General features: G+C 39.8%; 2 protein-coding genes and 1 long non-coding RNA gene across 4 annotated transcripts; 2 read left to right on the forward strand and 1 right to left on the reverse strand.

Annotated features, from left to right (window-relative positions):
• Positions 1–3763: 3763 nt before the first annotated feature.
• Positions 3764–5423, forward strand: LOC136559729 (uncharacterized). Its single transcript, XR_010784040.1, has 3 exons — positions 3764–3830; positions 4430–4552; positions 5328–5423. It is a non-coding gene; the product is annotated as an uncharacterized lncRNA (long non-coding RNA).
• Positions 5424–7084: 1661 nt separating this feature from the next.
• Positions 7085–22282, forward strand: SFTPD (surfactant protein D). Of its 2 annotated transcripts, XM_066554854.1 has the most exons (9): positions 7085–7240; positions 8176–8230; positions 12445–12532; positions 12921–13045; positions 16526–16665; positions 17241–17341; positions 19833–19971; positions 20951–21022; positions 21722–22282. In XM_066554854.1, exons 7-9 carry the CDS (start codon positions 19848–19850, stop codon positions 22096–22098), a joined length of 573 nt encoding a protein of 190 aa, XP_066410951.1. In that variant the 5' UTR covers positions 7085–7240; positions 8176–8230; positions 12445–12532; positions 12921–13045; positions 16526–16665; positions 17241–17341; positions 19833–19847; the 3' UTR covers positions 22099–22282. The 2 variants fall into 2 exon arrangements, with proteins under 2 accessions (XP_066410951.1, XP_066410950.1); XM_066554853.1 differs by lacking the exon at positions 17241–17341 and having other exon boundaries at positions 7087–7240.
• Positions 22283–48013: 25731 nt separating this feature from the next.
• MAT1A (methionine adenosyltransferase 1A) lies at positions 48014–64437 on the reverse strand. The gene is made up of 9 exons (XM_066554896.1): positions 64278–64437; positions 57783–57860; positions 57158–57280; positions 55428–55540; positions 53720–53863; positions 52834–53052; positions 49668–49850; positions 49010–49143; positions 48014–48726 (listed from the first exon to the last, which is right to left on the reverse strand). Exons 1-9 carry the CDS (start codon positions 64369–64371, stop codon positions 48624–48626), a joined length of 1191 nt encoding a protein of 396 aa, XP_066410993.1. The 5' UTR covers positions 64372–64437; the 3' UTR covers positions 48014–48623.
• Between the last annotated feature and the right edge of the window lie 7652 nt (positions 64438–72089).

The raw sequence follows: 72089 nt of genomic DNA on the forward strand, positions 1-72089 counted from the left end.
AGTTTCACTAGATAGTCAAGAATACACAGACATAAAACCACTCCCCCAAAATAATGGTCTGCAGAAAGAAGGTACATTCAAGGATCTAAATAGTGAGGAGCTCTCTATGCATGTATAAATCACAGCCAAGTAATTCTGGAGAAAGATGTAGAGATAAGCAGATAAAGAAATTACAAACTCAGCTAAGAAAAACATTTAATAGTTTGTGAATACTAAGCCACCTGCCCTTATTATTTTTATTTCTTGTTTAATGCAGATATTTACAACAGTCCTGTAAATTTTGTTCTTCATATAAACATGCTGGGTTTGGCAGAGTTTAGTGAAATTTCTGCTGTGTGGAAGAGCTATGTTTCAGCAAGATGGTGTCTTGACCTGGTGGGAACCTAGGGGTGGGGAAATTGCTGACAATCCTGTCTGCTTCGTACTTCTGCTTTTGCAGGCAAGCAACCTCCAGGGAAGTTCAACAGCTGTACAACAAACCAGACATTTTTGTGGGTTACAAGGTTATGAGTTGAGCCCTGAATGCTGCATTTTGACAGTGTATAAATCCCATGTCTGCTTCTTGGCCAAAACAGCAAAGGTCAGCGTGGCAATCTCACCTTCTTATTTAAAAAAAAAAAACCCAACAGATCTCTAATTCCAAATCTCTTTTTAATGATGTTGGCTCTACAATGTTTTTATCAAATCATATATGACAAGTAGCACTGCTCTGAACTGATGTGTTCATTATATTTTTACAGACACTAAATTTATCCTAGCTCTTGAATAGGAAAGATACAAGGCAATAGCTGACAGCCTACAACTTCTCTATCTGATGCCACCAGAAAAGAGAACAATAGCCCCAAAAATGGGATCCTGGGAACAAAACCCCTCCTGACACTGCTGCAGGGATTGAGAGGTTTAATTTTTGCAGCTGGAAACATCTAACAGAACTTATTAATAGTAAGAAAATTTTCTGCAAGCAAAATTGCCAAGTGTCTTCCTCAGCATCAAATTTTATGTTATTAATGTTGCAGAGCCACCTAGCACACACTGTATTTTCTGTGTCCTCACAATGGCCAGCTGGGCAGTGCCAGCTCTGTGGCAGGACAGGCAGTCACTGCAGTAAAACAGGTCTCAAAGAGCCCTCCCTCTCCTAGGTTACTGAAAACTGTATCCACTGACTGAAAAAAGGGGAAAAACCTTACAGTCAAAACTCAGTGCCTGCAATTGTGCTGATTGCTGAGTTGTTCATCTGCACTGTGCCACAGCCCAAGGCCAGGCAAAGAGCAAAGGGCTCACCCCAGGCTGCCGCATGCAGCCCCTGTAAATAGGGGTGGGAACACTGAGATTGGCAATCATCAGGATTGTGCAAGGCAGAGATAAACCAGTGAGCAACCCCTTGCCAAAACCAAGCACAAAATAACAGCTTTTAGTAGAAATGCAGAGGATATACCTTTTTCTTTTGGCAGCCTTGTCCTCATGCTAAAAATTCAGCCGGTTTCTGTTTCACTTCTTCCCTCCAGCTCTCTGTTGTGCGGGCTGCCAGGCAATCAGAGCTTCCCTGTGTACTGATGTGGTAAAGGTGCTGGCAAGTGAAGAGTTCCCTTGCTGGGATGAGTGTTTGTGCTGGGGCCTTGCAGCCTTTGCAGGTTGATGCAGACATGATGGTTTGGAAGGAATTTTGTGGGCTGGGCCCAGCCAGCTGACAAGGAGGGCTGTCAGGAGGGTGCAATCTCACAGTCTAAGAGCATGCTGCCCCTGAGTAGTCTGTGAGTAAATACAGGGTTTTTAGGACTTTAATTCAACCTCTGCTGTCAGGTTTTGGGCTTCTGGGCTGATGACCAAGAGCTGTCACCTCCAAGACCACATGTGGAAAAAGGACTTCCTGCTGCTTCACCAGGTTCCCCTCTCTGCCATTACCTGCATTGGGTCAATCATGGCTTAAAGCATATTTTAAGGAGGAAAAATGAATTACCTGAGACATCTGTCTTCAAAAAAGACTTTCCAAACTAGCTACCTCCTAAATATAAGTTTCAGAGCATCTTTCAAAGCCTAATTCTGATCTCTGCTGAGAAATCTCAAACTGTGTAAGCCTTGGGACCTGAAGACTCCAATTAGATACACACAATGTGATTCTCTACATGGCATTCTCTATCCTTCTATAAGTGTGGATTGCAAAACCTGTTTTGGGGTGAGTTTTATTTTTTCCTTTTCAGGTCCCTAAGATTTATTCAATTTTTGTGACAAATTTGGTGCATTTTGCTTTTTTCTTTTAACCTAAGCTGTTGTTGGTGCTAATTGTCATCAGTTGCCTTGGAAAGTGATGTAATTGCTAGGAAAACCCACCACCATTTTGCCAAAGTGTAAACAGGCACTTGGGCTCTTCTAGAATAAAGGATTGGAGCACCCTGGAAAAATATGGATGTAAATAGATCTTAGCTCCTGGCTGGCAAAACTAAAGAGATTTGTGTGAGGTTGAATCCCTGCAGGGAGTGAACTTATCTGAAGGCTTACATTTTGTTTACAAGTTTTCTTTTATTTTGAGCTTTGTCTTGTTACCTTCAAGGGAGACACCAGCAATGCCAACTTCCCTAGTATTGTATAATTAGCACAGTGTAGAAAATCGGCAGAAGGAAATCCTTACAGGGTGTTAAAAAATGTCTGGAGTCCATGAGATTGGATAAGAAATGGAAACCAGGATTCAGGTTTGTTATACTAGTTAGCTAAATACCTTCCTTATTTTATTTTAGTATGTGCCATTGCTTTAAACTTTGATGGGAGCCTAATGGAGGAAGCACAAAGAAGAATATAGAAAAATGGTGCTTCTTAACCTCTGCTTTTTATCCTAATTATGATGTTCTTACAGTAATATTCTAATGATTATACTCTATATGGTACTTTATCACATGAAACCTGACAGGGGAAGCTGCTCTCTGTGGGAAATCTTTTCTGAAGATTAAAATAAAGAGAAATAATTGAGGCGAATAGCAGAATTCATGCTAGATCTCGTTACCCTAATCTGTCAACCAAATGGTGTTTCCCAAGGCTTCTCTTTTTTTGACTGGTAGAACTGGGACAAATTAAGGCCACTTGCCTTTAATATGTAGCTTATGTACTATAAAAGTTTGTCAGCACATGCTTGTGGTAGTTTAATTTTGGGTTTTTTTTTCAGTTTAAGAGAATACATGGGGTGTGATTGCCTCACATTTGATGCTCATATTGCAAACAAGGGCAATCACTGTGGTGCAGCCTGTCAGAGCTTTACCTTGTGATGTTTCTATCTGTTACTGCTGTTCTGCTCAGAGAGGGCAGCAAAGGATTGCAGATCTTTTGGAATCCAAAAGGAGCTCAGCTCTGAGATGTAATACTGAGGAAAAATGTGTCTTTTTAATATACGAAGGAGAAATAGGGGAGACATTCAGATCATTGCTGCTCAAACATACTTGAGCTTTTTGTCCTTTTTAGGTGTGGGTGTATTAGTGGAGATTCTGGTAAGAGAAGCACTTAATCACTTTGAGCTTAGGCATTACCTGATAGGTGTGAAGAGTCCAAGCAGAAGCACAATGAGCTGTTGAGGATTCATCCTCAACTGGAATATTGTATGACTCATTTGGCATGAAGATAAAGGCTGTACATTTCGAGATATAATGAACAAAACACTGAAATTAATTTGTAGCACGGTGAGATTAATGACTGTTGTGATATTAGGTGTTTTCATTAGACCTCAAGACTTCCAGACTGTTATAAGTTTGGTTGTTTCTTTTCAATATGCACAGATACCATCAGGGGCTATATGACATGATTCAGACACAATCTCTTTTGCCTGAAGACAGGAGTGTATTTTCCAGGTAACACCTCAAAATTATGCAAATGGAGAAATTTATTAAATGACTCTGATTTGTCATGGATCTGTGGACTTACCAATGATTCTTTTTCATCCTTTCAATGCCTTGGCTTTCACTGCTAAGAGTAAGTTCAGTTAGCACAGAAAAACCTGAAAAGACAATTTATTCCTGCCCAGAAGTTCAGTGCAGTGCTCCGCAGCCAGTGTCTTCCCAGCTAGAGATAGTCCCAAAGGTGTAAAGGGTGAACAGGTACAGAGCCATGACCATTTAGCAGTACTGTAATTTTGACACTCCCTATCATCCCTTTACTCTTGTTTCATGCCTCCTTCAATCTTTCATTTTATCTCTTTACTTCTCTCATTTTCTTCTGCCCCACTAGCCTTTTGTTGGCTCTGCACAATTTCAGGAAGCTGAACATGCTTTCTGCATTTATAATGCTACTCTAGATACTTGGCTTTTAATAAATAAAAAAATAATATTGTACATTTTCACAGCAGCCCATAAAATAGAGATGTAATGAGATTTTAATCTGATCGTACCATTTGTACTCTGAATCACTTCCTATTATCTTCTACTAAATTATTACTGCTCCTTCTTTCCAGGGGCCAGCTCTCAAAACCAGAAATCATGCTTGCTAGATTTGCCTCCTAATCTGATGGTCATAACTTGATTGCTTCATACTCTCTGCCCCAACAGCAGAATTCCCCCAAGATGTGATTTGTCAGGTAATTTTTTCATGTGCTGCTGCAAGCAGCAAATGGCTCCAAAATGCTTTCTGTCATGTGGCAGAACTCAGTCACACTCTCTGCCAAGTGACCAAATCAGTTTCTGCCCAAACTCTTAATAAGTACATATGAAATTGTACATTTTCTTACCATATCACATCTGTGTTATCATGTGTAACCCACCCACCTTGGAATGAGGTGCTTGCCTTCCATCCACAAAGGAAATTCTCAACATTATCACTCCATATGAACTGTGACATAAAATTCCAGTGGCATGCACTGAGATTCTGCACAGATATTTTCTGGTCAACTACTCCTCTGTGTGCCCTCTGCAATTCCATGGTTGAAATAAGCAGAGCCAGCTTATTTTGTTGAAAGATCCTTTCAACAAACTACTCCAGAGAGGAATCCTTAATAATGCTGTGATTTAGCTCATTTTCTAGATCATGTCCTGTGATGTGGGATTGGATTACAGCTGAACAAGACTGGCTTTCTGGTTTAAGAGAATGGAACAACATGAGGGCATTTATTTCATGGATTTTCAGTGCCATATGTAGGGGTAGTAAAGGCTTTTTCATCAAAGTAATGCATTTGCTAGGAAATGAAGATTTCCATGGGAATAATTCAATTTTCCTGAGATGTTTTCATTTTCCTGGGGGTAGGCAGGTGGAAGAGCAAGGGGGAAGGAGTTGGTGTTTGGTGGTCTCTTAAAGCACTAAGGAAACAAAGTGGGAGAAAAATTTAGGAAACATTTGAATAATTTTTTTATTTTAAGTTAAATTCTAGGAGAAGAATTGAGAGGCCTATAGAGTTTCCCTGGAAAAATGAGACATTCAGGAATAAGAGGAACTTTGGAACCGTAAGGAGAGAGAGGAATAAAAGTAGAATATGGAGGTAAGAAATAAATTGCTCATGTTTCTATAGTCTGGTTTTCAAACTTTTAGTATATTCTCCAAAAAATATTTGTGTTAGTGTCTGGTATTCCTATAGCACCATTTCAGGAAAGGTGTGAGTTTCAGAAGTGTGGGGAGCAGATAAAGAAACCATCTGTTACATAGGAGATGAGCTCCCCAACAGAACTGGAGGGAGAAATTGTCTGGAATGAGTCATAAGCTTGTTGTTTTCTGTGGGTGAAATATCAAGCCCTCTATCTCATGTTATAAACAGCATTTTTTCTTCTCTCATTCTTTGCCTGTTCCTGCATTTTTTGCTCCAACTTTAATTAATTTTAAAATGTTCACATGTCTGTTTTGCCTGTGAGAACTGGGCTTTTCCCTCTGAACAGAAGATGACTTTGGCAGCCCTGAGAATTCAAAGCCTATCCAAGTGTTCACTTTGGTCAGGGATAAGGCACTCCCAGCTGGACAAATTCCCTGAACAAATCTGCAGTGTGGCCTGTGATTTCTGCTCTGGAAACCATCTATCTCTTTTACGTGGCATCAGATTACAGGAGAGCTGAGCATCTTGGAGACAGGTGTTGTGCAGTCATTTTAGTATAAATTATTTAATAACAGCCTTGAGTCCCACTTATAGTAACTGATGACTTGCAGAGACAAGTAACTGCTTTGGAAACAGAAGCACAGGTTTTGGAGGCTGAATTAAATAGACACAAAAAAGGTAAGGTAAAGGTAAGTATAATTTTTGGCCTGGTGAAATGATGGATGTGCTTGTGCTGTGCCTCTAAAAGGGGCCTGGAATACCCAGAAACAGGGTGTATTTATAGTTGTTCTCTCTTGAACATTCAATTTTGAATCTCCTAGTAAAATACAGATTTCATATTTTCAATCATTATGTGTTAAAATGTGTGTTTCAATAAGTTATGGCATGCTCAGCAGGCTGGTGGTTCCTTCTGCCTGAGTTCCTCATAAATACAGCATGAGAGAAGCATTTGTTAATAATCTTGAAACAAATGAAAAATTTGTCTCTATTTCATCTTTGAGCTGAGGTGTAAACTTGGAGATTACCCTAATGCAGCTTCTGATACATTCTTTTATGATGTAAATAATGGACAGTGCATATAGTCCTATGTTTCTTCAGTATTTAGTGATGCCTTTGTTCCTGGGGCACTTTTATTCTAGTTCTAAAATTGACTGATAATGATCACTTAGAGCCTAGAGTGGTATTTATCCTCTGAGTACAGAAGTCCACTGCAGTAGCTACTGACATGGAAATAATTTCTTTTTTGAAGTTTCAGCTATTTTCATGCAGCTCTTCCCATGTGATTGGAAAATGAATTGTGCTGTAACTACAAAGAGGAATAAAACAGTAAACCAGCCAGGCAAGTTGCTTTGTGTGCAGTAGAAAATCATGAGAAGAGAACAAGATGATGTGTTCTGGCAATCTATAGGCATCAGCTGAGGTACAGGGGATGTAAATCAAGATTTAGATGCAGTGGAAAGCAGAATTTTTTTGGTCTTAAATTAAATACAAAAGCCTGCTACTGAAATGTTCTCCAAGTGGAATTTAGCTCATGCAGAAAAAAAAGCAGAAGGCCCTGTTTGTGTGATAGGTCCTTAATGTGAGAGAAGTGATCCTATAAGCTTTTATGATTTTCTTGATGGGAGCTTCTTTCACCTCAGGTGAACTACAAAGTTATGGACTGTATTCACTAGGAAGGGGTGGATATCATGGCAACAAAGCCCAGTACTACGAGTCTGACAATTAAGAAAAATGTTTCCATTGAAGGCTGTAAGTGTTTAACCATGGCGGAGCAGATTTTCAATTTGTCTTCCACTTGGTTTAGGACTAAGCTAAGTGCCTCTAAGGAGAGGAGGATTGTGGCTACACTGGCAAGTTATGGACCCATGGGAACATAGAAATGTGTCTGTACAGAGGAGCAATTGATGCCCAGCTCATCTGTTTTATAGCTGTTATTTTCATTGCCTAATTCCCTGTCTACCTTTATAAGTAATGACATTTATTTTCTCTGCACTAGGTTATACAGGTACAGCAAAAAAGCAATTACTGAAATTGGTGAAGGACATGAATTTTCCAGAGTATGATTTATCTGCTGATCTGCTTCATGCCTTCCTTGTCATTACTGGCAAAGTATCTTTGCAGTTCTTAAGTGAACTGCATTCCTTTTCTGCATTAATTGGTGTCCTGCAGCTATGAAAAACAGAGCATTTAAAATTTTGCCTGGGAATTTTTAATCAATATTTATTACCTAAAACCACAGGAAATGGTGCAATATCTAAAAGATGTATTTGGGTTTAGGGATCAGAAATAATTCAGTCTTCAATGCATTCATTTGGAATGATTATGTAAGTCTACTTTGAGACACAAAAACCACTGTGAACTGTTTTGAGACCATTTCATCTGGACCTGAACTAAGAGCAGTGATATGTTTTTCCCCCAGTGCATCAGCCAGTAGGTTGCAATGACTAAACTACTGATTTGAAAAAAAAAAACTGGAGTAGTATTTTGAAGATATGAATGGTTGCTTTCTTTCAACTGTTTTTTTTAGTAATACTATTCCTGATGCCATTTCAGCCACCTTCTCAAGGGTTCAACTTTGAAGTGTAATTTAGACTGATTTTTACATTATTTTTCCCAGCAAATCTCCAATAGAGCTGAGAAATTTATGAAGCTTCTTGTAACCTTAAGTTAATGTTTATTTTCAGAGAGCACTGTGCTTCATTCAAATGACATCTATACAAACCACAAACTGGTTTGCAGGTAAGTGCAAAAGTACTCTTATACACACTGGAAGTTCTCAAAAGCAGAATGGGAAAACATTCCTATTGTATGCTCAGTTTCCTACAGCCCAGAGTTGTCAGATAATTAACTTTTAAACCAGGCTCTGTACAGGAAAGGCATATTTGGCCCCAGCAAGGATTGGATCCATAGAACATCTGAGGTGCACTTCTTGGAATAAACTCCCAGTCCTTGAGCTTTTAGGTTCCTTCTGGTGTCACTTCTCATTTCCAGCATTTCCTGTCCTGTAGGCTTACCCTGGTGTCACCATCTCAAGGGAAATGCTCCCCCCGCTCTAACACCTCCTGTGCAGAAGGGAAGCTGCCAGATTCCCTTTCTTTTGAGAAAACCAAAGTGCTCTTTATTACACTGGTGAAAGCCCATCTGTGCTGGAAAAGCAGCTGTGCAAGTGTGGCTCTGTCAGTCTGGGTTACCTGGTCAGCTCTCCTGTCCTGAGGCAGTGCCCAGAGGAGCAGAAAAGTCGTGCTGGAATCTGACAGCCTGCAAGGCCATCATGTAGGAGCAGGCTGATCTCAGCTGGACAAAAGTCTACAGGGCAGGAGCCACACCTAGAAATAGAAAATGAGCTCTTTACTAATTCATATTACTTGAAATCTTAAAATTGAGCAAGGTGTTATCAGATGTGCCCTTTTTCATCATTTATGTCAGGGACACCTTTTCTTCCTTGAGAAACACCTTTCTTCAGTAGGTGCTAAAAAGAACGAGTTTGAAATTGTGGTCTATTGTCTTCCAGAAGGCTTAAATCAGCATTCCTGATGACCACTTAATTTTGCATTAATTATAAACTAATCTGTATTTTTGTTATATCCCTGAATAGAACCAACTCATATTGTGCTAATATGACCTCCACAGGGCTTATAAGTAATTCAGGATGAAAGCAGCATTTGTTAATCAGCTGCTGGGTTTATCTTTCTAAAACACAATTTCAGGTTAAGTACATACTCAGGAGGAGCTATCCTGTCACATGTAAAAAAACACAATCATTGAAAGGCTCTTTTCATTCTCTTTACTTTTCAAGTGGCAATTTTTAGTGGAAGCTACAAGGTGCAAACAGGAAGCCATTCAATCAGTAGCAGCTCCTACTTACTGCTTTAATTTTTACTTATAACACATAAATATGGGGGAGCAGGTGGCTAATGTACAGTTAGAGCAGAGGAGAGGTGAGTTCTCTGCTGTGGCTGGTTTCCTGGTGTGAAGGCATCAAACTCTTCAGTTTAAACATGCAGAGGAGAGGCTTTATGCAGGGCCTGTGACTGTAGCACTGCTGAATGGCTCTGCTCTGTTCCTAACACCTGGAGACCTAAGGAGTGAAAAATCATTCTTGGGTTGCAGTTTGGCCAAAAATGCTCAGGGGAATAAACAATGCAAGATTGCCTGGAAAGCTAGGCACAGCCTTGTGTCTCTTTTAATCTCTGCTGTACCTCTCAACACCAGCAGCACGACTGGATACTCTGTGCTCTCTCTAGCACAAATGACTTTTTCCCGAGGCACCTACAGTTAAAATCTCTTTTTATGGCCTGTGACCCCAGTGGAGATTCAGACATCAGTTGAGCTGTTTAGATCAGTGCTTCAGGGTAGACACTTGTAAGAGCTTTTTCCTGGCTTTCTGTGAGCTCTGGTTTGTTTATGACTTCAGCTGGTGGCACGGTTTGTCCCTCTGAGCTGAGCTTCTGTGCTCATCCTGCAAAGAAACTTCTGGCATATTTGCAGTGGGAGGAAGACTCTACAATGTGCAACTGGCTGGCATCCTCTTCTAGAGTGTTTAAATTCAGAAAAAAATTTCAAGCAGCTGGACTAAATACACAGAATGTGAGAGTAGCAGTCGACCCACGTTTAGGTGTCTGATTTCAGAGCCTGAGATTGCTACCTTGGGCTTCATGCAAACACACCTGCAGCTGCTCAGCAGTGCAGCAGCCTGAATTTCACTTTTTTGTACCTTTTCTCATCAGGCTTTCTGGGCTTACTTGGGAAGATCCTGAACAGAATCTTTTCCCTTTCTTCCCAGCTGCACAGCTGTGCTGCAACACTTGGCTACCTTTGCCTTGTGCTTCAGCTGTGTAGAAAAAAAAGTTCTGTGCAAATTTCCATCCTGCCCCAACAATTATACCCAAGCACATTTATAATTCACAGTTTTGTTTTGATGTAAGAGAAGTTAAAGCATGCAAGTTTCTTTAGCTGAGATGGACAGACACAGTTTCACCAAATTTAGTTGGAAATCCTGGAACCCCTTCAGCAGAATCACATTGTCTACATTAGTTACTCTCTTGATTATCTCCTGTCTTGCACTTTATGTGTCCAATGACACCCCTGTGAAGGTGTCCCATTCAGAAGTGGTTTGACCAGCACTACATTGCCTACAGATCACAAACATTTAACTTCTCTATCCCCTTACACCCTCTCCACCCTGCCTAAGCAACCATACATATTCACAGAAAGGAAAGACAGGAGGAAATTATGCACTATTTAAATCCTTTTACCTTTTTATTCTAGACATGCAGCTAAAATGGAAAAGGGGTTGTATTTATGGGACTTCCTAAGCCTGTTAAGTAGATATTTTATTTATGCATTAAAAAGTAGTGGAGCAAATGTTATCTTGAAGTCTCTGATTGTCCTCTATGGGCTGTTATTTTCTACTGCATGGTATTTAGCTTCAAGCTGCAATTGCCACCCTCTGGAGAATCTCATCTGTCATTTTCATGAGTGAAGTGCATTTCTAGGTTTCATGACTAATGATGAATAGAAGTTAAAAGCCTTTCAATGGAAAAGTTCTACAAGCAAAGTGAAAATATTTCTATTCCTGTTTCTTTATAACATTATGTTTTAAGTTCTATCTTAAAGCAAAACCTGTATTTTTAATAAGTGTTGTCAACGACATGGCAGGACTGGATGACAAGAAAAGTTTTCAGCTTCTCACACAATAGCAGTTTAAAAAGCTATTTAAGAAATATTTCAAATGTATCTGCAGTGCTGAAATGTATTATGTATATCACTTCACTGAAAATTGTATATTACTCTTTGTCTCAAGTTACTGGGAGCTCTCCAGTGGTTTGGAATACTGCAGTCCTAAGGTTTATTTTTGTCAAATACTCTCAAAATAGTTCTGAATTTGGTCTTTATTGTGGCAAACTGTGTGAGTTGTTGAAAATAGTATAGTTTACATAATTTATCTCTGTAACAATAACAAAGTCTGTTCATCAGGAAAGGTAAAAAAACCATAAAAGATTGCAGTGATTAAACTGTTGGGCCCCCTTTGTGTGGGAAAATAGATTCTAGAGAAATGCAATGTACTACTGGCATGGTGACACAGGCACCAAAACAGGAGCACAGTTGTTCTCAAGGTTTTGAAAGCTAAATTTTATAAGCTAATACTTAAAATCACTCCAGCTTTAGGGGATTGTCCACAGGAACAATGGCAATGGCCTGAGCCTGTGCAAGAGGAGCTCTGCTGTACCCAGCAGGCTGGGCTGTGCACAGCTGGGGAAAACCTGGCTTCTAGCTTGGGTCCCTGAGATGTTCTGGTAAGGCAGACAAACAGTGAGACTTCTTGAAAAATGAGAATGTTTGAGGAGTTCCTGAGTAGATTCCCACTCCTGGGAAACAAGCATGTTCCTGTCTGCCTAGAATGAGTCCTCAAATCCAAGTAAGAGTGCCAAAACCAATTTATAAATAAATATAATTAATACTTTCATTTTACTATAAAAGGTATATTCATCCTAGAATAGGTAGCTGAAATGATTGTTAATAATTGTATAGAGTTTCTTTTGTCTTAATAAACATTATTTTTGTTAGTCTTCAAAACTACATATAAAGCTACTTAAAGGCTGTAAGAGGTGACCCCCATGGAATAACAAAATGATATTTTATTAGTTAAGTAGTTGACATTCCTGGTTATTACATTTCTCAAAGTTATTAAACATTCTCTTTGATTTGTCATTCAAGTTAAGTCTGCTGTGTTTTAATAACCATTTAATAAACGTTTTCAGTTTGAATCATTTTGGCCTCAAGCAACATTCAAGATCTTCCCCTCTCTTGAGAGGGAATCTGAGGGTGTAGAACTCTGTTCATTCCTGTTTGTTTTATTTCTATTTCTTTGAGTCTTCATCTGTTCCTTGTTTTTATCTATTAGCTGAACTTCAAGGGGCTTTAAATAGAGCTTTTCTCATTTACCCTTGCAGGAACCTTCCAAGAGTATTTCTGCACCAAAGCCTCTGCAATAACTGCACCTTAGGTAGTTTCAAGTCAGCTGGGATGTATCAATCAAAGGTAAGGAGATGAATCTGCTTCCTTGGGCACTGACAGCCTTTCCTTTGCATGTCAGCCCTGCAGCTCTGCTGGCACAGAACCACCACGTGCAATTGCAGGAGCTGGGTGGATGCAGGGCTGAGCCTCACCAACCCATCAGGTGCTCAGGATATCTGCTTTTCAGGGGAGCTGAAATGGTGAAGTACTTCATTAGCTGTCTGCTATAAAATGCTCCTCTGCTTTTGCACAAATTAGGATCAAACGTGTGCAAAAGAAGCAGATTTGGTGTGTTAAGCTCTACGTGCTTCCAACAACACAATCAGATAAAACACCGAGAATTTTGTGTTCGCTCTCCTGAAAAAATCTGTGGAAAATGGAATTCTGTAATACCTGTTATCCTAATTTTCAGCTCATAACAGCAATAAAAACCACAATAGGTGGTGTTTGCTGAGAATACATTAATGATTGTGTCCCTTCAGTAAAATACAAAGCAGCTTCATTTCACTGTGATCATCAGACCTTAACAGCAGCTTGGTGAGTTTATTATTTTCCTTTGCTACTCTGTATTTTCTGCCATGTGTTTTCAACCACAAGTTTCTCCCAAGGACTTTGAATTTCTATTGCAAATAAAACACTGACAATGCTTTTGGATACATATGTTCTAACACTTATCAGTGAGACATAACACAGCCATTTCCCAGCAATAACAACATAATAAGAGCTTGGCAGAATTTTTTTCCTATCAGCAGGCTAGATTATTTTAAATTGATAACAAGAGCCAGGTGGCTATTCATAAGGGCAAGATATGAATTGCAAGCACATGTTTCCAAGGCAATGTTGGCCATTGGCTGTTCAAGCATAAATTGCTATTACCACTTTTGATGGGAGGTAAATGGTGCAGCTCATCTCTATGGGAACACAAAGTGGCAGGACACCTCCAGCATTTCTCTTTGCACTGTTCCCAGTGGAGGAAGGCAATGTTTACTCCTCTGTGACACACCTAAGTGACATTGCAGTGAGTAATTTCCTTGTGCTCTTGAACGAAGATTAGGAGTCAGCCCCCATGCTGTTAAGGAGTATTCCTGTAAGGGGGCTGCTTGCTGCAGAAGATGAAAGGAGGAATTAGAATTGGTAATACAGGACAATACAGTTGTCCTACAGGATAAAAAGGTGAATTGATGATCTGAGGGGAAAAAAACAGGATTCTTCAGTGATCCTAGGAATTACATCTCCCTTTAGCTAGCTCTGAAACAGGTAAGAAACAGACTTGAAAACATTGCTAGGTTTTGAATTTAGAGTGAAATGTTTCTGTCTGTTTATGAAAAGACAAGACAGAAGCTGATTAGAGTGTGGTCCAAAGTTTTACCAAACCTGGACAAAGAATATGGGAAGGGAGAAGGGAAGAGCATTTGGCCTGCCCAAAGGAAGGAAGAAGGCTGTGTCTAAAACTCTGTTATTGTCAAAGTAAGAGCTGCTTGTTGCCTTTGTTTTAATGTGCTGTTTGATTTTCTCCTTTTTTAATTCAAGGCATAGAAACAATGGCTCAGTCAAAATTACTTTAATCTAGCAACTTGCCTACCATTTTCACAAAACCCAAGAGACCACTTTGATATCTGTAGTTTAAATCAATTATTTAAAGTATATGAGAGAGAAGGAATCTAATGTAATCTGAAAGCAAAGGCCAGGTACTTCTGTTAACATGGGTTTAACTTGAAAGTTCTTTGGCAGGAGATAACCATGACTTTAAGAAAAAAAATTGAAATCTGGTCACCTCTTTTCTTGATAGCAAAGTTTGAATTGTTTTTCCTAGAACAGAAAATTGATAGATTGAAAGGGATTTGGGTTAAGGTTAAGGTTCAGTTCAGTCTGGTGAAGCCAGCTCTTTAAAATCCAGTGCTCCAAGCTTTGCTCCCCAACTCTGCTTGGAAATTCATGATCTATATTCAGTATTCCTTCTTCTTCTACATCTACCTGTGTACACTTAAACATAGAAATCTCCCTGGGATTCACTCCCCAAAAAACCAGTGTATTATTGAGCTGACAGCATTTCTCTGATGCCATGCTTTTTTCATAAATATAAACAGGTCTCATCAGCAATTACATTCTTCCTGTAATGTGTTTATCCTCAAGTTAAGGTCTAGGGCACACACAGCATAGTTTTCTTTAAGTATTAGCAGTGGGATTAAGTGCCACACTGTTGACATTTTTTCCCTCCTATTCCTGCATCAGTGCACTGTAAATTAGCATACAAATTATTTTATCAGTGTTTCTTATTTTCCAAAGGTGGGGGACTGTTGAAATTCCCATATTTTTGTTTGGTTTTGTGTCAATAAAATTGAATTGCAGGAGGGGAGGAGGTAACACTTGACCTACTGGGTTGTTTCATGACATAAGAGGTGACATATGCTTAGTGCCCTGTATTTCTGATGAAGTCTTGAGCTGATGCCAATGAGCCCTCTTAAAGCTAACTATAGACACTTAACTCTGTATAATTTAAAGCTCAGCAAATAAATTACAGTGGAAATACTAGAATGCAAATTTTAAAAATGACTATTGTTTTGAAAGAGGTAAACATGGAGAATTGACCACACCTGCTTGTCACACAGATGCTGTACCAAGGACTCACTCAGAGAATCAATATCAGGAACTTGCAGCACAGTGACACACTTTAAATTATTGCTAATATAAACTAGCAAGGCAGTACATCACTATTTTATGTGAAAGAGCACAACATACCTTTACACAGATCAGGACATGCTAAGTTATCATAATCAGTTACTAATCAGCTCACTTCAAAACAGCAAAATGAGGACTTTACCTTGTGTTCTAAAAATGAGAAGCTTGAAAGCTGTATAAAATTAGTTCTGGTTCTGAAACCCCCTTGGCAGTTAGTTTTTTGAGGGTAGCATGCAGAGCTGTTACAGAAAGAAGCAATCTTTTTGGCCATATGGCATCTTGAAAATCAGATTCCATTTTTTCCCCAAGTTCTCCTTTGCTGAGAGTTGAGCAGGATTTGGGTTTAATCCACTGTCAGAACATCATATTTAATATTCTTATGGTTCTTCCTAATGCTAGAAGGGGGCATGCAGTGCCTGGGGTCCTCTGAAACCATTAAAATTCCCTGCTGAGCTTTGTGGGTGTTTCCCAGCTAAAGGCCTTCAGCCATTATCACCCAGGTTTACCTACAAATTTCAGAATTCCCATCCCAGCTATTCTACAGGGATGCTAGGTTGCAGACAAAATATTTACTTACTTTCTTCCTTGTTGAGTATGTTTGTTTTCCCTCATTCTCTGCTGCATAACTAAGGAAAGTAAATGAAATGACTAAGTAATCTCTCACATTGGATTATGTTTTAGATTTCTTATCAGATTCCATTGTGGAAGTATGATCTGACTCATGGGAGAACAACTGTTACCAAATGTATCTTTCTTCAAAAGTTTTACCAAAAGATAAGAATTGATAAGGTTTTACTAGATCATAAGCCATGTTTTGCTCATGCCACATGTTCATAAATGGATAGAGATAAGCTACTGGAGCTTTACTGATCTCCCTGTTCAGTGCTTTCAATTCTTTTATTTTCTTATAATATAAACTGTGTTAGGTGGAAGAAACAGTACAAATCTCCAGAGACTTATCTTGTTCATGTGTTAGAGCTGCATGTATATGCAGTGATGCAGCAGAAAAACCAGCCCTTACAACTGTTGCAGAGTTGCCTGGAAATTGGATCTGTTGAGATTTTGTCCTGGTAGCATTCCCAAGAACTTGGGCACCCAGCAATATTTAAAATATTGCTTCTCAAAATCTGGATCCATTAAGTCCCATCTTGTTCTGGAATTGAAGAAATTTCCTATGTTCCCCAGAGGTCTGCTGCCATCCAGAAACAGAATTACCTGTGTCTTTGACTGTGCTAAGTTGTCTGGTATCTGTGCTATTTCCAAACTGCAACAGGAATTAGAAAAAATATTTTATCTGTTGGGTACTGTCTAATCCACATTTTATCCACTCAACACCAGTTTTTTACATCTACCTCATGTGGACTACAGAGAGAAATAGTTTCCATTGGTGCTGCAAAAGGACTAGTGTGCATTCAGAGCTCTGCTGCCCATCTGGTAGAGGAAGGACTTTGAAGACAGATTGTCCAGAACATACATTTGTGAGTATTAACTGATCATTTGCTAAGAAGGAAACCTGCTACATCCTCAATTTGCTATTTGTGGGGGGTTTTGAGATAGAGAACAGGCCATGCTGGGCACTTTTAACTGCAGGACAAGGCTCACAGTTCTCAATGGAATTGGATTTAAGTGCCTGCACTATGTCTAAGGGGAATCCTAAATGTGTCTTCTGCTTTGGTATTTTATCTTGGCTAGGTCAGCCAGTTGATATGAAACATCTCTAATTGCTGAGCAGGGAGCCTAAAGGTGTTAGATTGCAGCTGTGAATTCTGCTGGATTCATTCAGAAAGAATAACACTATTATTAGGGGTGATGACAAAACTTAAATAGTTTATGTGAAATGCAAATGAAAAATAGAAAACATCCTATCCTTAAGAGACCACAGTATAAACTGACAAAACATCAAACATTTTAGAGTAGAATGCATCAGAACCAGAAGGAAGTTACAAAATCCCAGTATTTATTTCTGGGAAACAACAGGAGCAAAACCTCTGGTTTCTCGTTTTGTTTTGTTTTGTTTTTTTAATCCATTTGAGAGTTTTGTGCATGTATACAGATTTTTTCCAAGATCCATCTCTGACCAAGAGAGGAGCAGCTGTCTTGTGCAAGAGAGACCAGAATGAGCATTCTAGCACATAGCTAGAAAATTATATTAAGGTAAGATAAATACATCAGATACAGAGAGGGGAGGAAAGTTTAGAATTCTGATTACTGGGTCAGACTATCTGGAAGGTACCAGGCTTCCCTAAGATTAATCACAAGAGTATCTTTCCTTTTACAAGAGCCACTGGTGGCCATCTGCCATTTTTTGCTTTTATAAAACAACAAACTATTTTAAAATATGACCTAAAATTGCTGAAAGTTACTTTACAGTTTTATATCTTTTGTATATACAAATCTGGGGTTATCTGTTAGTTCTGGATTGTATTTTCTACAACTTTGGCTGTATTTTGTTAAAAAAAAAGAAATTTCTCAACCCTTAAAACTGACTTCAGTATTTGCCTAACAAATATATGAGCAAAACTGAAAAAGTTCATTAGTGGCCTCAGTATCCACTTCAGCCATATCGTTTAACAAACACCACACTATATAAAGGGAATTTGTGTGAACTGCTTTTTCATTTCATTTTGAAGCAGAAGGGTAAGTTGAATTTCCTTTTAATAAATCACAAAGAATTTCAGCTAGAAGGCAAACCTGTTCCTTTTGATTTCTGTGGTCATATTTATGTTCTAAAATTAAATTTCCCTTTATTAGTAATTTTTTTACTTTGCTTATACTAGCAATTTTGGTAGATAAGGAGGTGCCTGAAGGACACTAGATAGTAATGACTGATGAAGGTCATTAAAACTGGATTAAAACTGAAGAGCTGTGTTTTTTCAATTTTGCTATATAACTGATCAGGAGTCTGACTCTGCATCATAATCCAATTATGAGCTGGATGCAGTAGTCCATTCAGATGTAATTCCCTGAATGATCATCACCAGGCAAAGGGTACATGTTGTAATTGCATTTCCTTATCTCAAGGATGTGAGTATGCCTATCACCTCAGGTAGGTTTCTGTTAAGGTCTTTAATAATCTGCTCTCTCTGAGTCACTGGCCAGAGTTTCCAGAGGGGTCTGCTGGCCTTCAGTAAAGGGTAAACAACTGGAGATGCTTCAAATTCAACAAATTAAACTGAACAGCACCTTTAATACTGCACATGTGCTCTCAGGTGGATTTGATCTTACATTCTTTAAAGTGCAAATTCTTGACCATATTCTGTTAGTTAAACAGATCCTATGTGCTGCAAATTTATGACATAATTGAATATTTGTATATTCAAGGGTATGTGGCATCAGATTGAGGTTGATGTGACATTCCCCTAGAAAAAAAAGTTGCTGTTGATGCAGATTAAAAATAACCTCAGAAGTCTTCTATAACAGAGTCAATATGGAAGATATAAACAATGCTTTTTCTTTTAAAAGTTCACCTCACTTAATAAATGACACTAGATGATATTTTGATTCTGCTTGGCATATATACTTTGAAATGTAACAGCAAATACCTTGTTATTGCTTGATCAACCTAGGTGTTAATAATCTTAGAGCATTCAAGCCAACCAAGCTTTTATTTTAAGTTTTAAGAGGAGCTAGATTTAGAACCTAGTATGTGTAAATGCTGATTTTTTTAAAAAAAACATGGAGCTTTTTAAGAGAGAGTAGGTACAGGGTCCTCTTTGATTTGTGCCACTAGAAAAGTGAAGTAATGGATATTAAGTTGTTTTGTATGAGTCAACTCATGAACATCACCCCACTGGAAACAGATACACATTCTGGCATCTTGAACCTTTCTTTATATCTCCTGTTACTTTAACTGAAAGATGTCAATAACTGGATATTTCTATGCCATAGTATCTTACAGTCCTTCAGGTTTCACAGCTGCACAGCACACACACTTACTCTGCTGTAAACAACCCACAATGTACAGTTCTAAAATGCTTTTCAGTCGTGATAGCTCAGCACTAAGATTATAACCCTAGTTGTTGTTTTATCTGTGGGGATAAAATAATATGAATAAGCCTATTGCCAACCAGCAAACATTTATTTTCTACAAGATTAACTGACATTTTCAAGCTTGTGGAATTTTATTCAAAAAAGGATAGGAATGTCAATTGAGCTATAAAGTTTTGCCCATGTGTAAAACAGTATCAGTTTATGCCAAATAAATGTGCTTAGATAGTGTTGGGCTTTAACAAGCTCCCAAACACGACCAGTTCCACTGTGGCAGATCTGCCTTTCAGGTTAATATCCTATGCATCATCCAGTGATTACAGTCCTTGCAGACAGCTAATGGCTTAAGTGTAATCAGTTACCTCTGAGCTTATCATTTCTCAAGGATTAATCCAACAAATAGTCAGTGACAGTGAAAGGGATAATTTATCTTCACTATTCCAAGTTTATCAGTCTAGAAAGAATTTTGTGTATGAACTACACAATGGTTGCAAAATAGATCTTTTACACCTGAACTATAAACTTTATTTAAACAAGTAAATAATGTAAATTTCAAGAAGGGATGATGGTGGGGGGAGAGTGTGCAGCTGTATAAACCAATGTCTACAATTTCTTACAGAATTGCCTGACAAATGTGTGGGTTTGTTTTTTTTTACAGCTGGCCTGAGAAATCATGCTGTCTAACTCATCCTACATCCTCATAGCACTGGCTGCTTTGTCAGTGACTTGCCATGCATTGAGTAAATGCCCAGGAATTTCTGGGCTGCCTGGCATCCCTGGAAGGAATGGTCTCAAAGGTAAGCAGACTTCTTCTTTTGCAAGAGACCCACCTGACAAAGGCTGCATGACCAGAACAGATAACACTGAAGGACACGTGCTCTCAAGGAAGCAGATGTGTTAAGCACAAGAAGGAAAAGAGAATGGAGGAAATGGCAGTTTATTTTTTTCTAAAAACCAGGTCTCCTCTTTCTCTGGGGGAGAAATTTATGTACATATTTATATATATGTAGAAATGCTTTCTCCAGGTCTGCTGACAAGGCTAAAGCATGATCAGAATTATTCCCAGAGTCCCTGTATTAGGTCAAATATGGGGTTTTTTTAAATGGGCTGTGAAGTGCAGTAAGAGCTGCAGTATTGCTGGGGATGCAGCAACATTTTGTGTTTCTCCATTGCTGTTTGTTTTAGCTGTGAATTGTGGATTATGACCATGAGAATACATTAGTGACTTTATTCTACATATAGGACCCCCGTTACCTGAGGAAAGTGGTCTGAAAAAAAGAATCTACCTTTACAGTGGGTTCCCATCTTTAGCAAGCAGCACTGGATGTATTTTACACTATTCAGAAACCTTCCACTGCCACTGTTTATGGCTCCCATTAAAGCAAGATAAACACCCAGCACTTTAAAAAGAAACTCACACGGCACCATAGAAACTGTTTCCTCCTCAGAGTGTTCCTCATGCCTGTCATCACCAATGAAACCTTTGGCAAAGCCAGTTTCATAGATAAGCTAACAAAAGGCTTCAACCTGTAGAGCTTCAGTTTCTTTTCTGCAGAGGAGAATTACCAGCATTTCAGAGGATTGCATGTTTTTGTTTGCTTTAATGTAGATTAACAACAATGTGACAAAATAATGGGAAAATGTTTATTTTACTCTTGCTGGTGTTAAAAAATACATTTGCAAGTTAGTTCTGCAAAGTAATTGCTTTTATCCATGGGATTGTTCCTAGCAGCACAGCCTAGTATAACTGTATAACTTTTGTTTTTATCTGTATAGGTCTGCCTGATTCTCTGGCCAGCAAATTTGCTTTAGCAAATTTGAAGCACCGACTTTTCCGACTTGAGGCTGGTAATTCTTCCACTTGTTACTTTTTCAGCTCACAATCAATTTTAAGTGCAATAGGCAAAGTTATTTACAGAACCATGACTTGCAGGAAAGAAACTGCATTTGGAATGGGTTCTACACTCCAAAACTCCATTTTCTCACTCAAAGCAGGGGAAGTCAGGGTTCTTATTTCCCTGGTGAGAAGCAGATTCCTCTTGGCAATCATAATGCACATTTATTCAAATTGGGTTTATTTTTAAAAATACTCCAACTACCTGTTGTACTTTCCACATGGATTCGTGGAAACTCAGTCTTGTACCACTTTTATCTGTCAGCAACCAGATTGTTAAAGGTGGTAAATTGTTTTGTACTGAAAGGGATTCACAAAACAATTATCATTTTTCTGTTTCCTTTGCTCAAATCTGAAGCATGCTGATCATCTTCAGAAAGTACACTAAATATAACAGCGTTGATATTTAGCAGATGTTGGTGAGACATCCTTGTCTTGGAGACAAGGACAAGTGGTCACAAGCAGAAAAATATATTTAGTGAACAGTTAGTGAATGGGTAAAATTAAGGATCTTTATTTATCTTCTTCCTTAGCTCAATTTTTCCCTCTGTTCCTTTTAGCACTTTTAGTTTTCATCTCTTGATTTCTTTTACTTTGCTTTTACATCAGTATGCCATAGAGAATTTACAAAGCTAACTCTTTTCATGTTTCAGTGCTTGCTTTGAATGGGAAAATGAGAAAAGTAGGAGAGAAAATACTTGCTAGCAATGGGAAGAAAGCTGACTTTGCATCTGCACTGCAATCCTGTGAAGAGGTTGGAGGAACTCTTGCAGCCCCCAGGAATGAGGAGGAGAATAAAGCTATTATGGACATTGTGAAGCAGTATAACCAATATGCTTACCTGGGCATTAGAAAGGGGGAGACTTCAGGTCAGGTTAAGTATTTAAATGGCATGCCTCTGAGTTATAGCAACTGGCACCAGCATGAGCCCAATGGCAAAGGGAAAGAGAAATGTGTGGAGATGTACACTGATGGCACCTGGAATGACAAAAAATGCAACATGTACCGTCTCACAATCTGTGAATTTTAAAGAATGGCCTTTCAGCCACCTCAGAGCATGGAGATAATGAAGTATCTGTGTTTCGGGTTGATTAAATTTCTGCAATTTCTTTGTATCCTAAAATATAAGATGAATCATATTGTGATCTTTTTTAGCCTTAGAAAAATGCCAAATGTGCTAGGTGATTAACATGATTAAAATGTGCCTGAACTGATGTGCCTGATGTGTTTCTCCCTTTTGGAGGGTTGGGAATACCTCAGAATTCATTTCTCATGGCAGACTGTCTCCGTACCTTTGTGAAGATTAGAGGAAAATTCCAAGGTTTGGGAGATTGGAAATGCTGAAGTTAAAATTGCCCATAGTGTCATGGCTGGAAGCATTTTGAAGTACTTAATGTTAAGTACTTAAGTTTCTGCCTCAGAAGAGATGCACAGAGGTTGACTTCACTGGAGCAATTATGGTTTCAGGTTTTGGACATCGCTTTCAATCACAGAGCCTGTGTCACATTGAACCACTCACTGATTCATTAGTGTCCACCTTTTGTTTTATAAAAATATCAATAATACTAGTTACAATTAATTTTTCTAGTTTCAGAGGCTACTCTCTATAAAACACAAAGATAAATATTGCACTCAATTCAAGTAGATAGAGTGTATAAAATGCCAAAGATTGCATTTTGTTGCTAAAACAGCACATTCCCTCAGAAAAACATGAGATTGCAGTGTTGGAAGGCCACCTGTCTTTTCCCAAAGCAGATAATATTTTGGGAAGGCAGCTAAGAGTGGAAGTTCAATCAGTTCAAACACAAACATCTCTGCTGATGTTATATACCGAGCAACAGCACAGACAGACTTCAACTCAAATCTGGTAGGACCAGGAAGCAAATTTGCACAGAATATTCTCCCTGCTACTCTCTTTGGGCAGCTGAGCAGAGTTACCATGAGCAGCACATTCTCACATTCTTACCTTGCAGTGAGGAAGCCCTGGGCTCATCCATCCTCATTTACACACTACCTGATGGAGGGAAAAAAAGAAAGCACCAGCTTTAAAATTCATGCATTAAACACAATCTCCTCCCCCACATTTGGCTCGGTGCAGGAACCCCTGGAGCTGGACCTGACTCTGGGCAGTCGCAGATGTTCCCAAGGCTCCCATGAGAAAGAGGGGTAGAATCTATTCCCATTCACTGCAAGCCCTGCCAATATTTTGGCAAGGGATGCTTCACCCCCAAGGTTCATGCAGCGCTCCACTGATAAGAGAGCAGATTGGGGTTCTGAAATGGAAAAGGTGCACCCAGGACCACGCTGGATGGGTTTCAAAGTGTGAACCTGCTTTCAAACCTGCTTTCCAAAGCAGCCTGTTCTGAGACCTATGACCATGGTACCATTTTAGCCAAAAGTTTCAAACAGGAAGGTAATAAAGCCATGACAACTTTAACTGTGGTTACGTTGAGAAAAAAGGTAAGGCTAAATTTATACCTTTTCATTTTCCTGGGTTTAGATCTGACCAGCTACACTAAATCTGATAGAAAGTGTTGAAGGTTTACTTGAAACTACCTCTTAAAGATTAGTATTTTAATAAGCAAACCTCATTAGCAGTTTTTGAGTCTAACTGTGCAGTTTCTTTGTTAGAGCAAAATGTTTACATGTCACAAAAAGTCACCGAAGCCTTCCCCCAAAAAATCCCTACCAATATAATCTTTTACTCTCTGAACTGAAAAAGCATATTCATTTACATATATCTCTGCCTAGTTTTGGGGCATCCTATTCCTTTAGTTAATGAAAAATTTATTTCTACCACATTTGGGGTTGCAAAATGACTGTAGAGATCTCTTGTAAAGACCCTTAATGTGTAAAAATGTTTTACAAATGTTTTAACACCACATAACATCTATATCTAAACAGATTTAGACTTTGAGACAGAGTATTTCCAGTTAAGAAAAATAAGATTTTCATTTTCCAGTCACAAGCTAGTATTTATTACATCAATAAGCAAATTATCTAAGCTAGGTCTAAAAGCCCAATTTTTTCTGCTTTAGCCATTATGATTGAAAAAAGGAGAAAAAAAATCAAATTAAACACATACATGCTGCTGAAAAATAAAAGCTCCTCAGATCCAGCCAGAGAACTGCTAGGCAGTACTTTCCTCTTTATGGTTCACACTTGATCTGTAATGTTGCTTGATTATTCTTTGCAGTTCCACAGACGAAAAGTATCCAGAAATTGTTGGTTTTGGGTTTTTTTTATTTTGATATGGCTTTTTTTTGTGTGTTTGGTGTATAACTCTATCAATTTATACCCTCAAACGCTATTTGAAATACCAGCATTTCAGTCTATTTTTTTGTGAAATATCTGAATTCTCCATTTATGTATTTTTTTAATTTTTTTTTTTATGGACAGAGAGGTTGGGCACATGAAGAAACAAAATACATTGTTTCTGTTCTGCTATGGTAATACAAAAATTTTTTATAAAATCTTTCCTTTAAAGTGCAATAATAATTCCTGATGTATAATTACCAGACCAGGAAAAATCCAGGTTAATATTTTTTTTCCTAATTTATAATAATTTGCTACAGAAGTGCAACGTAAAGGTAAGATCTTTAAATCAGAAAATTAATAACTCCCCACATGCTATAGAAGCTGTTTTTTAAGAATTAAGATCCTAGTACAAGTCAAAAGGTGGCAAAAATTCCAACCCTTTTGAGGCAAGTGGATCCTGCCTCATATAAGAGAAATTGAATATAGTTAATAAGGTATGTTTAACAGTAAGATTTAGGCCAAAATATTATGGATATTTATTTCAGAGAGAATTTTCTCTGGTCTGGAGTGATATCCTCTTTTATAATGGTGTAATGTAATTAGTTATTTCAGCTTAGAAGTACTATTATCAATTTTGAGCATTCAAAAACCTCACACCAGCCCCCATCAATCCCTACCACATGTGAAGAAATTGACCATTGATTCCAGCAAACATATTTTTTTCTGATTTTTGTAGAAACTTGATTAAAAAAACCCCATGGCCCCTGTTTCTTGAGAAAACTGAGTTCCAGTTCAACTTTTTGTGAACCTAACTGGCAGGATGTGACACAGGCTGGCAGGGCTGCCTTATCTTGTATAAATTGTGAGCTGTAGCTCAGAGTGTCAGGTTGCAAGTGATCTTTCATTATGGGAAGCTGAAGCACACTCTTATAAAATCCTATTAGCCAACAGCTACACAAACACAGCTGATTCCAAAACACAATAGATACAGGATTTTTGGAAATTAGAGTAGCTTATTATAAAATAAAATCCTATTAGCCAACAGCTACACAAACACAGCTGATTCCAAAACACAATAGATACAGGATTCTTGGAAATTAGAGTAGCACCTTAGAAAAAATGATAAGAGGTCTGGGATGTTTTTTTGAAGTCCCCGTTAGGGTTTGGCAGAATTTGCCTTAAGGGCTGTAACCCAGGTGATGCCAAGTGAAACCTGGAATGAAGCTTTCACCCATCTCTGCCCTTGTGGCTCAGGAGCTGAACAACACTGCAGAGAAAGGTACCTTAACCCTTGAGGAGGCTGTGGCAATGGGAACTGTTTAACTGCAAAAGGAATGAGATATTGTCTTGCTTTCCATTGGCTATACAGCTTCTGTGTTTTTTCTCAGCTGAGCTGCACCAAGTGACATGTCAGAGACACCCAGAGCCCTCCTCGTGGATCCTTCACCTCTAGAAGGGGCAAGGTGGCAGTAGCATTCATGTGCACTGATCATAGGTAAAATGAAACTTTCTGCTCTAAAATGCTGCTCATCATTTAATTTTTAAAAATGCCTGTTGAAGTCTGCTATCCCAAGTGTCTACATCTTGCTGAATTGCTTTTTGTGGTCAGCAAAAATAACCTTAGTCCGCCTCTGAGAAATAGGACCTCATGTCTCCCCATGCTCTGTGCTCTTCTACTATTCCCAAGTATAAGAGAGTTGCTGGGGACAGTCTGACAATTATTCTGAAATGCAGAAAACACAGGACAGGGTGGAAACAACAGCAGAAGATTAACAAAATCAACTTAAACAGAAAATATTGCCAGAGCTGAGGGCCTTTAAATACAAACAGAAAATAAGAAAACAATTTTTAAGGTTACCTGTGAATAGTACCATGGAAGAAAAAACCTAACTTTCAGGAGACTAAGTATACCAAGGCAAGGCTAACAAACAGGCCTGTGGAAGGAGCACACAGCCATTCAACTCTGCCTGTATTTCTGGGCAGCTAAGAGAGCAGCATTGACCAACCTCTGTCCTTAGCAGGTTTTGCCTTTGCCTACATACACTGCACAGTAATACCTACTCAGAATATCCAGCATTTGCTTCACTGCCACTGAAACTAGGAAACCTTATTGATTGATGTGGAAACTGAAGAAAAGTTGCCTCAATACTCAAAAATAGTTTGTTCTTTATCAGATCTTTGTCCTTGAATCTTGCTAAACCTCTGTGATGTGATTCAAGGAAAGATCAGAAAATAGTTTACAAGCTATGGCAGTTATATAAAATAGTCTATTAGGCAATCATAAACAAGCATATTAGAAATGAAGGTGCATTTAAATATGTACTTAACTTGCACCATCTTATTAATGCGCTGATGAAAATCAAGACAAGAAAAGTTTATAGTTTATCAAATCTACATCAGTTTTTCCTCAGGAGTCTATCACAAGAAACCTTTTGTCCCCCTCCTGGTTTCCCAGGCCCTGAGTCAGCATGTGAAACCCACAACTGCAGACCAAATCTCCTCCTCTGGTCACACTTGCCTAACTTGTGGTTCCTTCCAGGTGCAGTTAAATGTTCAAGCTGTTCTCACCATGGATGCAAAAGGCCAGGCTCTGCCAGTGACCTTTTCCAGGGCTCATCTAGAACCCAGCTACTGGCTTGTCTCACATTCTCTGTTTGATTTTGGTGGGGCTTTTTTCCCAAAAAATAAAAAGTAAAAAAAAAATCTCTGGCAGGAGAATGTTGCAAGCATTACATCAAACACTCAACAGCTAAGGAACTTGAAATTTGACAAGAAGCTTGAAACAAAGGTAACTCGTGCAAATTTAAAACAGCCCTCTTCTGTCAGTGTGCATACAGCTGGGTACTGCCTATTTGTTTTTCACAGGACTGGTGCACTCAAGGGCACTCAATGAACAATGCAGCAGGATTTAATCCAGCATCTGTGGGCACACCACCAAGGACAAAGGCCTTGAGGCACAATCAGAGGGTGAGGTGAGTGTGGAAGTGCAGGCACGGGTGCATAGTGCCTGTGGAGGTGATCTGGCCTTGCTCAGACCCAGTAGCATTGGTTAGAATAATACAGATACTGCTGACATTCCCCTTCCAGTCCCAAAGCACCTCATTCCCCTGCTGTCCTGGCTGTTGGCCTTGCTGCAGCACCAGGATGCTGGCCTGACACCACAAGCATGATGTGGCTGCATCTGACTTGGTTGAACTGGAACACAGACTCAAACACCTTTTCTCAAAGCCTCCACTGCACAGAGCTGAGAACAGCTGTAAAATACTTGGCAAGGCCATCTCCATTTCAGTGATGCTTCCCATCTTGGGCCTCTGTACTTGAAGGGCTGGCATAAAGCAGCTTTTTCCCTTCACTGAGAGGTCCTTGCTCAACTGGAGAAAACTGCTCTTTTGACACATAAACCTCCCCTGGAGCATTCTGTAAGTTATTTCAGCATGTGTCTCTCTAGCTGTCTCCTCTACATGTGCTGCAGATTTGTCATCTGCCTTTGCTGCTGCAATTGTGGGATTCTGTTTAGTTATGAGACTTTGGTCAATATCACTGGTAAGTGCTCAGTCTAACAGAAATGATGGTGGTGTTCCTGGTGCCTATTGTATTTCAGGTGAACTTGTTTTGGCTTATCTTCTGTGACATTTCCACACCCACTCTGTGGAAACATTAGGTATTTCAAATATGAATTGAGAAATTTGTTCTGTTCCAGGGTGGGTGTTTTAAAACCTGGGAAAGTGCTTCTACAAGTTACAAAAGTACTTTCAAATACTTTCCTCATGTTTTAAGTATGTTTACCTCTTGAAGAAAACATTCCCCCTATCATTCAAGTTAAAGTTCATTCAATTTCCATTTATATGCCAATTCATATCACATGATATATTCTTTGTGCTCTCTGTAGATAAGAAGATGAATCTCAAATTACATGCTGTATAAATTGGACCGTTTAATGAGTCTTTCTTAATTCGCACTGGAGCTGCTAGGTAAGTTGCACATCTTTAGATAGGTTGCTGTTTCAACTATGTTGAATCTATTAAACTGTACCACAAAACTTTCCAATTTCAATGTGTGCATCAACATTTTTATTAACAATTGCACCTCTTTTTATAGACCACGTCACCTTAGGTGAAGAGATGTTAAAAAATGGATGCTGCAATAGAAGAATAAGGATTAGCAGTTGTTTTGCTCTTAAACCAATTGACAAGGACAGCATGTCCCACTTTGTCTTAAATATTCTCTTGCTAAAGCAGCCATGTGTCTATTGCTCTCCTCTAAAATGAAACTATAACTTTTTGTATGGGGAAAAATGGCATATAATGGTATCTGATGTACAGGAAAGAGCTCTGAAGGGATGTTTTGGGTTTTTTGCTCTGTAGACTTAGCAGACTGTCTTTTGGGAAAATATCTTAATTGTCTGAAATAAGGTAACTTTGCAACTACATGAATGGCATTCATGTCACTGCAGGCAAAGTGTAATATTTGTAAGACTTCATGCTCAGAAAAATTCTATAACATTCTCCTTTTTTATTTAAATGCAGGACTCTACCCTGGAGACTAAGCCACTCTGGTTTACCTTTAGCTTTAAATGATGCTGTTCCCACAACTGCACAAAATCTTAGCAGTAGCTTTTTTCCTGCTCCCATTCTGTGCTCAAGGTAAACTTCTTCCATTCTTCCCTTTCACGTCTTTGTTTGGAGGTAGGGACAAGAGTGCAGATGAACAACAAAGACCAGGTATGTGAAGTTATCTCCATTTTTATCTGTTGTGTTCTATTTTAATGCTTTGAAAACTCAGTGCTATCTACTACAATCTGCTGTGTGATCTACTTGAAATAAAACAATCAGGACTTAATATTAATTTCCTTATATGAAGTAATTATTAATAAAAGTATAAATAAAAAGTAATATTAAATCTTTATTTAGTGATGCAGTGGTTCAACTCATAGAGAAAAGTTTAGAATTTTCCATAGACAAGAAACTTGTTGCTGAGTCCTAGGTTGTAGCTGTAAGCAAGTGCTTGAATAGCCTGAAGGATTCTATCAGGGATTCAGTCCCTAGACACAGTTAAAAATCAGCTAAACCTACAGCACAAGTGCCAGAGTTTTGCCTGGACAGGCTCAATCACTTAGAGAGAAAACTATCTCAGTTTGTCAGTTCCAGTTTTCCATAACCAGCCCTGATCTGCAGGTGACTTCCAGGAACTTATCCCCAACCCTTACAAAGGGTTGTATGTGTGAAGATATCACTTGTTTAAAACACAGCAGTAAACCAAAACTTGACAAGCAAACATTTCAAAAGTTTGTATTGATTTCATACGATGAGCTCTGCTTTATTTGAAAGCCAAGCCTGACACTGTAAAGCAAAGTGCATGATAGCTGGTTTTGTTCACAGATCTCACAGCTCTGGCTGGTAATGAACATGGGGACCCCATCCATCAATTGGAATATCGGATTTCAAGACTTGAAGGAGGTATTTTATCTGTCTTTACTTTCTGCTGCTGCTGCTGGGTTAGTGGGGATAGATCAGGTGGGCAAAAATTGCTTCTTAGTAAGAAGGCAGAATTTTCTGCAGTTTTATAGCATTCCTTTTTATATCTTCTTCACTGGTATATCAATGAGTGAAAACTTTCAAATGGGGGTGGGGGAGTGGGAATTAGATTTTCATAACTAGTGAGAGACACCTGGGTAACAGCTCTAAAGTATGAGTGCAAGCAAGGCAGGAATGTGCCAGATTAAAATCCCTGCCGATGCAGAGCTGCTCCATGCACACCTTGTGCCCCCAGAGCAGACAGACAACACCAAAAACATACTAAGGGAATCATAACCAGATCAAGTCTAAGATCCCACACACTCAAGAACATTGGTACACTGCAAACCACCTCAGAGTCTTATAAAGTGTCTCAAAGAAAATCATATGCCTTTTTAAAAATAAAAGAATTCCTCATTTCCTTTCCTCCTCCAAATTCTTATGTGATTCTCCTGTTTCATCATCTGTGTGTTTCTTCCCTTTTCCCCCTTTTCCATTTTCAAATTTCTTTGATTTCAAGTTCTCCTTTCCTTTACCTTTTCCTGGGTTTAATCTAAAGTTATGGAGCAAAGTAGCAGGAGTTAAAATTTACAGCAAAGTGAGCACACAACAACGCAGACATTGAACAGCTTTTCCCTCCTCTTGCAGTCCTTCGCTTGAACAAGTTTATAACAGAGTCAGGAGGAAAAATCTTTGCTACCAATGGAAGAAGAGCTGATTTTGATGGTACAGTGGAAAAATGTAAAGAGGCTGGAGGCTCTATTGCCACTCCAAAGAGCCCTGGAGAGAATGATGCCATTCTGTACTTTGTGAAATATTTTAACTCCTACGCCTACCTGGGGATAAAACAATCCCTTATTCCAGGAAGATTCCAGCTCCTGAACGGTGCTCAGCTGAGCTATACTAACTGGTATCCAAATGAACCTTCTGGCAAAGGGGAGGAGAAGTGTGTGGAGATGTACACTGATGGCACTTGGAATGACAAGAAGTGTAACAAGAATTACCTTATTGTCTGCCAGTTTTAGTGCTGGCCCTGCTGCTCTCTGGAATATGCTTCCCTATCACTCGTGTCTGCCTTTGTAGCTAGTGAACTTAGATAAAGCAGCATGAAAAAATAAAATGCACGACTTCCCAGTCTGATTTGTCTTTTAAACAAATGCCAGCCATAAAGAGGAAACTGTATAAGGAAAGCAGAGGCCATTTTGTCTGTTTGATAATCATTGCCCACTGAGAGTCTCAATACTGCTGCCTATGGGTTCCTACTGCTGTTAGCCTGCTGATTTATTACAAGACCAAAAATTAGAGTTCTTGGCTGCATATCTAAAGTGACTTGCAGCCACAAGATCTTCCAGTACTCCTTTACCTACGAACCTCTACTTAGTGTGTATTTTGATCCTTTTCTGTAAGTTTCCCTCACCAAAACTCCCCATTCAGACTCTCTGCTCAGCCCACAGTGCTTTGGCCACCCTCACCCCCAACAGATGCCTTAAATATACAAACAGGGCAGCTGGGGTGGCACAGAGCCACCCTCCTTACACTTCCCATGGGAAACCTTCCGAGTCAGCAGGGCCTTAGCCTTCATGCACCTCAAAAGTGGTGACCAGCAGCCACCTGTTCAGCAATTCCTAATGCCTTTCCTCACTCAAGGAGAACAAGAAGACCAAGGTCCCCTGGCACAAGGGATGTGTGTGGAAGAAAACAGAGGGGAGACAACAGGAAAATTACTGGGCCATTGTGATTTAGGGAAAATTTGCAGGCCAATTTTTTTAGGCTATATTGTCATAAGATTCAGATACAACTAATTTTGGGCACCACAGAGGTGCTTGTCAGACCCTCACTGGGATTCCCACAGGGCCAAGGCTGGAGGATGCCAAGTGACTGAACACTCATTGCAGAAGCTGCTCATTCTCATGCAGCTCACCATCTCACCATCCAGCTTAAGCTAAAGGATTAAGAGAAATCTTCCTCAGCTTTCTTGCTTGAGTCTGTTCATCTCCTGAAGGTGAGAATTCTCCAAGTTTAGATTTACAGTTGTGCAGCATAGCTGCACCCTCAGAGATGTCTGATTTGGATTTTTCCTTTCTGCAGAGCAGTTGACTTCAACATGAGGCAATGAAGGCTCTTCATCAGCTCCATGGCATGGTGCAAAGGCTGGCTGAGCATCTGGGGATGCCTCCATAAAGCCAAATTCCTGACTATGAGCCACACTCATTCCCACTGTGTTAGTCCCAGCTTGGTCACAGAAACCTGAGCAAGGACACGTCCAGCTCTAGAGCCAGATCAGCTCCCCTCACCCTCTGCACGACAGGGAGACAGAACAGCCAAAGTGTGGAAGGTACCAGGGGAGGGAAGGTGTGCTCACAGCTTGTGTGAACCCGGGGGCCAGCAAAGAGGCTGCTTGGGACCTTGTAACTGTGCAAACCACTGTAATTCCAGAGCAGCAGCCTGCCATGCACAACATTCCTGTGCTGGCTTAAATTCAATTACAGGATTGTTTCAGGCACATGGTCTCACCACCTGCTCTGTGACAAGGAATGGCTCTTCCTGGCCTCTTTCAGCCCTCTGCTTGATGTCAGGGCCTGTGAATCATTCTTGCTGTTGTTCTCTGCTAACTAAGCTGCTTGTCTTTTAGGGATTAGGAAAATCAATGCAACAAGGTTGGTGTCAAACCAAGACACCTTTCTGCTTGAGCAGCCCGGTGCCTGCAGATGGTTCACCTCCACAGGTTGACTCAATTATTCACTCCAGCAGTACTTAAATCTTTCATCACAATGCATACAAATGGGACCCTGTTTCCAAGATCTATAAAGTAATCTCAATATATGCAAAGATAAAACTTTTGTGAGCAAAGTCCTTTTTATCCGTGCATCTGTTTGGCATGTAAGGAGAGCTACAAGCTGTTAACAAATGCCTTATTTCTGGACAGCACAGCCAAAATATGAACTACTCAATCCCATATCATGCAAGGTCTAGATAGACTTCTCTGTTCACCCAGTGGAAACAGGTATGTAGAGGGGAAATGAGGACTCAGGAGTCCATATGGCACTATTTCACTTTCAAGCTCTATTCTTACCAACACTTTACAGCTCACCAGTATCTGCCTGCATGCATCAGCTCACCTGCCCAGTCTGCAGCCTTGCATGACTCCTGTTGTGAAATTAACTCTGCCAGGAGCACAAGAAACAGGATCGCAAGCATCACCTCAAATAGTAATTTTCCACTCATCACATTCCAGCAAAGTTTAAGAAATGTACAGTGATTAACATCAGCCTGAGAATGAAGCTGGACACACAGCCCACCATCAGCAAACCTTTTAAAGCCATGGTAAATTTTTTTCTTCTATCCTGCTAATCTCCTGGGGGTCACAGAATTATCTCAAAATTAAAGCTATTTGCAGGTGTTTGTGAAAGAAAGCAGCTACCTTCAGTAGGTACTGGGATGAGGACACACAACCTCAAAGCAAATATTTGTCACCCTGCCTGAAGCTGACACCTCCAACAACCCTGCTGACAGCAGGCAGGTCTGGAAACAGCAGTCTTGGCCTGAAAGGCAGATTGGCTCAGCATTTGGGCACCATATTTATTTCCTACATCTGAATGAGATGGCTGTACAACATCCTCTGATTTGTAGAAAGACAGGATTTCCCAAGGCTAGCAAGAATTTATTTCAAAAGCTATTTTTCTGAATTATTTGTGAACTTATTTTAAAAGCTTAATCCACCCTATCCTAACTCTAAATATTAGTCATGCTTTTAAAAACTGCCACTATTGGGCTTGTATTTACCAATACTTGTGGATATTCTGGACCACCCAGCATGCTGACAAGCCAAACTCTGTGATGTTCAATTTTCAGTCCATGGCATGCACTTTCCCACTTCTGATTGTAGGACTACTAGTACCACCACTAGGCTAAAGTAAAGTTAAAATTGTATTAATCTGAAGAATTAGTAAAAAAACAGGATAAACAGGTTTCTCAGAAAGCAACTTAGCAAGGAATTTGATTTTGGCAAGATGAAATATTAGCGTCAAATACTGAGAGACGTGGAAGTCGCTTGTCAAGTTCTGCAGGGAAGAGTGTTACTGATTCTGCCTTGTATAGTTAAAAACATTATTAAATTATTCCACCCATTCCCATGCCAAGAATTGTTTAAAAAATTGCTTTGAATCTATAAAAATATCAATCATGTGAAAAACTATTAACAACTGGTTTTTATGGGAAAATACCCTAGTTAATGTTTTTTTCTGCTTTGTAAGAAACAGAAAAACCTATTGCTGGTTGTGTGGCTTTGAGGTCTAAAGGGATATCCTTGCAATCTGAAGCTCTGCACATCCCTTTGGATGCATCCACTCCAGCACAGATCACTCCACAGATTTCATTGTTCAGTTTTTAAGGCAGGCTGCAGTTTGGCCTTCGCATCTCCTCCTGTCAAGAGGCAAGAGGCAGATGCAGCAGTGTGTTCAGGCAGCAGGGCCACTTCTCTGGGATTGTGTAGTGCCACCTCCACAGCAGCATGGAGAGGGGCCAGAGCTGGCTTAGCAAAGCCTCTGTAGAGGTTCTTACATGCACTTTATATAACAGATACTGCAGCAGTAGTATCTTTGTGTGTGACTGAGCAGTTCCCAGGTGTAGACAATAAAACCCCTCCCCACATAAACACCTGTCTTCTACATCTGTTTGTAGAAGACACTGGAAATTCAATATAGTACATGAGGTTTTATCTGATATCATTTATAGCAGAATCTAGTGGAATTCCTTACCGAATAAAATACTAAAAATTATATAAAGATGTCACTAATAATCAATCTTTAATATTTCAGATATATTGTTTTGTATTTTATACAAGTTTTATATTGCTTTGTACTATTGATTGTGGTTTGCCTGAGCATAGCTCTGGATTTTCAAATATTGAATGCGAAAAATGCCAATCACTTGTTTTTAAAATTTTAAAAGTTTAATAGTAATAAAAAGGTTATAAAAATAGTGATACAATTAGAGTAATAATAATTTGGACAATTTGAATCAGGACAATATGAGACAATAAAGACAAAGAGGTACAGACGTCTGGGTATCTTTTTCTGGGCAGCAGGAGCCCAAAAAAGGACACCCGTTAACAGAGGATTAACCCTTATAAGCAATAGCCTGTTGCATATTCCTACACCTCATCCATGATGCATAAATTCCATTCAAATACAGGATTCTGTCAGGTCATCGTCAACTTCTTCCTCCGAATCCTAACAGCGCCTTCGAGGCGGGAAGAAGTTCGTTTCTTCTGATAAGAGGGCAATAAATTCTTTTTCTCTGAAAGATTTAGGTGTCCTGGGGCTGCTATTTTGCTGCAAGTCCTTTCTTTAAAAAAAGTGTCCTACATAGCATAGTTTCTATTTTAACTTTTTTTTTGTAACCCAATAACTATATTTAACACACTACTTAAGAGAATTAATACAGCATTATTTTCTAACACAACACAAAATATTTATTTTAATATTTGCAAAAAGGCAATCTTAAAATACATATTTTTCAAGCTAAGCTGGTAAGTAGCAAGTGGGCTGTTGTCTATACATAGGTGGAAGAGAGTTGGGTGTATGAATGCCTTGGATCTGCAATAGACTGAGAGGCATCAGCCTTCATACTCTGCAGGCTGCACATGTAGCTCACAATAATCAGTCAGAATGAGTTACTTAATCAGATTACTCACTCGTGAGTAAATAAGATGATTTACAAGGAAAGCCCCAAGTGGTTTTCTGGTGAAGAACGGGTTCTCATTTTTCACTGAGTGGCTGTGTCCTGGGGCAGGCTGTGCAGGGTGAGGAGCCGGCTCTCGTTCTGCTGACCCTGAGCCAACTGCGGGCGCGGCAGAGCGGCTGCCTGGGGCAGGTTTGTGCCGCTTTAAGAGCTCGGCGGGCGGCGGTGGAGGCACAAAGGCGGCGCTGAGGGCTGCAGGCTGCCCTGGGGCTGGCACAGCCCCGCAGTCTGTCCTGCCCAGCCGCAGCGGCCCCGGCAGCGCGGGATGCGCGCCCGGACGGAGCCGCCGCAGCCGCGGGGCAGCGCAGCCCGGGGCACTGAGCAGGTAGGGGTGCACAGGACACGGCCAGGGGCCAGCCCGGCAAAGACAAAAATACTCGGCAAACTCAGCTGCTTGGTGCCTTTCTATAAAAATAACGGGGGGGAGGGGGTAACTAAATTATTTATAATTCGGGTAAAAGGTTGTACTCAGCAGGGAGGAGTAGAAGAATGTAGTCACCTATATATTCCTAGTTTGGTGAATGGTTAGAATTATGTCTCCAAGTGGACTGCATAAGACAATCCCTTATTCTTCTTTTACAGTAAGCACAACTCCAGCTTGTGTAAGTTTATTCAAAAGTGTTTAAAATCTAAATATTTCAGGACAGGAAATGTCTGTGACTCAGAGGTAGGTGTCTCCTCGCTGCTACACATTCGAGAATCAGAAACCTAATAGATATATGCCACAATGTGTTATCTATGAGAGCACAAAACCATCTTTTTAGACAAATTACAAAAATCTGAACTTATATGTCCAGAAAAGTGTGATTTAAATAACAACCAAGAAACTCCTCTAGCATTTTTAACCTTCATTGTAGTCCCCTGATTACAATTACTTTTGGAAGTGAGGTGAAACTAAGGGCTTGATCAGCTTAATCACTACAGTTTGCTATGCTAGTTTTTTCTATTAAATAGTCTGTCTTCATCATAATTTTTGTTTTAAAAAAATCTTCTCCCAAGTTTCATACACTTAATTTCTGCACCCAGTTTTCACATTAAGAGATTTTAAGCTTGATTTGTATCCTGCAGTGTCTTTACCCACTGAAAGATAAATACATACAAATTTGAGTTAAAAAATAATCAGACTAATCTGCTTCATGCCTTATAAAGGCTGAAATATTTTTAAAAATAACCACTGAAATATTTTAATTAATACTTGAGTTACTTGTAGAAGGAAATATTTATAACAAACTTATTCAGTGAAATTTCTGTTAATATTTTAATGATTCTGAGCGTTTTTATAGACACTTGGTTTGAAAGGGTTGGTCCTTTAGAGACCAAAGCAGCATTATCAGATCTTTCTAAGGTTTTACATAATTGTAATGCAGCCTTTTCTCTAAGGTACCAAACTCATTGATTTCATTTCTGGTTCTTACAGGAGTTCTAAGTGACAACTTCAACTTGCAGTGTAGCTATCTCTCAATCATCACCCTCTTTTCAAGTCCATCACTGTGCCAGACATCCAGGTCTGAGAATTTTTCCTGTTCCTACCATTTGGTGCCTGTGTTTGTAGCCCAGAGCCAGGGAGGTGGCAGAGGAATGCATTCCCCTTCCTGCAGTTGCCCAGGGCTCCAAGGCACAGCTCAGTGAGCTCCTCAGAAAGCCAGCCTGGGTAATTATCCTGGAGCGCTAACAGGAAGCTGGCAGCTCACTCAGGGCACCCAGGAGCACTTGTCCCCACTTGAAGGGCAAATATTTATATCACTGACTGAGTGGAAAATGAAGCAGAACAAGTTCATTGTTGTTGGTTTACCCCTTTCAGCTTGTTCTGCCTTCGGAATAAGTGTGTGCCCGGGAGAAGAGTGGTCACACCCTGCAGGGTGGGAAGGGTTTCACAGCTCTGGTTGTGCTAAAGCCACGGGAGCCCCTCTTTGTGTGTGACTGAGCAGCTCCCAGGTGTAGGCAATACACCCCTCCCCACATAAACACCTGTCTTCTACACCTGTTTGTAGAAGACACTGGAAATTCAATACAGTCCATGAGGTTTTATCTGATATCATTTATAGCAGAATCTAGTGGAATTCCTTACCTAATAAAATATTAAAAATTGTATAAAGATATCACTAATAATCAATCTTTAATATTTCAGATACATTGTTTTGTATTTTATACAAATTTTAAATTGTTTTGTACTATTGATTTTGTTTTTTTATCAATCTAACTGTATTCATCTCCACCAAAGTAAGAACTGAGCCCTGTCACTTGATTTCACAAAGACAAATCTTTGACATTAAGTGCTCTAGCTACCAATCAGAATAACTTCCTAGAAACAAAAGAAAATATGAATATTCACTGATATAAAACAGACCTTGCAGACTTCAATGCCTTCTGCCATTTGATGGCTGCATTTAAAAATTTACTGGACTCCCAAAGATTTAAAACTTGTTTTTCTGTTCCCAGGTTTTAGCCAGCAGTACCAGGTCTGTGATTTTTCAGGCACAGAGTAAAAATTATAACATGATAAGCAAAATTCTGTAGTTTGGAGGCAAATAAATGCTTGCTAATTCAGATACCAGTTCATCTTTTAGCCCTATGCAATACATTTTCAAAGGAAGCTCAAGTGAGAGCAAGTTACAGACTTGGAGGCCACCACCTCCCACAAGCATCTTGCTCAAGGGAACTTCTCAAGTTACCATAACTAAAGTTACTGTAAGATTCAGAGGGCTGTCTTGAACCTTCACACCATTTCTGTAGACTGCAAATAAGCCTTTTTTTTTCCTTACAGTGTTGCTGCCTTCTGCACTTTTCTTCATTGGACATTGAGGAAGTGCAATTCCCCCTCCCAGATGCAATAGTGGGATAAATATATCTGGGGGTTTTGTAAGGTTTTCCCTACTGTTACTTCTCCAAAATCAAGATGTCCATATGTAATTTGGAGGGGCCAGGGGGAAACAAGATTAGCAGAGAAAAAGGCAAGAAAAAAGGGCCACAAAGCAAGTCAGAAACTGAGTTATTTAAAGGAGTTAACTAACAAAGACATTCACATTAGCAGACAGGAGGCCAATAGCTTTCAGGTGTGTGGGTTCTGGCAAAGGACTTGCAGCCCTTATGGCTTTCAGGTGTGTGAGTCCTGTGGCAGGAGTTGCACTGAACACTGCATTCCTTAAGGCACCCTCTTAACACTCACCACCCTGGGACACTCCCTGTGCAGCAGCTGCAGGCAGCACTGAAGCAGCACAAGGAAACTCCCTGAGCAAAGAAAAAATCCCTCTCCAGGTTAAAAACAGCCTCACACCTCTCTTCACCCAGCAGCCAGTGGGAAGAGAGGAATAACAGCCAAGGCTGCCACAGGAAAGGTGAGAATATCACACAGGCTGATGGGCTCTGCAGCACAGCCCCAGCAGCAGATGAACACACACAGAATCGAGGAGCTGCTCTGTAGAGAACAGACACAGAGCACAGCCCACTTCAGGGAATGGGCCTGTGGGCAGCATTCCAGCTCCAGGCACCCTCCTGCCACGGGGATGTGGCTTCACTGGTGAGAAGGGAGCAGTGAGAATGCTCCAGGCCCTGAGCTAGGGCAGCTCCAGCTGCACCCTCTGTGCTTGGAAGATTTGAGATTAATCCAACTAGAACATGACACAGTAGCCAAGGAGATCTCCATCAGGATCTGCTGATGGATGGCTAGGTTTCATTAAGGATATCGTGAATCTACCATGATTTGTTACTAGACATACACTGGTAACACACACTCTCCTTACAAGACACAGGAAGAAAAAAAAGAGTTACTGGCAATTTTAACATTGTCATGTACACAATTGCTGGAAATTATTCAAATTTTCTACTCTCCTTAGACATAAATACTCTATCAACCCAGTTTCCACCTTCACCTTTACATAAAGGTCAGGATTTAGTAACAAAAGCCCAGTAAAGCACATGCTTGGACAAACCTGAGGCCTCCTCTGGTGAGCTGTAGTCCCAATTCCCACAGCACAGGCAGCACTGCAGCCCCTCAGGAAACCTCCTCACTACTGGCACAAGGGACTGGGGAGAAAAAAAACCTCTTCAGGCCCTGGCACCTCATTTATTCATCCACTGTACAACTTTCAGGTGTGTGGGTCCAGGAACAGGACTGGTCATCCTGAGGACTTTCAGGTGTGTGGGTCCTGTGGCAGAAATTGCATTGAACACTGCATTCCCTAGGACACACCTGTTAGCACTTAACAGAATCAACACAGATTAACTCCTTCCTAAGCACCCTGCTCTTTCTAAAGTCTTGGACATGGAAAAAGATAAAATATGCATTCTGATGGCAGTTCAATTTCCAGTTCTCCTTTCCATCATAATCTTTTATTTTCAGCTTTAGTTTTGCTACATATTAGTGTAGTAATCATTTTGTGTAATGATGCTCCAAGTAGAAGCAGAGGACCTTAAAAATCGAAATTTTCAAGAGAAAGGCTTACCCAAGGAAGGAACAGTGCTTTAGGGTGGACAGGGTGCCACACCAGCATCAACAACTGCAGCTGAGCCAAGGGGGAAAGGCAGGCTGATGCTCTATGGAGGCACACAGAGAGAGAGAAAGAGCAGGAGCTCCTCTGGGGTCTGCAGCCCAGGAAATGGGTTTATTTTTTAGGCTGAGAAAGGAATAGGCCAAAGAGGCTGACACCAACACATCTATTCAGAATTAATTCCTATTTGCAAGTAAATAATGCAGCATATTTTTTGCTTTACAGCTTCAGACTCCTGGCATGGAGGAAGTCATGGTGGAAACAATCCTGCCCCCGTGGGAAATCCTGGTGGTCATTTTTGCTGCAGTGCTGGTGATGAGTTTGCTGATGCTGCTGCCCCCAGCTGCGGTGGTGATCTGGAGGATGAGGCGAGCGCCGCAGATCTCGCTGCAGGGCTCCGTGTGAGCCACCTCCCCAGAGCTCCCACACTGCCCTGGCAGGATGGCTCACACTGAAAACCCCTCTCAGGGTCACCCTCTCTACCTGGGATCCACCCCAGAGCACTGGGTCTGCCAGTCTGTTGCTGCTAAGCTCCTATGAAAAGAGAAATTTTTTTGTGATTTTGCGGCCATGAACTGCAGTTCTCCACACTTTGCCTTCTGTGTTCTGGCTGGGTTGTAATTACTGCTCCTGGCTCAGCTCCTGCACTGAGTTCTTCTCTTGTGTTACAGTGGACTGGAGGAGAAGTAAGGATAATGCAGCACTGTATTCCCTTAATTAATATCAGGAAAACCTCCCTCTATATAGTTACACTGTAAATATTACTGAAGCCTTTAGCTGACTGACACTTATGCAGGTGGATTTATCCAAATTATGCAGGAGACTCTGGGGAGGCAGTGGTTTAGTCTGGTTGTATTGCAAAACCTAAAAAAAATAACATTTCAGGGAATGTTTCAAGAAATAAGCCTCCCCTGCTTCTGTTGTTTGATCTGGAAATATAATGGTTTAAAATGTTATTAAATTCTTTCATTCTATATGAATTTTCCTCTCTCCTCAACCCCCTAGTGCCAGAACAAACCCCATCCTGGGACTAGAGCAGGAGCATCAGGAATGGTCCTATGCTCAGGCAGGCCAGACACCAACAGGAAGTTAATGCAAACACACAGCAACCATTTACATGAATGAAATTAAGCAAATGTACTCTGGAAAATAACACAATTAAATTTACTTTAGTTCTTAACTGTGTCATATGGGCTTATTGAGTCAACTCCCTGTCTCATATATAAATAAGAACTCAGGTGGTGGGAATAGAACAAAACTTCTTCTCTGCAAGTTTTTGAAAAACACCCCAGCAACCCAATCTCCAGCTTAGTATCAGGTTCATGACAGATGATAATTAAAGCTTTCCAGCCTAATTCTTCCACACTGTGTCACACTCACTATGAGGATTTATGACCCACAAATGAAACAGTTCCTGCTAGTTTACAGGCTTCATTTCCTCATGAAATAAAATATGAGTAGCTTTTCTTTTCTTTTGTTGGTTGGTTTGGAAAGTCACTAGACTAGAATAACAAAATTGAGAGGAAAAAATGGGGTTTAGCACCAGTAGAAAAATTATACCACAAAGTACTCCAGATATTTTACATGAGCATCAGTTGATAATGATTTGGCTGGAAAGACTTAAAAACATTTTAATTTCATTTGATAGAGATCATTTGTTTGCCATAAATAAATAAATAAAACCCAAAACTCAGTGATTTAAAACTCATTGTTTTTAAGACTACAGCACTTTTGTCTCCAACACAATGACTTAATTTATTGCCGCATGGTTTATAAGCGGCCAAAGAAGCCAACTCAACCCTTTTCTGGTGTAATTATCTGTTCCACTCATTGTCATATGACTGTCTGTCTCTGGGCCCTAAAGCAGCTATTTATGGGGTTTTTTGCTTGTAATGACTCAATTCTGAGCCTGAAATATAAGTACGTAAATATATATATTTGAATCATTTATCTGGTTAATGAGGTAAAGGTCAATTCTACACCATGGACCACAAAACTATGTGTCTGAGAGATCAATAGAAATAGGGAAAAGGTAAGAAAGGGAAAGGAAACACAAACAGATGAGTCTGTCTTCAGATCTACAGCTTCACTGTTTGCTCAACAGAAGAAAATTAAAATATTACCTCAAGCACAGATTCCACTGAAAACCGAGCAAGCAGTATCTAAATTTCTTGTTTATATTTCACAATAATTCACATGTACATTGTTTGGTATCTGCAGCTCCACAAATAAGCTGGATCTCTAGTGATAAGTTGCCTCTGATCTTCACTTTCGCTTAGTGCCAGGTGGACAATGGACAATGGACAGGTTTTCTGCTGCTGTTCTAAGCCCCAGTCAAGCAAGCAAGTGAATAAAGTATTATACCCCTACAGCCAGGAACTCTTGTCACTTACACAGCTCAAATGGTCATCAGAGCACTAGCAGTGATTAACTGGCAGCTGTAAAAGTGAGTGGAAGTACAGCCCCTTCTCAGTAAAGAGAATTGAATTGAATCCTGACACAGGACAATTTCTGACAACAATCAGTGTTAGCACTATCTGCAGAGATCCTTAAGAAGTTAAGCCAATAGGAAGGCATCCATTAAAAATCATACTTAATTCCAGCTAGACAAGTTAAAGCCATAAAAGTGATCTTCTCTCTTTGACACTCTTGCCATGAGCTGCGGGATTAGATTTAGCCTATGTGTCCGTACCCCAAGGCTGAGGTCACGACTACGATCTGCAGACCTTCAACAAAACAAAAGCTGCGTGTTCACAGGTGCCAGCTGCGATTTCACTGCTCTGCTCTGCTGCCCCAGTGCAGCCAGAGGCTGGCTGTGCTCAGGCTGCTGTCAGTAGCCACAGGTGACACAGTCAGCCCCCGGGTCCCGGCTGGAGCCGTCGATGCCGCGCTCGGCCAGCTCCCGCAGGAAGATGTTCAGCTGCTCTGCCTGAGCCTCGGGGAGGGCAACCATGTGCACACAGGTGCTGTTGCTGGGGAAATAGGCAGATTTAGCTCCACTGATGGCCACCTCAGAGGCTGGAAAAGATCAAGGATATAAATAAATGAATAAAGAAATAAATAAATAAGCAGCTGAGTTCACTTAACTTAGCTTTGTCCTGATCTTTGCACATGTGCTGGCATTCCAATTTTTGAAACTAAATTCTCCAACTTGGAATAAAAGTGGCCAGATGATTGCTTGCTTTTATTAAGCCATGGAAAACAATGAGCAACTGTTCTAGCAACTAGGCACTGTCAACAGTAAAATGTTTTCCATTAAGCATAGGAGAGGTAGGGTGGCCATTTTGTGTATCTATATGCACATTTGTTTTTAAATTAAGGCAGTAACAACAGAGTCATAGAGCCTGCTTTGGCTCACAGATTGAGCAATGGATACAATGGGAGCAGTCTTACAGTCCCTTACAGAGCTGCCATGAAGATGGCAGCACTGCTGGCTGGGGCCCAGCTGCTGGGCTTTATTGCATGTACATACAGGTGTTGGCCAATTTGCTGAGATTCTTCAACTATTGTTGCAAGATAAACAGTTTTATGTCCTATTGCTGTCTGACCAGTGGGTCACACAACCCTTGTGCAACATGGGGTTTGTGTTAGGGTGATACCAATTTACTGTTTTTTTAAAAAACAGGTCCTTCTTCCCACAAACATTTGCATACATGCCATATTTAGTGCCCCAAGTTGAAATAGCAGTGACTTCATGAGAGTATTGTAGCTAATGTATTTTCTTGCTCATCAATTTGCCAGCTCAGCACTGACTCTCACAATGTCACACATGACAGGGCTGTCACGAAAAGAGAAACTTTTCCTTCCTCCTATTTTTTTGAACAAAAGAGATGAAACCTTGTGTCCCCATGAGCAGACATATCTGAGGAGCACTCACGGCTGCAGACTGCCAGTGCCTTTTCCCCAACAAGCTGCGTGGTCCAGGAGAACCCCGTGGCATTGCCACACTCCTCATACAGCCTGCTGCTCCTGAGGAATTGGAAGTCATAACCCTTGGGAAACAGGGGTGGGAAGAAAATAAACAAACACTGTCTTAGGGCATGACATGGTAGCTGCAAGGGGAAGAAAGAGTCAGGGCAGGTAAACACAAACACTACAACCTCTCCCAGCCCTGAGGGATATAAAACAAAGTAGAGCAAGAAAATTAGGCTTTACCAAATAAGCAGTTGTAAAGGAAGGAATAGATGCAGCAATACATAAGGCAGGAATGTTACCTTGTTGCACATGGGTTTGCAGTACTGAGTGTTGTCAATGGTCACACACACCAGCCCCCCGTTTTTTGGGGCCACTGGGCGTGGGCATGGAGGTAGCTGCTTGCAAACTTTTGGGTGGATAAGAAGAAAAGAGAGTGAGAAAACAATCTATTAGAGTGAAAGTGGGCATAAAAGCTTCTCCTTCCCAAGCAAATTCATTGACCTGTCTCCACCAGCTGACATCATCAAAGCAAGCATTTTTGCTTGTTTACAATTTTTTTGTCCCCCACTTTTTTTTTGGCCACACCCACCGAATTTTCCCCTCACTTGTGACTACAGGATCAGACCCAGTTACGCTTCAGAGTCAGCTCACTGTGGCATTTGCATTCACAGCACTGACATCCAGTGCTATTGTGGCCAAAACTATCCAAATATTTCTTGGAAAAATATGACTGGCATGCCAGCTCCATGACAGCACAGAGGCTCTGGCTGGAGGGCAGAGCCTGCCCTGCTGGCCCTGTGACTGCTCTGCTGCTGAGCACCAGTGCTGGGGCTGCAGGGACAGCAGGACTCCCTGTTTGTGCTGCTCTGCCTCCCCAGTCCCAGTGCTCCCTGTTGCTGAGACATCTTTTATATTATGCCCCTCCTTTCCTAAAGAAATGCAGACACTTGGTTCATTCTGTGTGCTTGGTTCATTCTTTGTGCTTCTGCTCTGCCCCTTTGTTCAATGCCCAGCAAAGGGGCTGGTTCAGGAGGGGCCTCACATTGCTCCTGAACAGGGCGCAGCAGATCAAGAGTTTCTTGCAGTGTCCATGCCAGGAAATTGACTGAAGCTTTTTCACCCTTGGCAATGATTTCAGGCATGCATTTTGAAAGTTTCTGTGGAGATAGGGGAGAAAAAGTCCAAGTTGAAAAGGAAAGACTTTGGAGCTTTAGAATTAACCTATCTGTGAACATATGTAAATAAAGAAGCTCATGTATTTCTAGGTAGCTACTGTTATTTATCTCACTATACTGCTTATGTTCAAGCCTCTTTATGTATCTGGAGCGGGGCCAAACTGGAAAACACACCTACAAGGACACTTTTTGGACTAGCAGTATCAGGAGCAAAGCTGTGCTAAGTCAGATGACACTAATGTTTTTCTGCTCTTGCGTGTGCCTCCCCTCCCCAGCGTGTACTTTGTACATTGCCAAAGCAATACATGAGTTGTGCTTGCCCAGCCAGGGCAGGCAGACACAGGAGGAGACCACCAGCACAGGAGGTGGGTGCAGAACAGACCCTGGGTCAGTCAACCTCTTACCTTGAGAAACCCATTCACATCATCTATGGTTGTACTTCTGCATTCACTTCGACCGGCAAAAGCTCGGATTTCAGTAAAATCTAAAAGACAAGCAGAAGCAGGTACTTAGCTAGGTCATGACACATGAACAACCCCAAATACCACTTGTGCAGAGGAAGTGTCCTTCTATCCTGCTTGTATCCTATCCCACAGTCCCAGTACCAGCTTGTATACCTGAGGTGATCAGGGCTCAATTCTGAATAATCTGTACAAATATTGATTTGTGGGAAACAGCAATGTGAGCACCTGTTTGGAGCCACTCGGGGCTGGGTTCCCAAGCAGGCTCTTCATTTCTCTAAATATTATATCTTCATTTCTCTCTATTTAAACAATTGTTACTCATATTCAAGACCATCTTACCTGCCAGAAGAACCGCTAAACTTAGAACAAACAGCATTTTCCAGGGGAGGCAGGAGCCGAACATTTCTCTCTGCAGGAGACCACGGGTAATTAATTACTTGTTGCTTGTGCTGCCTCAGAGCCAAAGCCCTGCAGTCAGGCACAGAGCTGTGTGCCTGTGTGTGGCTGGCTGTTCACCCTGTGCTCAGTCCCCAGCACTGCCGGGATCAGGGATTAGGGGGAGGCACACATTGATTGCCCCACTTGCTGGGAAGCACGAGGAGAACTTGCCAGAACAGTCTGGGGAGGCCAAGGGCATGTCCTCGTTAGGGCACTGAGGCAGACGGGCTCTGCTGCTGCCAGCTCCACCGGGAAATTTTCAGATTAACTGGTTACTGTAAACATGTTTAGTGTATGCACATTCTTGCATGCTCTGGCTCTCTCACCACCTTCCCATCTGTCTGTGTTTGCCTCTCTCTCTCTCTCTCACACACACAAACACACATACTTTGATAAAGAAGATGTAATAATGCCTTAACTTGTATGTCATGCTCCAAGAGAGAGCTCAGAACATCAAATGACAACAGATTTGAACCAATGGGTTATGGTCTGTATCCTGTAGCATCCAGAGTTTTACTAACTTCTTTCTTCTTTTTTTTTTTTTTTTTTTTTTTAGTGAAGTCATGAACCTCATGTGCTTAAATCCATTTATGGGAAGAGCTGAATAGGTAGCAAAATTGCCACAAAAGTTCCACCTTTTCTACCCTGCACATTTACTAGCAGATTAATCCAATTGTCTTAAGGGTGTGCCTGACCCATGTGTGCAATGCAGGGTTCAGAGTCACAGCCTGTCACACATCTACACACACAGCCAGGCTTTGGGACAGCCTCACCTTCCTGCCAACCAGCTGGGCACACACACCCCCTCCTCTCCAACAAACCATTAATGGTTGCTATTGTCACCACCTGAGCAGAACTGTTCCTTTTGTCTGTGGGTGTTTCTTTTTGTTGAGCATGGACTTTCTGTTTTCATGTCATGTTATGAAACACATTTTTTAATGTCTTAATTAATTTTAAATTATTTTTTATTTTGTTTTTTTTTATTAGTTTGTTTTTATTAATTTTTCATTCACTTACTTCTGCTGGTTGTAGTGTACTACATTATGACCTGGAGCTCCAAACAGCTTACCTTGCTGAGGCTGACACACACATATTCCATACTCCTTGGAAGATAAGCAATATGCAGCTAGGAAAACAGGCCCTGGGAAATCTTAAACTCATTCTCAAAGATGCAGGTGGTCTCTAAGATATTTTCCTGCCAAAATGTACCCAGGTGAGTACCCAAGGAGGCCAACTGATTAATGTGGTAAGTCCTTGGGAGATCAGAAGGTACACGCAAACCTGTTTATCTCAACTTACACAGAACACAGAGCACATCAGCATAAATAACAAAAGTGGAGAGACCTCTGGCTTGACTAGATAGAAATTGTGTTTGTGACATACTTGAAAGGAATAAATGGCAGCTTTTCCTTTAATTTTCATCACAGGCACTTTCTTTCCACCACCACATCTGTTCGGGAGGCGCTGTATGAAGACATTTATTTAGGAGATAAACACGGGGTGGCAGCACTTCTCCAGCGCAGATTTCTCAGAATGCTGCCTGAAAGCATTAAGTCCCTCTTGGGAGCCATACACAGGCAACCCTTGCTTTGGAGGATTAAGTTGTTGCCTACTGACAAACAAAACTACCATAGAAGACAAACATGGTCTCACAACCTAAGAGTTACAAATAAAAATCTAATACTTTTTCTCTGAATTTCCGTTAATCACAAGGACTAAAGAGTGATCATACATGTATTAACAGGGAAATGCATATAACAATTTCAAAATCAAATCAAATTCAATTATGTTGGTAAACTAAATTCCTACAAGAATAGAAGCAGCTGACTTGAGATGGACCATTTTACAGCAGCATTAAAAAAAAAAAACAACATAGAAAAAGATACACTTTTACGTACATGGTAGGAAAAAGCTTTTTATTCTATGATTGTTGTGTCATAGTGTCATAGGAAAGCACTTATGTTTCAAAAACACAGGTAATTGAAATGTGACAGTAACAGCACATATGCACTGAAGGTGATTTAAATATTACACATATGTTAACATCTTTTATAAAAGAGGCAAAGATACTGTTAGGTGCTATGCAGCCTTCTCCCATCAAAGCAGCCCCCAGCTGTATGCATTGCTAACTCCAGTAAGGAAATTGGACCCTGGAATTTCCCATTGTCTAATCAGAAGCAACAGATCTGCTGATCCTTAGTCAGAGTTGGGAAAGTCTTCTTCACCTTTGCCCATCAAAGGTTTGAGGTTCAGCTTTTGGTTTGAGTACCTGAGTCACACTTTGTCTTTATCCAAAGAACCAACAGAGCAGCAGTTAAAAGTAAACTGTATTTTGCTGTCTTATGCTGATTAAAAAAACAGACTCTGTCCATTATATCTTAGGTAATGAAAGACACTGAGGGTTAAAAAAAATCAATTTCCAAGAAAATAGCCTTTTCTTTCTTTCCTTTTAAAATCTAAAATTCCTTATGTTGAATATAAAGCTGTCAAATTTGATTTTCAGAAACATCCTCATCATTAGTGGTCTTCCTTTCTGGTATTAAAAGGTGACATGTCACTACTGTCAAAACACAAGTTTTTTAGGCACTTCCCATGAGAATTCCTGTCTTCCAAAGTGGCCATAACATGCAGTCTTCTGGTAAATGGGCTTTTTTAAATCCAGATCCCTGTGTGTATAATAAAAAGAAGGAAAAATTTTTCATATTAAGATACTTCAGGATAACTACTATTAAATGGAAAAGATGAAATAATCTTAAATTCCTTTGGTAAATGAAAAGATACCTTTTTATCAGAGCAAAGTAACTTAAAGTTCTTGGAATGCAAAAGTTGTTTTATTTGACTTCCGTATACTATACAAGGCCAAACCTTCAGTAACAGCTGAAGATTTTGCAATAAATCATTTCTTGGATGCAACTACTGGGACATTTTCCTTTCTGTGTGTTTCTTTACCTGACAATGACTCCAGGCCGAAGATCAAAGTTTTTGTGCACAATGTCCAGCAGCTCTTTCTCTGTTTTTTGGGAAGTTCCATAAGTGAACAGTGAAATAGACAGTGGATGAGCAACTCCAATGGCATAAGAAACCTGTGGGGAAAAAAGGTGCCTTAGTCAGCCAATAAACACAGCACCTTGGGGCAACAGTGGGCAGCAGAAGAAAGCATTAATTTATGAATCATCTTATGAAAATGAAGGCCTCTCCTTCACTTCTCATATTTGCACAATCTGTACTTGTAGATAAAAGAAAAGTTGGATAATGCTGAGGCCTCTGGATTACTTTCTCCCTCATTATCCAGTCACCCCATGCTTATTTCAATGACAGGGAGTGTCAGAGAGTTGAGGGTCCAACAAATACCTAGAAAAATAACCAATAAAATAGCCAAAAATAGCCAATAAAATAGCCAAAAAAGCTAACTGCAAAGTTCCAGTTTCAAGAGGCCAACTGTTATTAGTGACATTACAGTGGGCTTGAACCAAGCATCAAGTCTTCCTTTCTCCAGAACACCATCACCAAGACGGCTTCTACTACGGTGGCTCATGCCATGGACATTCAAAGAGAACCTAGAGAGGGAAAATGGGTTGAGAGCAGCAACACCCTCAGCAAAGCATACCTGGACCAGAACACGGCGGCAGAGCCCAGCTTTCACCAGGGACTTGGCCACCCAGCGGGCGGCGTAGGCGGCCGACCTGTCCACCTTGGTGTAGTCCTTGCCGGAGAAGGCCCCGCCGCCGTGCGCGCCCCAGCCGCCGTACGTGTCCACGATGATCTTCCTCCCCGTGACGCCGGCATCACCCTGGGCCAGGGACAGAGGTGCTCCATGTCACATCCACTCAGCCTCAAACAAGGCTATGCGTGCCCTCTGAGCATGCGGCAATGTGTAGTGCCCCACACGGGCATGGCTGGGGGTAGCTGAAGGAATGAGCTTGTCTCACCAAGGTACAACAGTGGCTGTAGTTGTTCTTTAAAGCCAGGTTCTCAAGATAAGCCATTCACAAATTTATTTGGTTAATCAAGCCAACACCCAGATAACTAGAGCATGCACTGCCTGTTTTAATTGTAAATATGGAAGCTTTAGTTTAGAAATTACCTAGTAAGTATCCCAACCTATTACAGAACATTGTCAAAATGCTATGTGCTATAAAGGAACTATTGAGAGATTTCACACTCATTAAAATATGAAAAAAAAAATAAATCTAGGCTTTCGTATCTTTTAGTCAAAATCACAAATTGTGTGAATATTAAATAGTAGATTCTTTTTTTATTTACATTCAAATGTATGTCAGTGGTACCTTATAGATGGTCACCTAGACAGTGGCACCCAGCACTTCCATTGCAGTATCAGAGACTGTCATATATGGACTAAAAACTGCATTTCCTACCCCAAAATATTTATAGTCTAATTTGAACTGTACACAATGGGTATGGAGTACTAGACAGTCATAGGTAATTGAGAAAGGATTACTTATTTCTAAGAATAGATGAATATTCAAAAATACTAAATAAGGAAGCACAGATAATATTCAAGTTGCCTACAGCTATCCTGACTTCTCCTCACAAGTGCTTCATATTTTCATTTGATCTGGGTTAGCTGATCAGCACCAGACTAATTGTCTGACCCCTGCAATTTACTACATCGTTAAGCTTTCTGGTGTGAAATAAAATATGTTCAAATTTTAAATTCCACTACCACCTGTGCAGGCAGATTTTAAATTCTTTGCCTCAGATCACCATGTCACTGAAATTCAACTGCTGGAATGTTTGCACGGCAAATACAAGTGGGGAGTCAAGGTTTTTCTTAGAAAGACTGTGCATATACACAGAAGTAAACCTTTGGCACTGTTTGTTCCAGTCTGCTAAGAAAGCACTGAGACATAAATCTGGATTTTAGACAGCTGAGCATGTATTAAAGGATCCTGTCCTTGGCTTTTTCTGCTTGCCTCAAACCTCAATTTTTGACGGTGCAGACAGTTGCAATGACAACACCTTGCATGCCACCGTGACTTGGCTGTAGAACTGAGTGAGAGGAAGAATAAATGGACATGTGAAAGGCAAAAAAAGCTACCCCTTTTTTCAAAGGAGCTGAACAAGTACAAATGCACTTGTAAAGTGTGGGGAAGTCACCATTGTGATGAGCTGTAAGGCTGTGCTCATCACACCAGCAGGTACTGCTGTTAGGAAAATGATGACAGCAGCAAACCTACTCATCTTGCCATACCCAGAATTCAAGGTCCCACCACACTCAAAAACACGAGATGAAAATCCCCAGTGAAATATCTGTATCTTCCTTAGATGAATTGAGCTGGAGGTAAGACAGCCTCCTGTAGCTAGCTTTGTTAAAAATAAAACCGAGTAAAGCTCTTCTGAGAAATAAGCAGAAAGCTAAAGCTGGTAAAGTCAAGAGGAGAAATAGTTATTTCTATGCTGCAATGCCATTGTAAATTGCACAAGTGATGATAGCAGTTGGAAGGTCATGGACACATAGGCAGATTGACCCATACTGAGTAAACTTACCCCAAGTTTAAACAGCTGTAAATGGACACTGTGACTTTTCTCAGTTTGTATGTGCAAACATATGCAACACAGCTCCAGCACAAGAGTAGCAAGGGATACCTGGCTGGCTTATCACTTGTAACTATAGTACATTTTAAAATGGATGCAATTCAGTACACATCTGAGAGATTTACATTTTTAATGGGTGCACTTCACTGCACACACAAAAATTTTCCTGTGTGTAGCCTTCTTTTTCTATGTAGCTATGATTGCTGCCTTGCTTCATTCACTCTAAGTTACAGCTCAAATTTGACTTTCCTTTTGTGCATAGTCTAGGATATCAATGATACACAAAATTACAGTGATACAACCCATTGAACTGCATAAAAATACATTTTTTTTTGTAGAATCAATAATTATAATGATAAGTCTCAACATCTTCCTACCTGTTGCATGGCACTAATATAAAAAAGAGTGCCTTAGAAATAATTCTAGAAAATTCTGGTAAGTGAATGAATTTGTAAAACAAAGGGAAAACACTGTCTACTTTGATTTGTTTTAAAATTGAACCTAATTTCAGGAAGGAGCTTTGAAGTTTTGTTGTGATATTTCTGAAGGCATCTGAAGATTAAAACATTCATAATGGTAAATTTATTTTCAAAAACTAAATCTCAGAACTGCTGATCTACAGAGAGTGGAAGTTCTTCCTGACTTTGGTGAGAACAGGATCAAATTATAAATCCCATCTCCTGCACTGCCTAAAAGTAAAAGGAACATTTATTTTCTCACCAGAAGAAGCCTTATTGGGGCTGATTTTAAGAACAGATGAACACCTTCAGCTCTTACTGGTGCCAGACAGAACAGTAAGAGCTATGCAGATCTGAAAAGCAGGTTCACTGTAAGAGAAGTAAAGCTTCTCTTGTCCATCTCTCTGTCAGAAGTGCTTCCCATGAGGAAGGACTGCAGGTCTCATTCAGTGCTGGTTCCCAGAGGGTTTGAGAAAATTCAGAACTGGGCCCTACACTCTACATGCAATGGAAGATTGGATGCAGACTTGCCTGCCTGGTCACAACACACGTACAGTATCACCAGGCCCTCAAAGGTTACTTTGGCATAGGACATGTGAAACCCTGAGCCCTTCTCCCACATCCAGCTGCAGGAAAATTCTCCCACTGGGCAGCTTGCTCCTTACCCTGGGACAGAGATGCCAAAACCTGAGCATTGAAGACACACATACAGTGAAAGGCAACCTCATAAGACCACCAAAATAATACAACAACACAAACCTGAGGCCCTCCAATAACAAAACGTCCGCTGGGCTGAAGGTGATAAACAGTTTTGTCATCCAAGTATTTGGCAGGGACGACGACCTGGATGACGCGTTCCTTCAGGGTCCTGCGCATGCTCTCCAGGGAAATGCCCTCATCGTGCTGCACCGAGATCACGATGGTGTGAACGCGCACAGGGACCACTGCCCCGTTCTTCTGGATGTACTGCACTGTCACCTGGGGGACACGGGGACAGAGGCAACAAACAACAGAGCTGCTGTAAATGTGTTAGTGGCACCCATCAAACGTCACCCAGGCTATTCTGAAAGCAGAACTGTAGCAAAATGTCAGTACTGGTGTTAGAGCGATCACTGCTCACAGTGATGCCAAGGTATAATAAATGAAGCCTATTTCCTGTTTCCTCACTGAATTTTTGCCATGCTAAAGAAAAAAAATAAAGGAAAAAAATAGAAAAACCCCAACTCAATAAGAACCTATTGATTCTCTATGAAATCATCCAAAATATATCTTTCAGGTGCGGTTTCATTCAAAACTCTCAAGCCTCAGAAATTTATGTTCTTAGTGCATCTTGAAAATGTCAACCTGAACCCCTAAATACAAATAAATCCTTTGGATATCACTTTTCCAGCAAGCACAAACCACTTTAGTTCTGAAGGGTTAAATGTCCTGTCAGTGGCAGGGGGTGGAGTGCTCTGAGACAAGTTAACCATTTTCCAATAGCCAAGAGTCAATGTCACAAGCAGTGGAAAAGCTTTATCTCCTCTTTGTAGGTAACCCTGATAAGCTGAAACACATCAACTGCTGTTTTCAAAAAACCCTCAGTATTTCTGGAAAGCCAAGGTGCTGGTTTCCAGCGCTGTGGACAATCCCCTGCAGTATTTACCTGTGTCTTAGAGTCAGGCCTCAGCCAAGGGAGTTCTCCACTGCGCCTCAGCTCTGCTAACCTGGCGTTCAGTTTGTGAGCCAGAATAATTGTTAGGGGCATGCATTCTTCTGTCTCATCTGTTGCATAGCCAAACATCAAACCCTGCAGGAGGAGAGAACATACTTCAATCACTGTTAAAGGCACCACAATCAAAGGCAATGAGATTTCATCTGAAGCAAAGAGTCACCAGTATCCTCCAGGTTTACTTTCTACTGTTTTACATCACAGTGCAAGAAGCCAAAACTCAGATCAGGCTCCAACATGTTACAGTGTAATGAGAAGCTCCCATGTTCCTAGAATTTTTTCACTAGCCTGAAGGCTTACATGTTGAGCTAGAAACCTCAACAAAAATGAAGACATATCTGCAAAAAAAACAATAGTTTCTTTCACAGAAAAAAAAAAGAAATCTGCTGGGGAAAATATTTCAGGACTATTCTGTCATGGGGAAGATGTTTTCAGTAGCCTGGAAATGTTCCAGAGGCTTTTATGTATGAATACAGACACACTTATACTTACTGCAGCTCACATCTGAAATTTCAGTGGAACGGGGTGTGAGCACTCCATGAAGGACATACCCTTCAAACAGTTTAAGGCACCTGCCTCAGATTTTTCAATGTCACATGCTTAGAGTCACAGCTTCTACTGTTTATGTTATATTCACACAGTTATATATTACTTTTATTATTCTGTCATGTTCCCTGCATCAGATTATCATTTGCTAAATAGAATTAGCAGCATTTTCTTTCTCCTCATCCAGAGTATGTTGTGGGAGGGAAGAAAAGGGAAAAAAAGACAGGAAGGGACTTGGATCAAATGGAAAGTGAGGCCATCAAAGAAAGTCAAATCTCATTTCATCTTATGTAGTATTATGTCCCCATGACAGCAGAAAATCATTTTAGTTCTCAAGGGATTTTTTAACAATATTAGCTTGGCTCCTGAACTCTGATACTTGCACTTATAGTTCTCAACAGCACTCATATAAACTAGATATTACTTCTAATGATAACTAGTAAATGTTGAATTAACTCAGATGGCATCAGTCACATTATGCAGTTTTTATGCTAGTATCTCTCTCTTGAGAACACACCATAAATGCCTACATGTGTTCTTTAGCTCAGAGAAACTCACTTTGGACAGCCTTAATTACATGGAGCACCTATTACAAGAGCTGCCTCTGGGAATAAATGATAATTAAATATACTCTGGTTTTTATTGTACTAATGTCAAGGGCAGGTGAAACATCACCTAATGTTTTGCAGCACAAAATCTCAACAGCTCCTTGAATGTGAAAAGATTCTTTGCTTATTCCATATTATATGGCAAGTCTGGCTGCAAGATGAATGGTCTGATGAGCCTAAAACTATACAATAAAAACACGAAATACATAAGCATAAAACCTTTGCTGAGTTCTAAAGAGAACCTCCTCAGCTACTACAAACTGCCAGGGCTCTCCTGATCTGCCTGGAGGGCTAAAACAACACCAAACTAAAGTCTGCCTTCAAGGAACCTCCAACTGTTTTAGTAAAATTATGGGTTTTATTCTGGGGTAAAGGAAAGTGTGGAAATACTTTGACATGGGTTTTGACATAAAAAATAGGGCATTAAGATGGAGTAAACCTTTTCCATTAAAACAGCTTTTGTGTTTTAGATGTGATGCTACGTCTACCTGATCTCCAGCACCAACATCCTCTTCATTCCTGTGTAGATGAACACCTTGGGCAATATCAGGTGACTGCTGTTCCAGTGCCACTAAAACATTACAAGTCTTGTAGTCAAAGCCTATTAGGAAGAAATAATAGCACTGAATTAACTTTTTCTCTCACAAGTAAGGAAAGTAACCTGGAGCCAGAGGACAAATTTTTTATTTTGAAGGATACCACATTCATAACTCAAAACCAAGCTATTATTCTTTAGTAAAATTTTTGTCAATACCACACTTGAAACCTTTTTTGTATGGGGTGAATCATACAGGGCTGCCTTTCTTGCTTGTTACTGGTTATTTTTTCTTGTACTGTGCCAAGCCAATTCAGATTATGAGCCTCTCCCAAATGAACACTAATGAAGTCCTCTACATGAATTCCCAGAAGTGAGTTTTTCAGCAACTGAAGACTCTGCTCTCTCCACATTATTTGTAACACATACAAAACAGGGTCCGTACTTAAATCTCTCATGGGACTTAGCATGAACCACAAACAGAAAAACACCAGATTCAGGTCTCTTATGGCTTTCCAAGACCAAAAGTAAGTTTTTAAAAAGAAATTGAAAGATTGTGGCAAAATTTCCCTCCTGTTCCTAGGTATTTTAATAGTAACTTGCTTCTCTCCAAATCCAGCCTATCCTAGAACTGTAGCTCCTGACAGCTGCTGACCAAACTCATGTTCAGCCAGTACAACATATATACATATGCATATGATCCATTTGAATGCTCCTCACCCTCTTTTCAGTAGGCTATGCAGAGAAGAAAATTATATTTCTGTACATAACATATTTCTGTTTGGTTTAGGGTTCTTTTTTACTTCTAGAAATTGTTTTTTACTGGGTCACCAAATCTCCCCTCATCATTGTTGGCAGTTTGGATAAAAGGAGATTTATGATCTCCTAGATTTGCCTCTGTGTTCTGGAAGCACTGCTGTTGTGTGACACTGCAGGCAACCTGCAGCTGAGGCTGCTGTAATATTCTCCCATCACAACCTCCTGCAAATTTGATTGCAATCAAAGGACTGCAGTAAACAACTTGTAAACCAAAAGCTCTTAAAAGACACACTTCACTGTAACAGAATACTTGGAATATTTCTACTGTAAAAACAGATCCATGCAAATCAGAAAGTGAAATGTGTCTGGTGCACAGAGCATTTTGTCTTTTTTATCATTTACATATCTCACAATCTAGGTCTGGACCACACACTGCTCAGTGTAAAAGGAGATATTCAGAGCTGACAAAGCACCCTGCACTGACAACCACCTTTACACCTGGGAATTCTAAATGCTACTGCAGTACAAAAATACAAAGGTACAATTAAATGAACTAGGTTTCTTCTCTCTCTTTTGCACCAAGGTGCAACAACCAGCTTGCCAAATGAAAACCAAGAGTCAAGTTCTTGCAAGTTTGGAGGAGTGGTAGGTTCTATGGTTCAAGTTGCAGTTAACTATTGTGGCCAAATACCACAGTTCAAAGTATAGTCTGCCTACTCCAAATTCAGTTTTAACTAATAAAAGGCTTTTACTTACTGAGGTAAAGCCAGAAAATGTATCATGTAGCACCATGTAAGCAGCTTTCCCACAGCACATTCATTTTGTATCAGGCTTGTTAAAGCCCCTGTATGGAAGTGGTGACAGACCTGTTTTGCAGTTGCCTATTGCTTGCTCTTCCACAATTTCATGGGTTTTTCCACCAACCTTTAGCTGAATCATCATAGCCAATATGTCTAATTGCATCTCGGACAACTCGCTGGTAATCCACAATAGCACGAGAAGTGATCTCCCCACAGAGCAGCACCATTCCTGTCTTGCATACTGTCTCTGAAAAGAGGGATGAGAACAGGAGTACAATAGCAGAATAAGCCAGCCACTAAGACAAAGAACTGTGTTTGTGATGATGCTGATTTTGAGAGACCTATTGGATGTATACAGTGTAAATCCTTTCTATCTCTATTTTTAGCAATGTAACTTGATCTATAAAAAATTCTTTTCATATTCACCATCTGTCTGAAAGCAAGAAAAAAACTAATATGTCCAATTTACAAATGGGAAAATCATAACACTGAGCATGATTCAGTGATATGCAAACCTAGTCCTTCCAGGACAATTCAGTCCACACACAAAATCAATGGCTCTACTCTTCTACGGCCTGCTTGTTTTTCAGTCTTTACAAAAACTTTTACTGTTTCTTCTCATCTCTCCTTTTGAAAACTGTAATTCTTATGTCATTTTTTTGAGAGTGAAATGAGCTAGATCTTTGCAAATATCCTAAAAAAAGAATGTGACCGTGTGATGACTTAAAGCAAAGCAGCAAACGACTCACCACAAGCAACCTTGGCATTCGGGTCTTGTTTGAGGTGGGCGTCTAGCACGGCATCGCTGATCTGATCACAGATTTTATCTGCAAGACATCAAAGCTGTGATTCAAAACCACAGCACTCAATACAGAACATGGACTGTTTGCATCACTTCCAGTAGGTATTTCAGAAAGGAATTCTTTTATTGCTTATCACTGGCATTAAGGTAGCTAAATAGAAAGACACATTGAACATCCTTCCAGCAAACTCAGTAGACACAGTGGGGAATTTACCTACTGGTGTAAACTAACTGGAACTTCATCTGTAGTTTTCTGCACTTATATGTGAAACAAGTGTTTAATGCACAGAATAACCTGAGAGCTTAAGAGGTTTTACTTGCAGCTTTCTCCTTCTCCAGCACCACCAGCTCTGCAAAGCAGTGGTGCTGTAATGGAATGGCGATGTTCCACCATCACCCCAACAGAAAGTTGCAATGTACCTGACCTACCCTGGTGGTAAAGCCTGAGAAAGTGTTTATAGTAAAAGAGATAATGCACAGCTCAGTGAAGGGCTGGGTTTTGGGTTGCTTTTTGTCACTGCTCCCTACCATATGGCAATGTCACCTGCTGATGATCCCTGCAACCCACCTAAGGCAGCACAGGAAATACACACACAGCAGCAAAGAAGGGGTTACCAGCTGAAGTTTGCCTGAGGTAAACTTTTAGTCACATGCCAAATACAGAGGTTTCAGCTGAAGTTTTGCATAATAATATTTCATCTTTTTCTTTGTTTCTTTTCTAATCTTTAAAACAAATATTGAATCTTAATCAAATAACCTAGCTAATCTAATGGACACAAAAGGGCAGCACCCATAGCAAGGTTTTCCACGTGAAAATGGTAAATATTCTTATATAATTTAATTTTATTGTTCTTTAAAAAAAGGTCGAGTATTGCTTTTAGATTTTCACATAACAAGCTGTGTGGAAAAATAAATTAATCTCCTGCCTTGCTGTGTGCAACACAATCTGTTGGAAAGCAATGTTTTGTAAGAGTCTGTCATTAGAGGCTTTTAATACACTTAAGCTCAAGTCAAAATAAATTCTCACTTATTTTCATGAAGAAGGTGTACACTTAGCTAAGAGGGACAAATCAAGGACTGGAGAACTAATGTGATTCTGACACTCTTGCCTCCCATATTCACTCCCCTCTCACCACTTCAACACAATAAGAATGAACACAAAAGACAATTAGCAAATGTAGGCTGTGTTGGAACTTTCAGCCTTGCAAGAACTGTGCATGGATTACTAAATTTGGCACAATTATTACCAAACAGGAATCAGACTTGCAATTTAATTAGATGTCCAACTGAACCTTGTTTAGCAAACCTGGGTACAAAGGTGGCAGGAGTGATTAAAATGTATCTTTGCTTGTTCTCTTCAAAGTTTTCATTTTATAAGGAAATATATCCACATTTTCAAGCTAAAAAGCAAGAAATATTGACAACAATAGGCAATTTATTACCTGGGTGAGACAACAGAGCAACTGGGGTTAGGATGGCTTTCTTAGTGCAGGTCAATACCCAGCAGCAAACTGTTGTGGCTGGGACTGCTTTGTAGTCATTTTTTCACCTCCCAGAGTTTCAATGAACAACCTTTACTGCTGTCCTTGCTCCACATGAAGCATGTCTCACCTGCATTAGATGCCTAAGTTCCCTGCACGGCACTCATTGGGATGTTATATGCATTCTTGCCAAAACACTCAAAAGGGTCTTAAGAAGCTGTGGGAAGGTTTAGGACAGAATGAGAAGAATGCCCTAAATCAGAAAAGTCTGTCTTACAGGATGAAATCAATCAAGAGACAGATAAAGATTCAAAAAGGAGAGAATCTGAAAAGAGTCAGAGCCATTGAAACCATGTAGAGGCATGTAGGATTCCTTATCCTTCAAATCTCTACATGAAAATATAGAATTATCTTTTTGAAAGGTATGAATGAAATTCGGCTACCATTTACTAGCTTGTTTGAAGAGCTCCTGCATGAAATATTATCTGTGTATGAAGGTCAGGTCAAAATATCTTTTAGAGATCCCTTCTGATTGTTGACATCTATGTGAGACACTAATAAATTAAAATAACAGATTAGAATAATTTGGAGCATACCTTTACATTAAAATATTCTGAGGTAAATCAGTTTGATAATACATGTCATATCTGACTGTTGGTGCAACAACCAGCAGTTCTAGTGCAACTAGATCCAAATCCAGACACAGATATGTCTGTCAAGACAGGAAAGAGGGATCCAGCTGGATGATTGGCTGATTAATGCATTAAAGTAAAGGCATGTCTATTGGTAAAGGTCTCTGGTGTAAAATAAAACCAGGCATTCTATTTTTAGCAATGCTTAGCAGGCTTTGTGCACCCTCCATTATGTTACTTAAATTTCTCATCTCAGCTGGCCCATTTCTCTTATTATCTGCTAAGTGTGAGAGGTTAAGTTTGTCTATTCTTTTTTTCCTTTTTTATTTTCCCTTCTTTTTTAGAAACAGGGAAAGCAGAATGGAACACCTCTGGTGAGACACTATAATTTTAAAATAACCCCATTTAATAGGTCAGAATTCAGTCCATGCTTACCTTCATGTCATGAATTACCATCCAGTAGAATGAATATTGCAAAAAGGGTATTTAAAATGACTGAGCAGGAAAGTATTAGACAGCCATGACTCTTTTCATGAAATCCAGTCATCCCACAAGCCCAGCCTTATGGCAGAGATGTCAACAAGCCATGAAACAGCTCTTGCTAACCATAATATGAGTCTGGGGAGACTGATGATAAACCCTACTCAAAATCCCAGTTGTAATACTAGGAAGTAGAGGAGGTGTTCAACAACAAAGATGATCTCTGATAATTAGAAGGAACATCACAGTTATCCAGATAGTTAGACATATGTTTGTTACATTAATCTAGAGTATGTAAGATCCTAATAAAAGTTCTCAGAACCTTCACAGGAATTCAGTTTCACAAACTCACCACACAGAGGAAAAACAAAATTTTGAACAGCAGTAAAAACTGAAAATTTTATTCAACAAAACTCCACAAAGTACAACAAAGTGGTACAGCCAAACTTCTGCCTTTGATGGTGTAATAAATATAATAAACATTGAACATTTTAAATGGCAAGGTTGGTTTTCTTCAAAACTTGTAACCATAAACATTAAATTCATTATTTTTAGTGATATGTTATTTTTATCAAGAGAAAAAAATTGAATGTGAATTTTTATATTCAAAATATGGCCAACAGAGCAATTCTCAGTTTTCTGCTAAAAAAAAAAAATTAAACAGGGAAGAAATGCAGATACTTATCATAAGCATTTCATCAAAAAATCAGCTTTCCTACAAAAGACTTTCACTAGAAAGACTTCAAATACCTGCATTGTGCTGTACATTTTTCCTATTTAAAAGAACCCTTGAGGAGTGCTAGTTGATAAGTGCAGTGGTACTGCACTATTAGCAGTGTCCAAATATCATGTACAGCTGTTCTCCTTGTTCAGTGCAGTTTACTGAAGTATCATGCATATCATTAAGTATATATAATCTTAGATATAAGACATGCTGGACAGATCTGCATTTTCTGGGGTTTTTTTCCTTCATGATTTTTTTTCCCTGTGAATATCTGCAAGATAAACACATGCTTTTAATATGGTTGAAAACCTGAGGTTGCTTTTAGAAGATGTTTGGTCTTATATTTTTAAAGAGATTCCTTAGTACTTTGTGGAAAACTGAATGGCAGCCAGTTTGCAGCCAGTTCCACCTGAAGCCACCAGCTAGGGGAGGGAATTACTGCTTGGTGGTTTGACATCTGTAAGACATTGTGGGGCACAATACTTTTCAAAGTACCATGAACCCTGTGCAGCATGACAGACACTACAGGACTAATGGAGCAGTGACAAAATAGAGACCAAAAAAAAGAGTTATCTTTTTCATGCTTCTGTCTCTGCACTTTTATTATTATATTGAAAGGAAGAAGTCATGTGTAAGTCTTCAGAGAGTTTGGAATTTACACCACTAAATGATTAAAGATCTGAAAGGAATTCCCAAACATTATGCCCAGGGGATTTTGAAGAATCTGGAGTGAGAAGATGGCATAAAAAGTCTTCTGTGATGTCTTCAGGGAGCACAGGTGATACCTGTAGGTTAATTATTGACAGCTAGTGCTTGCTTCTATGGAATCTGGACTTCCCAGTGACACCCAGCTCTAGGCATTGCACAGATACAAGGCAGCTCTCTGTACACTCAAATAAACATCCATGTAATTTCTCCTGCTTTGTGCATTAAGAAGGTTTCCATTAAAGCATTCAATACTCAGCTAATACAATCAGAACAATTCAAATTTCCACCAGACAAAGATCTGGTTCAGGATCTTTACTGCACATAATGCCCTCTAGCAAAATTATACTATCACATACGGAAGAGAAATAATCAAGAACACGCAAATTATCCATTTTGTATAAACAGAGGAAATCAAAACTCACAATAAAATTCTATTGCTACAGATAACATCAGAAGCCCAACTGCAGCCTCAGGCACTGGGCCTCTTTTTAAGAAATAACCAAGATTTTCCTGGGTGATAAAATCCTAATGGCATGTCTACACCTCTTGTGCAAAACCACAGAGGGGAAAAGGGGGGCTTGGCCAGGATGTAGGGGTGATCAATTTGCTCTCAGGAGCCAGAGCTGTCACTGAGATGATTAAGATCCAATGCTGATGCTCAGGAAAAAGAATTTGCAGGACAACCCTGAGTTACTGCCAGCCTGTCCTCCTTTGATCTGGAAAATCTCTGTCTTCCCTTTGCCATAGGCACTGGGGGTTTCAGTACCCTAAGTGAAGAAGTAGGCTGTTTAAGAAAGCATCGCAACCTTGAAAACAGCCCGGTAAATTTCAGTTTCCACTCACTCTAAAAAAACATCCCAGGACGGTACTTTGTATCTCATAGTACCCAGAGACCCAGCAAGCTCTGCAGGCCAGAGAAGCTGCAGGGGTACACAAGTGGTAACTGTGTTTCTCAAGGACTTGCCTTGTACTTCAGCACGGGTGACAAATAATATTCATGGAGCTTAAACCCAATAGAGAGTTTGGAAATAAAGGAGGGAATGTGAATAAGAGCTAAAATATTGGCCAAATTCTAAAACAAGAAACAATATAAATAGAGGAGTAGTAAGAAAACAAACCGAGGGACAAAGCTAAATCTGAGGACTCAGTTGAACTCTCTCTGCTCTGAGACATGCCTATTTTTTGCCCCAAGATGATTAAAAAATAATGATTAGAGTAGCACAAATTTTGACCATTTGTCTTTGGAAATAACATCATCCATGTAAAATTACCACACTGTATTATGTGATTTTTCCCATGAAACTCCATAGCACTACAGTCACTGGATGTAAATGTATATAAATTTGACATGGGACATAGGTTCCAAGGACAAAACATGGCTGTCATTTTCTGTCTGTGTTACATCAGAAAGAACCCCAACTGGTTTAACCTGATGTAGTTGCCTTCACATTGATGGAGAGGTACTCAATTGCATCAGCTACGGATTTGATCTGCAGTAATAAGTTAATCTAGAAGAGTATCAAACTATAGACATCAAGTTCTCATTGCTGACCTTTTTATCCTGTGCTATAAAATCATCCTAGCCATTTATGATTCACTCACATAACATGAATACAGACCTGAAAAGCCTTATTACAGCAAAAAGCACAGGCCACCAAATCAGCTTCTAAAACAAATACACTTTTCAGGACCTCAAATAGCCCATTGTCCCCTGGCCTCACTTGAGGGAACAGTTGCTGTTGACATAAGGTGTATGTTTATGGTGGATGAATATTTGTTTTCAATAAAATTGAACTAATCTCTGCTGAGCATACATAAAGTTTAGCAAATAACTGTCCACTATTTGCTTAAGCAATTCCATATATTGCATCAGATGATGGAAAGGGGTGGGAGGCGGGTGGCAAATTGGTGGCTCTGCCATGTACAGCTGCTGGGACCACTAAAAAAAGGCTCCAAGATAGGCTACTTAGGGATATTCCTGTCATGGACGATAGTCTTAGACCACTCCATATGTGCAGGACAGTTTCACAGGTCCCATAAAGATATGGAACTCGAGAAGCAAGCTATGCATTCTTACCCATATGTGAAACTTGAGCCTGTCAGAGATACAGTAGTGTCCCCACAGGAATACTGAAAGAAATTTAGGTGAAAAGGAAGGAGCAACACCCATAAACCTCACTGCCTTCCTCAGCTGAACACACACCCTGCAAAAGCACATAAACTGCTGTTGGAAGCACTCTAGTTATAGTCTACAGTCTGTATGGACAAAATGCGGTAGAAATAAAGTAGAAAAAGCACCCTGTTACAAATAACTTCTCTAGTAAGATTAACACCAGGTGAATTCTTCTTTAGGCTTTTAAAACACCTCAAATGAAAATACTACACTTTTTAGACTTTTACCAGAGCTGGCTTCTTACCTGGATGTCCTTCTCCCACGGATTCCGATGTGAACATGAAAGCCCCCTCATCATCAAGCGTGTAATCACATAAACCATCCACCGGCCCATTCATGGCTCTGATGCTGCTCCTGATGGGCTATTACAAACGGGGCTTGAGGAGCTCTACCTGCAGTGCCTTCTGTTTAAGAAGGCTCTAACAGCAGGACTATTGCTGCCTTCACTTATTACCTCCTGGGCTAACTTGAATTTCAGTGTGTGAAAGCAGCATGTGCTTGCATCCGTGCCTGCATGCAAGGAGTATGCATGTGCCTGAAGTCTGTATCCCTACCTAGCCTGATCTGTCAGTCCCTGAGCTGCTCCTATATATGGAAAAGTGAAAGTGCCCAGATAATCATGTGAGGAAAATGGAAGAGCCCATTTCTTGGCAGGGGAGTTAGTTAACTTTAGGATACTTCACTAATTAACTCAGTTCTTGGAAACACTCTGGATTCAACCTGTGCAAGATTGGTTATCTTAGCAGCTCCACTGAGCATGAAGTAACGCAGGAGTGCTAGTGACAGTTCAGGCCAGCTGCTTTTCTCTTTGGCCCTCCCCTGATTCTGGGATCTATGGTGTACTTCCAACTCTGCGTTGTGGTTTTGCAGGGATATATACAAAATGTGTAAACTCACGTCTTTCCTAACGAAGGACTAGAAGAAGGTTGCTCTGCATCTTATAACCATACTTTCCTTTTACTTTTTCATCTCTAGAAAACTAGAATTCTCTCATGAATTGTTTTTTTTTTAATCTTCATTCATTTTCGTGCACATTTGAGAGACAAAACATCTGATAAGATCTAGCACCATGCTGCTTCACAGTCTGCTACACAGAGCTTACCCTTCAGCCTTTGCTTTTCTTTTCCCCTGTCCTTTCTTCTATTAATACAGGTCCATTTTAATTATATTTTTGTATCATATTCCCATACTACAGTCCATAACCCTTATAAATACAATAACTGCCACATCTCAGAGCTCAGTGATCAGTTCTGCTGCAGAGAATTTCTTCTAGTCAAATGGCTCATATCTGGAATATGCTGATGGTATGTCAGGTATGAAGGCAGAGGGCATTTTGTGGGTATTTGTGTCTTTAAGTGAGTATATAAAAAACAAGTAAACATACCCATGGGACAGATCCACAAAATGCCCACCACTACTGCACCAGTATAAGTAGGTGTAATTTTCCTTATTTCCTTTCAGAAACCAGTATAGTCTCAATCTCTCACCAAAGCACTGGTCTATGAAAAAAAATTAATTCCTTACCACTCTTCAGTTTAATAACTTAGTTTACTTCAAACCCTTAGCCATTATTATTACTATTATAATTAATATAATTATTTAAAAATCCCCAAGATGGTTCCTTGGATTCAAATTTCTCACTGCTACATATTAATGTAAGAACTCATTAGAATTTTCACTTTCTGCCTACATTCCTGAAAACAATAACCAATGCCTGTGAATGTTCACCAGTAATCTGCTGCAGCATTGGCCCCTCTCCAATAATCATCGACATGGAATTGTTCATTTCAAATACTCTTCCTTGGTTTTCTATTCCAGAATTCATCTCATGGAATGATGAGAATGGGTTGCACTTACATTCCACAAATTCACACATCATATACACATTATGAGGCACAGATTTCTCTGGAGTAAACTGTGGTCACCCCACTGACATGAAGATACTATCCCAGCCTGAATAAAGTACACATTAACACCACGCAGAAAAATAGAATTTGTAAAAAAAAAAAACAAAAACAACAAATAAGACCAAAGAGTAACTAATGGTATTAAACCTAGTTAATCTGTAACATTCAAAAATGATATTAACTTTTAAAGTAAAATAGCATCAATGATAAGCAATCATTCTTAAATGCAAATATTTTCTTCTTCCTTATGGAGGCACCAAAAGACACAATGGGAATGGATGAAACAAAAAATGATTTTGTGTGTATTAAAGACTTTTCTTTCTGATTCTACAATCATCCAACAAAAGCAGACAAGACTGATTATTATTAGCCTGTGAGTTCCACTCTCTCTTGCTTCTGGTTTTGCTTTTCCTTGGTCTTCAATGCCACTTAAGGAGAGAAAGTGTAGTTTGGGAATCAGCATTCATGGTTTTAAGGCAACACTTCAGGAGAACGCAGGACTCACACAATTCTCTTATCACATGCAAAAATAAAAAACCCTCAAGCTCTAAAAATGCTGAAGACCACAAGTATTGTCATACATGAGGAATGAGTTTGCAGGACCATTGTATATTTTGCTTTCACAGTTCTTTTGCTTCTGTGTAGTTAAATGCATTGGTCCTTCTGACCTTTGGAGGGTCACCCTTCATTAAAAAGCCTCTCTGGCACTAGTACTCCAGAAATGTTGCCCAGCTGCATTTCACATTAACTTCTGTAAAACCTCCAATGTGAGTTTCTTCCAGTTGTACTTTTACTATCAAGAGCCGTACATTTGCTTTATGGTCATGAAGCACCTCAGCATGTTCTCTTCTAGGACATCTATGACCAATGCTAATGCATTGTAGGATTATGTAATGTGTAATTTGGCTTCTCTTCCCAGACAATTTGACTTTTTAAATATTTGAAAAAAGGTAAGATAGTGCTTTACCATCATGGTTTTCTGGCATACCACTCCTGTCTATGAAAATAAATAAAAAAAAAAGGATGACACTAAGAGAATGATTGACATCAGCATTTTTCCATATTCCTTTTTATTGATAATGACTCAGCACTCAATGTAACAGGATTCCAAATTTTCTATTCACTTTATTGCCATGCTCATCTGGACTGAGCCCTAATAGTTTGCCTGGAAATCTCTTTATAATTCATGTATTGCCCATCATTGTATTACTAGTATCAGTTATGGGGAAACCATTTCTTAAACTGTGAAATTTCCCTCTCTTATCACAGCTTTCAAATGTTAAGGATAATGACTCGATATGTAGAGATCACACACTTTTACTACAGTAACTTAAAATTACAATTCCACTACATTAAAAAACCAAAACATGTTTAAGTGTAGCAATATACAGGAATATCTCATGGATACAAATAACATGTAGGAAAATGTTTTCCTAAATACTTCTGTTTTGTGGTCTCACCCTTATCTTCAGATATTATTTTTACCAAGTTAACTGTTTAACAGGCTAATAGTTTAAATTTCTTACTTGTTTTTTTTATTCTCACTTCATGCAAAGAATTTACTCCTAATTAATGCCTGTGGATACAATTTTTCAGGTGTTTACAAAAACTACTTTAATACTAGTTTATTTTTTGCTGTTTACTATTAGTAGTTTGTATTATACAAATAATGTGTACTCAAGGAATTACTGCAGTCCATCATTTTTTTCCAATTGGAAATGAGCAATAAATTTTGCAAGCCTCATGGGAATACCCTCTAGGGCTTTTTGGCTGGTTGGTGGAAAGCCTTGACTTACCCATTTTGGTTAGGGGAAGGTAGCTATTTTGGTTTATTTTTAGAGTTAACATAAGGAAGATTTGTTAAGATGTGTTTATTTCCTTTGCACGAAGAATGACAAACCTGATCAAACCAACAGAGTTTGAACATGGGGAATTCAAAACTTGCTTCCCACCTGCTTCAAAACTCTTGCCTCTATCTAGTATTATCTGAAAATGAGAGTGGCTCAAGGCCTCCCAAACATGCAGGTGTAGATTTCACTGGCCCATAAACATTCAGGGTAAAATAAATACTGCAGAGCAGAAAAAAATGTTGTGATTGTAGCAGGAAAGAAGGTATTGTGCCCTGAGATGGGTGTTTATCACCCAGCATTTATTCTTTCATCTCACCTTTCACCTTCTCCAGACTGGACTATGGGACCTCCTGCACATGACCATGATCAATTCACCCCTTTCATTCTGGAGGGCTTTTGTGACTTTTTGAATAAATACCCATTACAGTCAGAGCAATTTCTTGGTGTGCATTCTATGTAACTCACTCCACAGTAACTTCAGCTTCAGGGAGGTCCTCTGTTGCATCTCCCAACTGCCATCCCCACCATTTCCTAAGTGCCTCCAGGTTCTTCTATTACCAATACCAGAGAAAATAATTAATTTTGTTTCTCTCCCCTGTGCTTGTCCTTTTTGCATCTGTTTGACCTCAAACTCTCTATTCCAATGCCTCACTGAATCACAATGTTTAAAGCTGGACAGTCTCTACTCCAACCTTCTGCTCAAAGCAGGACCAGCTTGAACAGGTAGTTCATGGCCATGATATAAAGTAATATGTGCCAGGCCTTTATACATGAAGTGGCAACTTTAAGTTTCTTAGGAAATAATTAAATCTACACTGGTTAAATTGGGCTTTTGTTAAAATATATCTTGGTGTTAATTTCACTGGGAGCATTATTTCTTTAAAATTAGCAGAAATGAATACAAATTATTTTTTTTATTTATTCGCCTAATAAAGGTACTAGCACTTCATGTCTTAATCCCAAGATAACGATAAAGTCTTTTTTCTAATCATTTTTCATAAATAACCCTTGTTGTACCAAAAATGGTGTAAAGATAACCAGATTAGTTAAAGTTTAAAGTTTTCCATTTGCTGATTGGTTACTATTGCTTCATTTAAACAGCATTAAACCATACTGGTATATAAGCAGTTCTGCCTTTATTCTTTAGCAGTTTTCCTATTTAAGTTATAAGCTCTGTAGAGCAATGCACAAGCTTTTGTTTGTGGTACATGCTTATGTGAAGGCCTATTACAACAGAATCACAAGTTCTTTGTATCCTTCACAAATGATGAGAGAGTAGAAAGGAAAAAATAGAGCCCTGTTCCATACTCACCTCACACAATTACAAGTTTCAGTTTGCAAATGTAGCAGTGTACAACATACATATTTAGCATTTTACTCATAAGCCACCATAGTAAATGTAGTAAATTCACCCATTCATTGTTAAAATGATGCCTTAGAAGGTATGGAGAAGTCTTCAATTAGAAATTATCTCCCTTAAACCTTACAAAAAGCCATCTATGTATTTTACTGGATGTTTTTTCCAGCTGCTATGGTCAGTTGTTTGGCTAGGGAAAGACTGTCATCTGACATGTAACAAAGCACAAGCCTTAATTTCAATTGCACAGGGTGCGATCACTCATGAGATCCACAGCAGCCACAGTTTCTTTCTGTGGGAGTAGTTAGGGTTCTTAGCTGTGAATGACAGGTCTGATCACCTGCCCAGACTAAACCCCATTACAGCCATAGATCTTTATCTCAGCTTGCCAAGGGAACTCAGCTGGCTTCCAGCAGCTTGGGCGCTGGATGATCTTCTGCTTTCCCGTGTCTTGTGACATTATCAGTGTAAACGATTAGGATTTCCTCAGTACCTTAGGAAAGAGACTGATGCATTTAAACAGCTATTACCCAACAGTTTTTGCTGCAGTGTTTCATAGGTGTTTACAGTACAGGTGGTCTTTGAACTTTGAAACAAATATTGACTTTAGTACATGAAGTTAGGTTCAGAAACCTATCTGCAAGAACAGTTGTGGAATTGATTAATTCTGGCTTCCTGACAAGGAACATTACGTTAAATTCAGGCACATTTGACTTTTTCAAGAAACAATGCTGGAACATACTTCTCCTTCATCTGGTATAAAACTGTAGTTACTTCTCTGGACCAAAACCCTTTACAAGTCCTCTGTTTCACATACACTACACATAGGGAAGTAGTGTATGTTTCCTACACTACTAGTCTGTGTTTTCCTACTCTTCTATGCTTGCAATGAAAATATTTATGCACTTGAACTGCTTGATCCAGGCAAACATCAATTCAAACACTCAATACTAATCTAGTAAATAATGCATAGCACAATTTTGCATGCATTTTGCATTATTGAAAATAACTACACAATGCTGTGAGTTCAAGAATTAGGCTTGTATGGCTATCAGGAGAAAAAGATACTGCACACCATCCAACATCCATTTTAGCCATGATTCCTATCCGTGGTTATTCATAGCCTTTTCAGAAGTTCTCTCACTGTCACTGCTACAGAGCTCAAATGCTCTACTGGTGCTGTAAAGTCTGCAGAAAACTCTTAATCAATTGACTGGTGACATCTTTTAGAAATCCTCCAACCTGACCTTGCTACTACAGCTGATCCAGACTGGGAAGGTTGCCACCTAAGTAGCAATTTCACATACTTCACCTGGGCAAATATATTAGCAACCAGCAAGATTATTATCTTTTATCTATGTCTGACAGATTTCACTGCAGTTAGTCATTTAGCAGTTTCAGATAAGCAGGTCTGAACTAAAACAAAGCCAAAACTACTCTTTGATATCTGTCTAAACATCCATTAAGTAATGGAAGAAGGGTATGTAGGATCACCTAACACAAGTATATAAACAGTACTACACAAAAATTCACACAGCAATCACAACACATCAATATTTCTAGATTCCAGTTAATAGAATATGGAATGGGAAATGGATCTCACGAAAAGATCTTTAGGCTTATAGACTTAGCTGCCTTCTCGGAGTTTTATAATGACACTTTTTTTTTTTCTTTCAAGTCCTTTACCCTGAAACAAACTAAAAAGCTCAAGAATTATAATGAGTTACAATCTTGCTTTGACCCTTAGCAACGAGAACACTTGTAGCAATGAGAAGTATCAGTATCTGGAATGTTATGTCTTACCTGTTGTACTAAAACATGAAAAATTATTCAAATGAACAAAAAAAGACCCCAGAAAACCTCCTGGATATGATCAGTGCTTGCAATGTGAATTAAGACTATAAACTTCAAAATTTTAAGGTTTAAGATCAACAACTTGTTCATTTTTGCAATGGAGAGTATTCAAGTTATGCACAAATCTCAGTACTCCAGAAAATAAACCAGCCACACTAGATCATCTCAAGGAAGAAGGCAGTTTTAGTCCTTTAAGTAGAAACTGAAGCCTGCAGCTCTACTAGGCAGGGAAAGAGAAGGACAAACCCATTCTCTTGACCATCTTAAACCCTACCCTACATAGGTGTATAGACTCCCCACAGGTAACAGCTCATAGCTAAACATGTGGAAGAGTATGTCTCTATCTTTCTTCTCCAATATTTTCTCACCCCTTAATTCTTCTTTTTTCCCTCTTCCAGGTTTTCCTATTAATCAATTTAAGGAGCACCTAAATTTCATACATTCATATCAATTACTCAATTTTCATATCAATTACTTGATTTCTATGCAGAGGATTCTTTCCTGTTTCCTCACAGGAGGTTGACAGCTTATAGGTTTCCTGCTGCTGCTTCTTTTTTACGTCTACAACCTGTGTTGCTTGTAATTAAACACCAGCACTGCCTTTGGCCTCTCAACAGTTTGGTAAGTCAGCCAGAAAACAGAGATCAGGGCAGACCTGCCACAATCAAAACATATCAACTACTCCTATTGACTCTGAGAAGAAACAACATTTGACTCACATATATTAGAAGGTTTAGCCAGTGAAGTGAAGCATCTCATTTTCTGCTTTTGAAAATTGGTATTGAAATCAGCACCTAGCATAAGCCAACTCCTCCAAGGTATCCTCTTTTCTGTGTTTTCAGAAATCTTGGCTAATTAGAAAACTAATGGCAAGTTTATACTGCAGCTTAATTGTTAAATTCTTCCCAATTGCTTCCAATGGCTTAGAATCCCAAGAGCAATGGTCAGAGGTTGCAGGCAATCAGCTCTAGTTTGTTCCCTCTCCCCCTCTGCAGTACCATAAAACATGTCACTGGGATTCTCTAAGTCTTTAGAGGCAAGGTCAGCCAGGTTATTTCAATGTGTAATTATTTTTAAGACACATACAG

The sequence above is a fragment of the Molothrus aeneus genome, chromosome 8 (genome assembly GCF_037042795.1).
Source record: "Molothrus aeneus isolate 106 chromosome 8, BPBGC_Maene_1.0, whole genome shotgun sequence".
Lineage (NCBI taxonomy): Eukaryota > Metazoa > Chordata > Aves > Passeriformes > Icteridae > Molothrus > Molothrus aeneus.

Coding starts and splice junctions, on each gene's coding strand:
- MAT1A (XM_066554896.1), bottom strand. CDS start 64,371: ATGAATGGGCCGGTGGATGGTTTATGTGATTACACGCTTGATGATGAG. Junction 57,281..57,782: donor GAATGCCAAGGTTGCTTGTG/GTGAGTCGTTTG, acceptor CCCTCTTTTCAG/AGACAGTATGCAAGACAGGA. Junction 53,053..53,719: donor GGCCTGACTCTAAGACACAG/GTAAATACTGCA, acceptor CGTGTCCCCCAG/GTGACAGTGCAGTACATCCA.
- SFTPD (XM_066554854.1), top strand. CDS start 19,848: ATGCTGTCTAACTCATCCTACATCCTCATAGCACTGGCTGCTTTGTCA. Junction 19,972..20,950: donor TGGAAGGAATGGTCTCAAAG/GTAAGCAGACTT, acceptor TTATCTGTATAG/GTCTGCCTGATTCTCTGGCC. Junction 21,023..21,721: donor ACTTTTCCGACTTGAGGCTG/GTAATTCTTCCA, acceptor TTCATGTTTCAG/TGCTTGCTTTGAATGGGAAA.